Source organism: Vigna unguiculata, chromosome 6, assembly GCF_037176805.1.
Source record: "Vigna unguiculata cultivar grain cowpea cultivar isolate G323 ecotype 2 chromosome 6, ASM3717680v1, whole genome shotgun sequence".
NCBI classification, from domain to species: Eukaryota; Viridiplantae; Streptophyta; class Magnoliopsida; order Fabales; family Fabaceae; genus Vigna; species Vigna unguiculata.
Window position 1 is genome coordinate 18,956,980 of NC_140797.1, and position 72,089 is coordinate 19,029,068.

The window sequence follows — 72,089 nt, forward strand, 5'->3', positions numbered from 1 at the left end:
TTTCAAATATTTTGAGATATTTTAATTTAGGTCAAAAAAATAGTTCACAAATCTTAAATTTGTAATTGTAATTATTTATTTATTTTGTTATTTCAACCCTATTATCTTTTAAATCGTACTTTTTTTTCACTTTTATATTCACAATTAATTGAAAAAATTATGATGCATTCTTCACCTGTAAGTACGGACCCTACCAAAAGGAATGACTTATCCTTTTCTCTTTCTATATATTTGCAACAGTAATGACTTTTCGTTTTCTCTTTCTATATATTGGCGTCTACATACTGACAAATCTTATTTCTTTTGTGTGACCCATTATCTTCTCTTGAAATTATTCTTCATACCCACTCTTTTCTCAAACAATGGAATCTGTGCGCACACCACAAGCCATACTTTCTGGCAAAATGCTTGGCGGATTCGTGACTATGTTTTTGAAAGACCAGGTTTTTTTTATTCCTTCACATTCCTTTGTATTCTTTGTTTGTATTTCTTTATTCTAAACTTCCTTATCTTTGAAGGATTTTGGACACGTCGACCGACTCTTCATAATATGTAATATGAAGGACCTTGGTTCACAGTGGACCATTGTTGATTATGACAGGAATGTTCATAATGTTACGTACAACATGAATATTCACACTCCAATGATCACCCAAGGCTGGAATGATTTAATCTCTTTTTATGCAGATGAGTCTGACAAATTGGTTGTCTTCAAATATTTTGGAAATTCGTCTTTCCAACTACACGTCTCTAAACGTGTTTGCGACTCAACATTGAAAGCCAACTTCTTCAACCATCTTTCTATTCGTTGTCCTCTACATACTTCAAACTTAAAGCATTTTGAAGTTCAACTATCAACATACTACTGTCGAGCCAGCCACTTGGTTATTTTTAATTTTTTTGGATTATTTATTTACATGGATTCTTAATAAGTAAGATATTTTTTCCTTTTTGTTGCAGTATTTGAAAAAAGAATTTGCCACTTATTTTAAAATCAGTGGTCTTAGATCTATTGTTCTACACGGACCAAGGGGAGAAGTCGAATGTAAATTGATCATAAGACGTAATTCTGTTAAGATTGGAACTGGCTGGGAAAGTTTTTGTAATCTTCATCAACTTTCTGCAGATGATCATCGTGAGATTTTTTTTGAAGTTGAAGGTCACACAACAACCAACCATATCAAAGTGTTTTATCCATTAATCTGGTTTTAAGTTATAACATTTTGTATATTGTTTTTGTTAATCTTTATATATATATATATATATATATATATATATATATATATATATATATATATATATATATATATATATATATATATATATATATATATATATATATATATCAATATATAAAAATATTTTAAGGTGAATTATATTTTGTATGCACTTATAACATATATTAGTCTCTGTGTTTGCTTTTATACATTTACTGTGTATGAAGTTAATTGTTTTTTTAATGTTTATGAGTTTTGTAGATTTTTATCTTAACACCATTACACTGCAATAACAAGCCATCCTCTGCCATTTCAAGAAGTTCTTATTCATTACAGAAAGGTATGACTGTTAAACCCTTTTATCAACTCTACTTCTCTTCATCTCCTATATCTTCTCGCCATATTTCTTTCTCGCCATATTCTATGCATGTTTTTATAAGCAAACTTTTTTATAATCGGTTTTGATCTTCATCTTCGTTTCATTTTTCTAAGCAGACGTTTCTATAAGCATGGTTTTTATAATATTTTCTATTCATCTTTCTCTGATTTTTGTAAGCAGTCATTTTTATATTCGGTTCTATTCATCATCTTTCTCTCATTTTTTAAAACAGACGTTCTTATAATCTGTTATTTTCATCATCTTCAACAATTTGTTTTACATTGTTAGAGTGCGTTTAATTTATTTTTCCAAAAACAAACCTATTTTACCAATTTTACAGATGACCACTAAGCAATGCATCCTTGGTGAACAATCCATACTTGGCTCAAAATGGAAGGGTGGATTCTTTACTATTTTCATGGAAGACCAAGTTTTTGTGAACTTGCTTCTTATACATTATTTACCATCATTGTTCTCCGACATCCTTTACTAATTTTTTTTATATTGGTTTTATTTTGAAGGATTTTGCGTTCGTCAATCGTTTGTTTGTCATTCAATTAGGCAATGAATTGGGTCCACGTTGGACTATTTCTGATAAAAAAGGCCATGTTCACCATGTTACCTTCAACATGAATACCTATGGTCCGCGAATTACTGATGGCTGGGTTGATATAAGAAAGTTTTATCAAGTTCAACCACCCAAACTATGTTATTTAAGGCATACTGGGAATTCTGCTTTTGAAATACACTTTTACGATCACTGTTCAGAATCAACTGTCCATAAATTCCTAAGTCATGTTCGAACAAATGCTCCTCTAATAAGGTCCAAGTTAATTCATTTTGAGTTCCGGCTTTCTAAGTACAACTGCAAAGCAAGCTTTCTGGTGACTTTTTTTATCTTCTTTTTCGATCATTGAATACAATATGTACAGAAAACTTCATTTATTCTTTTTAACCTTGACACATACAAAATCAATTGTTTTTGATATTATTTCTTATATTTTTTATTTTCAGGGCTTAAATTCAGACTTACGTCAATATTTTGCCAACACTCAGTTCTCACACATTGTGCTTTACGGTCCAAAGGCACGAGTTGAATGCAAGTTGTTGATTAGAGGAAAAAGATGTCAATGTTCGTGAAGTTCATGGACTGGAGGAAAAAGATTTAATTCTTTTTGAAGTTGACAGTCAACAAGCAAGCAATGATGTCAATGTTCTTCTTAATATAAATGATTATTATCATCCGCTATGAAGAATCTATAAACAATATTACTTAACAGATTGATAATTTGTATTTTTTGTATGAAGTTTAGTTGTTTATTATTATATTAAATATATGTATATGTTTTACTATGTGTATTTTGAACTTCTGCAAAGTTATTTACTCATACCTGCTCCATATCTTCTTCCATATACGTAAATCTGTGGCATTTAATTACTGTCAGACACAAATCATATCATGTCTCTGCATTTTAAAATTTTTTTATATTTATTTAAATATATAACTTTCCAGAACATTTTTCATCCACATCCCTTATAATACTTTTATAATATTTTATTTCAATGTCTATTGATATGACATTTTGCACTGCTTCATTATGTTTCTTTATCTTCCACCTTCCACGAGATTTCTTCTGTTGTAAGCATCCGTCATTTCATTAAATATTTAATTGTACTATTTATATTTCTTTTTATTTTATTTTTTTACGTTATTAACTTAAATAATCCAACCTAGTGCCTTCTCCTCGAAGTTTCTAACAAAGTTCCTTCTCCTAGAAGATTCTTTGGCTTTTCTACACCACACTTTTATTTGACTTTTTGTAGAGATCCAACACAATTTCTTCATCTAGAACACGTTTCACATCCATTCACGTATTCTTACAAGCCATTAACGTTTCCAGTCACCACAGGTATGTACTTCATTTGTTTTATGTACAAATATAGTAGTCTTGCTTTATAGACGAAATGATATGAGATTTGCAGTTCTGAAATTTCGTCTAAGACATTATCGTTTGGTATCACTTTTTTCTACATTTCCTCTTTCGTGAATGCATAAGAAACCAGGATGTATTTGCAGTTTTTGATTGTTTCCACATTACTGTTTCAATTAATTGGTCACTGCTTAATCCATCACGCCAACAATTTTTTTATTCACTTTCAAGTCCTCTGCTTCATGCTTTATTTTCATCAGAATGTTTTTCTCTTAGTTTTCCTTTTCTATGAAACCTGTCAATAAATCAATATGAATACTTAATTTCTTCTGACATCAATAGCTGTTATTTGTAGGTTTCACCAATATATATTCGCATGACTTCTGTCAAAACGTTGGTACCCCATGTTTGAAGAGTCCTTATTTGAATATATTCTACTTTTTGCTTTCTTCTACCATTTCAAAAATTGCCATATCCACGTCTTGATTAATCGTTACACTTCTTTTACTCTCCTTTGACTAATAAAAAATAGATTCTGATAAAGTTATTATTTCAACCTTTTTTTGGTATTTCTTTACTTTAGTTGTATGAATTACAATTTTGTCTTATTAGTTCCTTATTTCTCTATGTAAGTATAAATATGTCTCGAATCTAATCCTGACTTTTTTACTTTTCATTTTTCAATATTGTTGTTGTGAGTTCAACATGTCTCTCTGTGAAGTTCCAAACCAAAGCCAGAGCGTAAGCGAAGTAAGTCCCCAGAAGGAAAATTGGAATATTATCGCTAGGGTCATTCGTTCATGGTTTGTTCCTGATTTCACTAAACAGAGGTGTCCTTTTTCCATGGAGTTCGTTATTCAAGACAAAGAGGTTATTATTCATGTTATTCTTTAAATTCTTCCATTACACCTACTTTCCTTTACAAATTTGTATGAATTAAATATTTGTATGCTAAACATATTTATACTTAAATTTATATATGTTCTTTTTATCTGTTTCAGTGTTCTAAAATACATGCTTCAATTAGACGTACTCTAATTTACAAATTTCAGAATGACATTTCTGAAGGCCATGTTTATGCCATTCAAAACTTCAGTGTTGCTCCGAATTCTGGAATATACAGAACAACACACCACCCTTATAAGATAAATTTCCAGTTTGGTACAAAAGTTTCTTTGCTTAATGTTAATTTGGTTCCTGATATTAAACCACAATACACACCTTTGTCCTTATTGACAACCACTGCATTTGATACTGATTATTTAGTTGGTAAGTCAATCTTTTTAGTTCCAATACTATTAATATTTTTATTAATAAACATTTTTTGTTAAAGTATATGATTTAACATTTATGAATTGCATTTTAGATATTTTGGGATTACTAGTCGGAGTGGGGACTGAAAGAGAATTGCAAGTTGATGGAAAGACAACAAAATTAAATGTCATAGCAATAGAAGCTGATGGGTATTCTATATCTATACTATACTAAATTCCTTTTATATTTCTTTTCAAATAACTACATGACATTATATTGCACTTTAATCTTTAGGTTTCGAATAGAGTGTACTTTGTTTGGTATTTATGTGGATGAACTGAATGTATTTCTTTCAAGTGGAGAAGTACAAAATGCTGCTGTAAGTATAGAATTTGCGAAAGTCAAAACTTTTCAAGGTAAAATTTTGTTATTACTTTTACAAAGTACTTTGTACTACTTATTCCATGTTAATCTCACATACACTATATTTTTAAATATACATAAGGTTCAAGTTCAAAATTGTAAGTTCTACACCCGTATTAAGTACAATGTTAACTTTAAGGAAGCATCTGAACTTAAATCAAGGTAATATTGAAATTGTTCTTCAGTTTATTCGAACTTTATAATCCATTTTTGTAACAATATTTTCGTTACTTTGTAATGCAAATTATCCTTCATTTGCTCAACTTGATATTTCAGATGTACATACATTCAATAATAGATTTATTGTTTATGAGAACAACTATATTTTCTTTTGCATAGAATGTTTGAGAACAATGAATCTCCCTCTCAAGGATTAACACAACTTTCTCAGACTTCCAAAAATACTGTCGAAGAGGACTTTTTAACACTTACACCTAGAACCACCATTCAAGGTCTAAAAGATTGTAAAGAGGTTAGAATAGATTTTTTTATTATTGTGCAATTTTTCTTATTCACAATAATCTCTTGATTAATGTTTTTTATATTGAAAGGTCACCACTTACATATTGTTTGGAACAATTAAGCATATCTTGGTTGACGATGACTGGTGGTATACTGCTTGTGTGTGCAACAAAGCTGTTTATCCAGATTCAAAGATGTTCTTTTGTGAGAAGTGTAACAAGCATGTTATAAAAGTCTTTCCAAGGTTAACGAATTGTTTTTTAATATTAATGTCAATTTAAAACAACATTGTAATTACAACTTTTGTTCATTAAATTTATTTTTCAATTTTCAGATATATGATTAAGATCCGAGTTATTGACTCTTCCAATTCAACCACATTTGTCCTCTTTGATAGGGATGCAACTACCCTTTTCAAAAAAACTTGTGCTGATATGTTAGACAGTCATGATAAGGTATACTCTTCAATATATCCACTTATATATTTAATTACACAATGTTTAATTATTTTCTTTTTGTAGATGAATTCTTTTGGAAATTTGCCTAAGCAGTTTGATGAGTTAGTTGATAGAAGTCTGCTTTTTAAAGTGGAAAGTAGGAACGATCAGAATTTCAAACTTGAGCAGTCTTTCAGAGTGAAGAAAATATGTGTTGATGATGATATAATTGAGAAATTCAATGATTCTTCGTTGAAATCTGTGGTAAGATGTAATTTACGATCAAATTTGTTACATTATAATCTCATTATAATGCAGTTATCTTTTTCTTTTTTATAATCTCATTATTTCTACCTATTTGAAGGATGTTTATGCTGGGAATGGTGAGTTTAGCAGGGAAGAAATGCATATAGTCAATGAGTCCACCGTTAATATTTCAGAGGTATACAAATTATATAAATGTTTTTGACATGAATTATTTTTTTAATACTTTTAATAATGTTATCAATTTTGAATGTGGATTTACTTTTAATAAATTTACTTTTAATACTGTAGGATTTATTAGTCTGATTTACCAAAGAAACAATTGAGTGTGGATCCCAATCACCTGAACTAATCCAAGATAATCCAACCAACGATGATGCTAACAGTTCACATAAGAGAGAATCTGGAAAGAAGACTGCATCACTTGAATCCATCGAAGAAGACAATGTTCCATTGAAGCTCTTAAAAAGAAATATTAAGAAGGAAAAAGCAGTGATTTGAGATCCACTTTTAGTTATTCTATTTGAAGACAATTTTTTTTATGCCTTTCATTTTGGGAATGTAATATGTCTACGCATCGTTTTGTCTTTAAATTCATCTGAACTACAACTTCTATGTTAAATTTCATCTTTAATTTCATCTGAACTACAACTTCTATGTTCAATTTCATGATAACAATATTATGCGCTTTTGAGTTACATTATTTAGATTTTAATTTATTTCATACGCTGGTGCACAAGATATTGTTGACATTTTTCAATTTTTGTCAACAAATATGACTACCAGCTACATCAAAACTTACGAAAATTGATTTCATTTTGTAGCATGATGTAATGAAAGTCGTAAATAACATATCTTTTGTGAAAAAGATTTTTTGTTTAAACTTGTGTGACTCATAAATAAGATATATCTATTTTTTCTCACAACATAATTTATAAATGTCTATTTTTCATAATATTTACTTTTCATAAATAAGATAAATATGGCAAAGCAATTATCTGTTGACAGATTTTAAGTTGTCACAACAGAATTGGATGCCATATACAATTTTGATTGACTATTTTTTTTTGACTTATCTTCTGTTAATTACTAACTTATTAAACATTGTACAATATAATTGAGATATTTTTATACAATAAGTACGAATGAAATATTATATTTTTACGTATAATATTATATATTATAGAAGTTCATTTTTGGGAATTTGTTATTGGTATATATTACATATATTATATTATTATATTGTGTAGCATAATAGAATAATTTAATATATCTTTAATAACGTTATATCTTTTTAATGTTTTATTCTGTTATTATCATCTTCCCATTTTCCAATGCCGTAATAATTACATTACTGTTGAAGAATTTATTTGTAATCGTCCCGTCTTTTCATGTGTCATTTGTCTTCTATAAATAAATATTCATCTCCATTCTACCATGAAGATTAAACTTCAAGATCAGTTCAATCATATTCTACATTCTTCCAACTTTTACTCTACTATCTCTCTCAAAGTTGAAGCAAATGGAAAACAACTTCAATGAAGATGACGTTATTAATAGAATGAGTAGGTACCAGTTCTCTATTATTCACCTTCAGGACGAGGTAAGTTCATTGTCAAATTTTTCAGACATATTTTCTTTTACAAGATTTCTTCTACTCTTTCTATTTGTGTGACGAATTTCTTTTCTCTTTTACAATATCCTGATTTTAACCTTAACTAATCCATTTTTTTCTTTAAAAAATTCTCTCTTTTAAGGTTGTTGGTTTTGTGGATCGTGCATTCGCCATTCTTTATGATGACGATCTTGAGCGTCAATGGACTTTAAGAGATGAAGAAGGCAATAGACATGTGGTTACTTATAACAAGAATTTACAAAAACCAATGCTAATTGGAGGATGGACTGAATTAAGGCACATATATGAACTTCACGATTTCCACACTATTTATTTTGGATATATGGGTGATTCTTGCTTCCACATCACTATTTTTCCCAGTAAATGTAAACCTTTGTCTATTGCACGTTTTCTTAAAAGAATTGAGGCAGATCAACCCCTTTTCAATGGACCGAAGTTGCATTTCTTCATATTTCTGAATCCAAATCAATGCAATGCTAGCCATCTGGTGAGATTCATTTCATATTTTTTACTAAATGGATGTTTCTTTCATATTTTGATTTATGTTTCCAAATTATTTTAAAAATTTAATCCATATACTAATTTCATTAATACTTTATGTATGTTTTAGGATTTGCCAGCTGATTTTGGCAATTATCTTCGTCAAGGAAATGTACTATATATAGTAGTGCATAAAAAAGACGTCTGATTGTACCTACATAAAAAGCAAATGTTTTGTTAGTTGCAAGAACAAATCAACTCTGAAATAAGTGCTATATATATGAATGATTCTGATATATTAACACTCAGCACTGCATGCTCTTTCTATTTTTAATGTTTGTCTTCTGAAACAAGTGCTTCCTATTATAATTACATATATTTCTGTTTCCACAATTGTGATTAGAGGTACAAGCTAGACAAAAAAGTTTAACAAAGACATTCACCAATATAGTAATAAAACAGTAAACACTTTTCCATCCATTTAGTCAACTTACCTTTATTTTTGCTTCTTCCATTGTAACCTTTGAAACTATTCCATAACATTTATGTACTGTAATGGAGCATAACGATTGTAAAAATGCAAGGCTGAGAAGGAAACTGGTGCTACAACAAAGGTTCAATGCAAGAAGTAATCAACATTCATGTAAGTCATTAACATCTTACTTAAACCATTTATCTTTTCTAATTCTTCATCAATAATTTATTTAAAAATGATGCATTTGTATGTTTGTATGTTTTTTTATGTTGCAGATGACAAAGAAGAGAATGCAAGAAAGAAAACTAAATTTGCAAACCATTCTTCTCAAAGTAAACAAATCTCAGGATTTCTTTTTATATAGATATATTTGTAAATGTATGTTTTGGATTGTAACTTCACAACACAGATGCATACTCAAACATCTTTGTTGTTTTAATCACAGATAAACCAACTGTATCTCAAAGATCATTTCAGAAAAATATAGACAGGATTCCATTACAACAGTTGGATATTAGTAAGTTTTTTTTTTCTAAGCTATATCTTTACAGATTGTTGTTAAATGAATCAATGAAGTCTTTTTTTTTATTTCTTTAATATCAATGCTTCTACAATAATCCTTTTCCAGATGTTGACAACAACAACAACAACCTTCACAATATGAATTCAATATTTCACAAACAAATTGGTCAGTTTTGAAGTTCTTCCAATACTTAATTTTAACATTGTTTATGAATAATATTAATTCCGTCTCACTTTAAACTAAGCTTCGTTTCAATGCACTAACTGTCAACAAATTTTCAAGTTTTTCAAGTACTTTAGTTGAACAACAAATCACTTCACAATCTGCAACTTCTACTTTAACTTACCATAGTTCTTTCGGTATATTTCTACATTATTCTTAATTTCTTATATACCTATTTAAATGACAATTTTAAAATTTATATCAATGTTTTTGAATGACTCCAGCTTTTAACAATAACAGTCAGAGAAATTATGGACAAAATAATTACAATTCTAGTGCAGTTAAGTACATTTGGATTCATACTCACAATGCCAATGCAGGTAAGACAATTGTTTTCTGTTGTTTTTCATAGGTGGGAGATCAGAGGTTGTAAATGAGTCGCATTATGTTTCTAAGAATAAAGTTGTCAAATATCCTTTTCAAGTCATACAATCACTTCAAAACGGATTCAATCTTGATGATGAAACAAGAAGACAACATAATTATTCAGACACAACAAATGATGATTCAACAACGATAAGAGATGATGGTAATTCAGATATTAAACTTATTGATGTTAATATAAATTCCTTTGAAATCATTAATTAGTTTTCATCTTACTAATATTGAAGAACATACTACAAGTACTACAACTACAAATGAATTGTATTGCAAAGGAGAGTTACAAGGTACATAATGTCCAACACAATTGTATATAACTGCAGATGTTTTGTAATGATGTTCAGAACTGCTCAATATTGGAGAACCTTGCTTGGAATGCCAATACTGTAATGCTCAACTTTGGTATGAAGAAAGAGCAGAAAAATGTAACACCTCAAAGGGAGTTGAATTCCCATTGTGTTGTCAAAAGGGAAAAGTCCAAATTCCATTATTAAAAAGACCACCTAATGACTAACAGAGTCAAGCATTTAAGGTCAGTGAATATATTAAATAATTTCATTATATGAAATATTTAAATACATGTGTTGACATGTATTCTCTTTATTATTTTTTAGTTCAAACACCCAGGAATCTGTTATAGATGAATCATTGGTTGCTGATTTGATTCAAATGATTGACAATCATAATGTTCTTGCAAAATCTTTTAGAAGAGTAAGAGATTTGTCACTGGAACATATGGAATCAGATTTCACGCTAAGACTATTTAGAGGCAAAAACAAAGACCCTAGAGTCTACAATACACCTTCATGTGATGAAATAGCTGCACTTATAGTTGGTGATTTTGGCAATATGGATGTAGGCAGAGATATAGTGGTCAAAAAATGTTCTAGTGAATTAACCAGACTGCACGAAACTCACACAGCTTTCATTCCACTGCAATATCCTCTCATGTTTCCATATGGAGAAGATGGTTATCAAGAGGATATCCCAATAAGAGAATCTCATTCAAAAACAAAATCCAGGGTAAGAGTTAGAATTTCTTTGCGAGAATTTATTGCCTTTAGAATACAACAAAGAGCTGTAGAAGCAGGAAATATTGTGAATGCATGCAGATTGTTCCAACAGTTTCTGGTCGATTGCTATACAATGGTTGAAGCCCAAAGGTTGTCATTCATCAGAGCTAATCAGAAGTTAATTCGCTGTGATATTCTTAATGGATTACAAGAAGCTGTTAATAGAGGAGAGACAGATCCTTCTTTAATTGGAAGACGTATTGTCTTGCCTGCTTCTTTCATTGGTGGTACCAGATACATGTTCAACAATTGTCAAGATGCTATGGCAATTTGTAAAAAATTTGGATATCCGGATTTGTTCATTACTATAACATGCAATGTGAATTGGAGTGAAATAAAAGAATTTGTCTTAGCAAAAGGCTTAGCAGCTTTGGATAGACCTGATATTGTATGTAGAGTGTTCAAAATGAAGCTGGATGAAATGATGACAGATTTTAAGAAAAAGGACTTCTTTGGAAAAAGCACTGCAAGTATGTTATATATGAAGTAATATACATTATATAAATTTTTATTAAATTAAATTTTGACAACTATATTTATTTTTTATTTATATATGCAGGAATGTACACAACAGAATTCCAAAAAAGAGGTTTACCTCATGCACATATACTTTTATGGTTGGATGGAGAAAGCAAGTTGAAGAATTCAACTGATATTGATAAAGTAATATCAGCTGAATTGCCAAATGCTAATTTGTACCCCAAATTAGAAAAAGTTGTCTCAAGTTACAAGATTCATTGACCATGCGGACCTGCAAGACATAATTCACCTTGCATGAAGGAATGAAGATGTTCTAAATTTTATCCAAAAAAATTCACATCTTTGACTTCAATTGATGAAGAAGGATATCCATGCTATAGAAGACTTGATAATGGTAGATTTGTTGAGAAGAATGGAATTAAGTTGGACAATAGAAGTGTTGTTCCTTACAATCCACCACTTCTAATGAGGTATCAAGCACACGTCAATACAGAGTATTGCAACAAGACCAATTCAATAAAATATTTGTTCAAATATGTGAACAAAGGTCCCGACAGAGCTACTCTTAAAATAAGCAACAACTCTGCACAGTCTGAAAAATCAACCATTATTGATGAGATCAAAAGGTATTACGATTGTAGGTATTTATCACCATGTGAAGCTGCTTGGAGAATATTTGCTTTTGACATCCATCACAGATGGCCTCCTGTTCAGAGATTGACCTTTCATCTTCCTGGCCAACAATCAGCTTTGTTTAAAGATGATGATGATATTAATGTGGTCTTCAACAGATACGAAAATGCTAACACAATGTTTCTAGCTTGGTTTGAGGCTAACAAAGTTTATGAGGAAGGAAAACAATTGACTTATTCAGAATTTCCAAGCAAATTTGTGTGGTTTGCCAAAGAAAAAGAATGGAAACCAAGGAAGAAAGGCTACAACATTGGTAGACTTACTTATATTCCTCCTGGTTCTGGAGAACTTTATTATTTGAGGATATTACTGACCATTCAAAAAGGTTGTATTGATTATCAAAGCATTAAGACAATTGATGGAAAGTATTATGAAACATACCAAGAAGCTTGCTATGTTTTGGGATTGTTGGCTGACGACAAAGAATATATTGATGCAATCAAAGAAGCAAGTGAATTTGCTTCTGGGTATCAACTTAGAAGATTATTTTTTACATAGTTGTCGATGAATACAATTTCTAAACCAGATATAGTTTGGAATTCTACTTGGAGTATCTTATGTGATGGAATTTTGTACCAAAAAAGGAAGGAGATGAACTTACCAGGTATTTCATATTTTTTTTTAATTTGCTATACATATATATTTTAATTGTATTATTTACTTATTGCAGGTCTTCAAATTCAGACTGCTGAATTACAAAAACTATGTCTGCTGGAAATAGAGGAAATGCTAATGTCAAATGGTAGAAGTTTGAAAGATTATCCTTCATTACCTCAACTTGATCTTTCAGATGTACATACATTCAATAATAGATTTATTGTTAATGAGCTGCAATATAATAAACAAGACATGGCGAAAGAACATGACAGTTTGTTTAAAGCACTGAATGATGAACAAATTCATGTATATCAGGATATCATGACAACAGTTCTTTCAAAGAAGGGAGGATTCTTTTTCTTATATGGCTATGGTGGTACAGGTAAGACTTTTATGTGGAAGACATTGTCGGCTGGTCTAAGAAGCAAGGGCATGATTGTTTTGAACGTAGCATCAAGTGGAATTGCTTCTTTATTACTTCCTGGTGGAAAAACAACACACTCTACCTTTTGCATCCCACTGTTAATTAATGATGAATCAACTTGCAACATAGCACAAGGTAGTCTCAAGGCAAAACTTCTTATGACAACCAGTTTGATTATCTGGGATGAAGCACCAATGATGAATAGAATGTGCTTTGAGGCATTTGATAGAACACTAAGAGATATTATGCGAAATGTTGATGATGCCAATAAAGACAAACCATTTGGTGGCAAAGCAGTTGTCTTGGGAAGTGACTTTAGACAAATTCTACCAGTTATCAAAAAAGGATCTAGGTTTGATATCATAAAATCATCAATCAACTATTCAGAGTTATGGAATTGTTGTAAAGTGCTAAAGTTATCCAAGAACATGAGATTAAGTACTACATCAAATACTGAAACAGCCAATGATATTCAAGAATTTGCTGATTGGATATTGAAGATTGGAGACGGGAAAATGGATCTAAATGAGAATGGTGAGTGCATGGTTGAAATTCCAGAACAGATTCTGATTACAAACACAGATTTACCTTTATTGGCATTGGTTGAATTTGTTTATCCTCAATTTGTGGTTAACATGTTGAATCCTAATTATTTTGATGATGGAGCAATTTTATGCCCAACAAATGATTCTGTAGAGCAAGTAAATGATTTCATGTTGTCTTTAATTGGTGGTAAAGAGGTGACTTATTTAAGTTCAGATACACCTTGCCAATCTGATGAACAAGATGAAGTTCAATCTGAATGGTTTACATCTGAATTTTTAAATGATATCAAATGTTCAGGGATACCAAATCATAAACTGAAGTTGAAAACAGGTGTTCCAATTATGCTCTTGAGAAACATTGATCAAGCGAAAGGTCTATGTAATGGCACAAGATTGCAAGTCAACCATTTAGGCAAGAATGTAATATGTGCAACTGTAATTACTGAAAAAAACATTGGTGACAGGATTTTTATACCGAGAATGGATTTAGTGCCATCTGATTCAGGGTTGCCTTTCAAATTTCAAAGAAGACAGTTTCCGATATCTTTATGCTTTGCAATGACGATTAACAAAAGTCAAGGACAAACACTTTCTACAGTCGGCCTTTATCTTCCACAACCTATATTCACACATGGCCAACTATATGTTGCTATTTCTAGAGTCAAAACCAAAAAAGGATTGAAAATACTTATATTGGATGAAGATGGAAAGGTAACAAGCACAACTAAAAACGTTGTGTACAAAGAAATTTTTGAACTGTTATAAATATATATCAATTGATTTTTGTTATTTTCTGCCATGTAGGAAAATCATGGTACAGAAAAAGTTGAACAAAGAAGTCATTGTGTACAAAAGGAAATTTTGTACAAAACGAATTTATGAACTTCAATACCAAAGGATACATTCTAGGTATGTAATTTTTTCTTTTTTTATTCTTATATTAACAAAGTAGTGTATTAGTCATATTTTTGTTGTTTGTGGTTGACGATAATATTCAATGAAATCAAATATTAACTTGACATACCACTTTAATTACATTCTAAATTGATCTATTCTATTGATACACTTCAACATCTTTTTAAAAAATTAGATTCTCATCATATAGATTATTAAATATCCAAAAACCCATTGCTATTACCACAATTATTACATATAAAAAAAACCCGTGCGTTGCACGGGTAGAAGGACTAGTTATTAATATGTATAAATGAATATAAAATATTTATTAAAAACAAATTTATAAAATAATGTAATAAAGAATTTTATAATTAATAATTACTTTTTAATCCTTATTTTATAACAATTTAAAAAATTTCGTTATTAATTATTTTTGTAAAAATAATTTCAAAAGCCATGTTTGTACATCATTTTCATAATTAAGTTGAAAAATAAATTGCGACCATAATTGTAATCTTTATATCACCCTCAAATCATTGCATAACAAAGATGATTGAAAAAAAGTGGAATTTCCATCTTCCTTCCCCTCTCTCCGTCAAGGTTGATTCGAAGGAGAGGGAGATGATCAATTCAAGTGGATTAGAGTGTGAATTTTGTGTTGTTCACTTTAAATAGATTAAAGGTGAAAGAGGGTGGTTTTAGAGTAAACTTTGTTAAAGTTTGTGAGTGATTTGATGGTATGATAGATTATAACTTATATTTAAATCAAAGAAAAACAAGATTACCAAATTGTGCTTCATTTTAAAAATGATAAAAAATTATCATTGTATAAGTTTGATTTGTTGCAGAAAAAATATTAATATGTATAAATGAAAATAAAATAGTTTATTAAAAAATATTTATAAGATAATGTAATAAAAAAATTTATAATTAATAATTACTTTTTAAACCTTATTTTATAACAAATTTCAAATTTTTGTTATTAATTATTTTTGTAAAAGTAATTTGAAAAGTCATATTTTTACATCATTTTCATAATTAAGTTGAAAAATAAATTGCGGACATAATTGTAATCTTGATATCACCCTCAAACCAAGACATAACAGAGATGATTTGAAAATAGAAGAATTTTCCTCTTCCTTCCACTCTCTCCCTCAAGGTTGATTGGATAGAGAGGGTAGGATGATATCAAGTGGATTACTATGTGAAGTTTGTGTTGTTCACTTTAAGTGGATTAAAGGTTTAAGTGGTGGATTTAGAGTAACGTTTGTTTAAGTTTGTGAGTGATTTGATGGATGTGATAGATTAGAAATTATATTTAAATAATAAAAAAACAATATTACCAAATTGTACGTTATTTTAAAAATAATTAAATATTATCATTATATAAATTTGATTTATCGTAGAAAAAAAATGAAAATGTATAAATGAAAGTAACATATTTTAATAAAAAAAATATTTAAAAGATAATGTAATAAAAAAATTTATAGTTAAAAATTACTTTTTATACCTTATTTTATAACAATTTTCAAATTTTCGTTATTAATTATTTTTGTACAAATAATTTGAAAAGTCATATTTTTACATCATTTTCATAATTAAGTTGAAAAATAAATTGTGGACATAATTGTAATCTTGATATCACCCTCAAACCAAGACATAACAGAGATAACTTAAAAATATAAGAATTTCCCTCTTCCTTCCACTCTCTCTCCCTCAAGGTTGATTGGATGGAGAGCCAGAGGATGACATCAAATGGATTATAGTGTGAAGTTTGTGTTGTACACTTTAAGTGGATTAAAGGTGAAAGTGGGTGGATTAAGAGTAAAGTTTGTTAAAGTTTATGAGTGATTTGATGGATGTGATACATTAAAAATTATATTTAAATCATAAAAAAACAAGATTACCAAATTGTACTTTATTTTAAAAATAATTAAAAAATATCATTATATAAGTTTGATTGATCGTAGAAAAAATATGAAAATGTGTATATGAAAGTAACATATTTTAATAAAACAAATATTTAAAAGATAATGTAATAAAAAAATTTATGATTTAAAATTACTTTTTAAATATTATTTTATAACAATTTTCAAATTTTCGTTATATTTACATCGTTTTCATAATTATGCTAAAAATAAATTGCGTACATAATTGTAATCTTGATATCACCCTTAAACCATTGCATAACAAACATGATTGAAAAATAGAGGGATAGGGATAGGATGGAGGCCAGAATTCAAGTGGATTAGAGTGTTAAGCTTGTCTTGTTCACTTTAATGGGATTAAAGGTGAAAGTGAGTGGATTTAGAGTAAAGTTTGTTGAAGTTTTTGAGTGATTTTGATGAAGGATTGACCCCAACCAAGGATGGAGGCACATGCTTAAGAAGACTAAGCATGTTTAGAAAGGAAATTCACTAATCATTCATCTCTTTCATTTGTGTTTGTTATTTTTGATTCCCTAAGTTGACTTAGGTTAATCAACTTTAGTTGACTTTACTTAAGCCAACATGCTAATCTATGTTTATTTGCTTTGTAGGTTAATTAGGAGTAAGAAAGCAATGCTAGGTGGTGCATGGTGATTGGGGAGCATAAATGATGTGGAGGAGAGAGCAAAGCAAAGGCATAAAGCATAAAGTAAAAGGCATAAAACAAGTGTACCTATGTACCTTTGGTCTCCTTTGTTTTCTGCACACTTTGCCCACTTTTTGGAGACATATGAGATATATTCTTTGTCTCCTTTTTGTGCTAGAACAAATTAGCCTTGCACACACCATAGTTAGCTCTTTTGTCTCTCATTTTTTGTAACCTTATTTGACCTAGTTTCTAGAAGGTAGGGTTAGGTTTTTGTAGAGACATCCTTAGGTATATTTTATTTGCTTAGAGGCCCCTAAACTATTCTATATAAGGGGTGATCCTAGACATGTAAAAGGGTTGAAAATTTTCAAGTAAAAACACTCTTGTGTCTCAACCATTTATGAGAGTTTCCTCCCTAGGGAGTGAATACTTTTAAGCTTTATCTTGCATAGTAAATGGCAGCACACATCCACTTATCTTCAAGGTTGCCATGGCTTCTAGCCTAGGCTTGTAGTGGCATGCTTCTCACATTTTTATCACTTCTTTCCTTCCATTATATGTTTTCTTCTTCATTTAATTGTTCTTGGTTTTCTATGGTTTGTGTGCTTTCCATTTCCTTTTTGTTTGAACCAATCCATCATCTTCTTCTTTTGAGCATTGTGAAAGGAACCTTCACATCTAGATAACATGCTATCTTAATGTCCAGTGGGGATTTCACTTAGTTTTCTTAATCAACTCACTCCATATTCAATAATCTTAAAAAGAAACAAGATAATCCTTCATCATTTGGTATCTAGAGCCTGGGTTATCTTGAATATGGTGTTTTTCATGTGCTAACCTTGTCTTGTTGTAGGTATCTTTGTATGGTTCGAATCCACTTCCATTACACACAAAAAGCAGTGTTGGCAGAAAACTTGACCATTTTAAAACATTAAACTGCACCAGGTTATCGGTCCAAAAATTACATTTTTGGTGTCAAAAGAACCAACCCATTTGGAGTTCTGTGGAGAAAGATATGATCAAATTAGTGAGCAAAGGTCAGATCTGCCAAGAATACGTGAATCAGCGTTTTCAGGTTCTGTTGTGGCAGTTTGGCTACGGTTTTTACACCTCTTTAAGCTTCTAAATGTGGTTGGATAACATTCTTTGGATGCTTATTCTTTGAACCTCAAATCCATGAGTTTAAATGCATGATAGCTACATGTTTGTATCTTTGTGTATGTCATGTTGTCTTTAAATGTGTCTAACTTTTGTTTGAGTCATGTCATATGTTAACTTGAAGTTTTCTTATTCTTGTTTTTCCAAGTATTTGAATCTTGCTTTCACTTTATGTCTTGCTTGATGTATGCTCCATGAAATTGATTTTGGCCTAAAACTTGAGGAACTAAGTGTCCAAGCCACCTAAAACTCTTTCTCACCATTTTATGAAACTAGTTGTGAAAGAAGAAAATTTTGCACCATTTTTTGCCTAAAAACCGAGAGCAACCTTGCTCCTTGGTGAACTAAAAGTGTGTTTTTCACTAGGTGTTATGCTACTAGTTTTCATACTTGAGAATTGGGTGATATTGGCTAATTAGCTCCATGCTTTAACTTGGTTATGATCTTTCTTGGTGTATGCATGATTTAAGACTTGAAGATGCTTGTCAAGTGCTTTCCATAGAGTCTTTAAAATGTGTTTTTCTTGTTTTAGTCTTGTTAAAAGTTTTGTCTTAAACTTTTCTTCTTTAGAGTTTAGCTTTCATTGTTTTTGTGCTTTTTTTGCTTGTCACTAAGTGTTCTTTGTTTTGTCTTAATAGTTTTCTTTTCTTGAAACTCTTGGGATGTTGTGGCCGAATCACTTGTCTTGCATTTGAAAGGTTTTGAACAAGTTTTGAAAAGTGTTTGCTTCACTCCTTTGGTGGATTTTGAGTGCTAGCCTTGCCTTGTTACTTTAGGAGAGTGATCTAAACACCTGGGTTACATTTTGGGTTGGATTTGGTCTCAATTTTCATGTTGTCTAACCTCTAATCCATTTATTTTGTCTCGGATTTGAGTGTTTTTGTTGTAGGAATCATGGCAAGTTCATCAAATGCACCTACACCAAACAAAAACAATACATTGATGAGATTGCTTCGGGATTTGGAGTTATCTAGGAAGGAGGCCTTTCAATAATTGAGAAAAGACAAGGAGCAAAGTGACCTAAGAATCCAAGAGCACATTCAAAGGCTTGAAGCTAGGGAGCAAGAAAGAGAGGCTAGGAAAAGAGGGCATTCTAGGTGCAACCCATCACAAGAGAAGCAAACTCCAAAGATTCCTAAGTTCAAAGGAGAAAATGACCCAAACATCTACATTGAGTGGGAACAAAAACTGGACCAAATTTTTACCATTCATGTAATGGTGATCAAAAGCAAGTAGATTTGGTAGTCTTAGAGTTTGAGGATTATACCATGACTTGGTGGCCTCAATTATGTATGGACAATATTAACCAAGAGCCACTCGCGAATTCTTGGAAGGACCTTAAAAATTTGATCCGCGATAGATTTGTTCCTTCCTACTATAGGAGGGAGACTCTTTTGAAGCTCCAAATGCTTCAACAAGGGTCCATGTGTGTGGATGAATATTACAAGTTAATGGAGTCCATGCTTCTAAAAGTAGGACTCCAATTTGAAAGTGAAGAGGAAAAGGTAGCTAGATTTGTGAGTGGGTTAAGGAGGGACATACAAGATTTAGTAGAGTTATATGAGTACTCATTTCTCGATAAAGTTTTACATTTGGCCATCAAAGTTGAAACTCAATTGCAAAAGAAAAAAGAGGCCAAGAGGAGTGGTTCATATAATGACTACTATTCTAGTACTTGGAAAGGTAAAGAAAGAAAATATGATAAATCACCACCCAAGAGTTCCGAAGACCCACCTCCTAGGACTAATTCGTCTAGGCCTTCTAATGAAACTCCTAATTCTTCTCAAGGTACAAGGACAAGTTCTATAAAATGTTTTAAGTGTTTGGGATATAGGCACATAGCTTCAAATTTTCCTACCAAAAGAACCATGGCCTTAAACCTTAAAAGAGAAGTAGAGAGTGAACATTTTTCTCCCCCTTCCCCCAAAATTACTTTTTCCCACACTTATTCTTCAAGTGAAAGGATTAAACCTCTTGAAGGTGGATTGTTAATGATAAGGCACCAACTAAGACAAGTTTCCAAGGAACTTGACCCTTCTCAAAGGCAAAACATTTTTCATTCAAGGTGTCATATCAATGACAAATTATGTCCCCTCCTCATAGATAATGGAAGTTGTGTAAATGTGGCTAACACAAGGGTTGTGGATAAGCTTGGCTTGAAAAATATCCCTCATGCCAAGCCCTACAAGCTATAATAGCTTAAGGAAGAAGACATTAAACTAACTCAACAAGTCCTCATTAACTTTTCAATTGTGAAATTTTAAAGATGAGGTGTTATGTGATGTTGTGCCTATGGAAGCAACTCATATTTTTCTAGGTAGGCCATGGCAATTTGATAGAAAAGTCTTTTATGATGGCTATGCTAATACCTATGCTTCTCCTTCCAAGGCAAGAAGTTCACACTCCTACCTCACTCACCCAATCAAGCAAATGAGGACCAAAATAAAGTGAAAGATAAGAGAAAAGATGAAAAGGAAAAAGAGCAAGTTACCTCCAAAGTGTTGCTTGCCTCCAAAAAAAGATTTCCAAAGCAAGATGGACATCACCATTCTTCCTTCTCTTTCAAGGCTCAAAAGGAAGACCCAATGCGCAAGCATGAGAGGAAGAATGGTCTAGAAAAGAGGGATGGCCTATCATCGTTGATTGGAGGGAGAGAGATAGGATTAATTCAAGTGGATTAGAGTGTGAAGCTTATCTTGTTCACTTTAAAGGGATTAACGGTGAATGTGAGTGGATTTAGAGTAAAGTTTGTTGATGTTTGTGAGTGATTTGATGGATGTGATAGATTAAAAATTATATTTAAATCATAAAAAAACAAGATTACCAAATTGTGTAACACCCCATTTAATTTATAATCATGATTAAAGGAAGTGTCACACAAGATAATACTGAAACATAGTCCTGGAGTTTAAACACTACTCCATACAATAACCAAGGCACACAACTATGCCACAACTAAACCAAGAACAATGTTCATCAGTAATCAAAATAGGAAATTAAAAGACAGACTACTATCTGAGCCATAGCCCCAAAAAGAAAGTCCAAACCAGTAGAATCCAGCCTAGAAGGCTAAGTAGTGGAATCATTTCTTCCCTGTTGACCTCGAGTACCTCTCACATTTCCTCCCATCAATAAATTGATGATCATCGCAAAAGTAGAAGAACAACATACAAAGCAATCAAACAAACAAAGTGTAAGCTAGAGTAGAAACAGTTTATCAAGTAATCACATACTATTACACAATCCAAACAGTATTCATCAACCAATCATGTTACAATGTTTCAATGAGTTTGAGGCCTCCTACTACTCTCACCATAGGAGTTAGTCTACTCTAAGATCACGAGGAGGATTCGGCTGGTGGCTTACGAGATAGCCTTACCTCCTTAATTGGCAATCCTTCACCCAGTATTCCACGACTCACAACTGAGGAAGTATGTGTTTGACCCGGCTCATGTGTTGGAAGCCGAGGATATACAGGTCAGAGAAGACCTCACTATGGAAGTACCACCCATCACTTTAGAGGATAGCAAGGTTGAGGAACGCCGAGGAAAAGTTGTACGTCTTGTTAAAGTCATTTGGGATCAGAGAACAGGTGACTCGACTTGGGAGTTATAGGAGGACATGAGAAAATGACATCCACATTTGTTTACCTGGTGAATCTTTATTTTGAAGGTCAAAAATTTTTGTTGTTGAGGAGAATGTAAAACCCTCTTTTTCTGCCCTAAAAATTTAAAAGGGGCCTAACTCCATCTGTTGGGCCTAAGTATGGCCCATAGGGTGTCCGAAGCCCCTAAGGCAGCCTAACCCCTTTCATTTCTGCCTTTCTTGCAAAACAGTAACTTACCTACTCTCATTTTCCTTTCCCAGAGCTCTGCTAAGGTTTGAAGTTTAATCAAATTCAAATTTAGCTCGACCTCGTTTTTGCTTATGTAAGTGGTTCGTCAAGTCATACTCTTCTTCACTAGTTTGGAAATTACTGTTAGGGTTCCTTGTAGTAATCTTGTGCCCCTTTTGTGTTAGGGCTTGTAGCTCTTAAATCTGCTTCGGGAACTTTCATGCTCATTCACTTAAGTGTTGAGGTCGTTTGGCTGGCATTTTCCAGGCAAGGGAAGCTAGAACCCTCTTGTTTGGTGCGGTGATTGTGGTTTTGCTTGTATTTCGTGATGTTTCAGCTTATATGTTACTATGGATGTATGGTATGGTTGGCATTATTGTTTGGGTGTGGAAATGTGACTGTACAGGGAAATAGTGGCGAGAAATGCGTGTTCTCACCCAAGCGAGATTTGTAGAACAAGCCAGATTCACACTCAAGCTCTCGCTCAAGCGGAGTGCTCTCGTTTGAGCGAGGCATCTCGCTCAAGCAAGAGGGGCTCGCCTAAGCGAGAACGCGTAAGAACTTTGGCTCGTCGCTGCAGTTTTCAGCCTAGGCAAGGGACCTTGTTTTTGAGCGAGGGGACAACTCGCTCAAGCGAGGAGGGGCTCGCCTTAGCGAGAATCCGCATTCCAACAACCCTCACTGTTGGTCGTCTCGCCCAAGCGAGGACCTACCGCTTGAGCTAAAGAGCCCTTTCGCCTAAGCAAGGGCTCCTGGCCTGAGCGAGGCTAATGCTTGAGTTTGTGCGATGTTTGTTGTGCTTTATATATTGACTGGTGATCTACTGCATAATTTCATTACCTTGTTAAGAGTATGAATGAGTTAAGTATGCAAAAACTGTGTGATCCTTGGTTTGAAAATGACGGGTTCCATATGATCTTGGTTATGATCTAATTGAGATGGTTGGTAACAAAGTGGCATGACATTGATATGAAATGGAGTTCCATATTCATGGTTTGAGAATAATGGATTGGTATGGATTCATTGGGAATATGAAAGAGGTGGGTTATGAGGCACTGGTATGTGATATATGTATATATATGTATGTGCATGTTAAACCCTTCTTGATTGATTGACCATGATTAGTCCGTGTCAGTGCGTAATTCCTTGGAATCTCTAGGTGAGATTTTTAGGGTCGTGCTTCAGTGGTCGGGACGTAATTCCATGACCCTTGTTAGTGGGTGTCCATGGTGGTGCCCCATTTATATAATTTGGTAAGGATTCAAGGTAAGGATTGCATCCTAACAATCTAAGGGGTCAGTTAGTCTCACCTAGAGCGGACTGACTCTTGTGGTGAGAGTAGCAGGAGGCCTGAAACTCATTAAGGGCTAACCTTATGTGTGAGGGAATTGATTCATTATAACACTTGTAACACTTGTAACACATAGCTCGGGGGTGAGTAGAGGTATGCACCACAAGTGCAAGCATCCGCTGAATCCGATCAGGTTATATGTATCCGGATGATTCGAGTCAAGTCTTAGTGTATTGACTGAAAGGTCATAACATGCTTGGGTGATATATGTATATCTGATTGCATGATAAAAATCTTTTTGGCTTTAGCTTACCCTTTGCTCGTTTGATTGCTCTGTATGTTATTCTTCTACTCTTGCGACGATCATCAATTTATTGATGGGAGTAGATACGAGAGGTACTCGTGGTCAACAGGGGAGAGACGATTCCGCTGCATAGTCTGAATGGGTTGGGCTTCATGTTCTTGATGGGCTTTCCTTTAGGGCTATGGCCATGTACCTGTCCGTCTTTTTGATTTCTACATATTCTTTTAAACTTTTTATCTAGTTTCCTTTTCAGGTATCGTGGTGTGCCTTAGGTTGTAAGGAGTTAAGTTTTAAACTCCAGGATCGCGTCGTTATATTATCTATATATGACGCTTCTTGTAATCTCGTTTATTGAATTAAATGGGGTGTTACAAATTGCACTTTATTTTAAAAATAATTAAAAATTATCATTATATAAGTTTGATTTATTGTAGAAAAAATATGAAAATGTATAAATGAAAGTAAGATATTTTAATGAAAAATTATTTAAAAGATAATGTAATAAAAAAATTTATAATTAAAAATTACTTTTTAAACCTTATTTTATAAGAATTTTCAAATTTTTGTTATTTTTACATCATTTTTGTACTGTACCTAGCCAAACCCAGTCAAGTAAACAGTACACACGTTAAAACCACATACCATCTAGTACCCGGACACAACCGGCACTAGTCATCTAGGCAGGTAGCCGGCCAAAACCGACTACTTGCCTAGAAGGTTAACCCACTTCAATACACCTCTGGAACCTGTTTTAGGACCAGGTCCACTCATGGCCCAAGCTGGGGCCCAAGCTAGAGCCCAAGCTAGAGCCCAAGCTAGAGCCCAATCTAGAGCCCAAGCCAAGGCCCAGCCCATGAAATGGTCAAACATCATTAATGTCTATAAATACACGTGGACCCCATCATTTAGAGGTACGCATTCATTAATTGCTGATTTGACTCTTTAAGAGCTTTGACTTACTTGAGCTTCGGAGATTCTTCTGCAGGTAACCCCTCCTGGGTTCAAGCCGACATGTATCGAATGGGAAGAGGCCTACTGAGGAGATAGCGGACTACATGGTAAGGTGACTCTTGTGTCTGACTTCTTGTTTGTTCCTTGCAGGAACAATTGGCGCCCACCGTGGGGCACGAGACAAACATCCTTAGTACCCGTTTTTCTCCGAAGATGGTTTCTACCCGCAGCAAAGCTGGAGCTAGCAGGCAAGTTGACGCTGGTCCCTCTGGACCTCCTGGCGTCACCCCTGACTTGGCTGCTATTCTAGACGGCCAGATGAAGATGCAACAGGAAATCGCAGACCTGAAGAAGCGCAACGCTGAAGAGATGGAAGCGCTCAAACAAGAGAACTCCCGCCTCAGGAGGAGAATCGAGGCAGATGCCGACCTAAAGGGAAAAGCCAAAGAGACCTCTGAAGCCGTGAAGTCTCCGGCTTTCCAACCTACAGAGGAAGAGAGCGAATACAACCCCACCCCCCACACCTTCACCTCCACCCAACAAACCCCTCTCACTACCACACACCCCCAACACCTCTCACCCAATCACCCAGGGCTTACAGCACCCTCAACAACCCATATCTCCCCACAACCCACATCCCGCCTCACAACATTACCTCCACTTTCCCTACCATGATCAACCACCCACCACCACCCCACATTCCCACCCCTCACCAACCCAGACGCCGCCACCCGTTCACAGACTTTATCGCTAACACCCCCCTCCCAACCCAGTGGGAACCATTCAACCTCGACCGATACACTGGCGAAACTGACCGCGACGAACACCTAAAAGTTTACATCACACACGTCGCCTTGTACACGTCCCAGGATGCAGTTTTCTGCAAAGCTTTCCCCACAACACTCAAAGGCCCTGCCCTAGAGTGGTTCACCACCCTCCCACCCTACTCCATTGATAACTTCGACACCCTTTCCCACATGTTTTCCACACATTTCGTCGGCAGCCGCCCTCACCAAACCACCACCATGTCCCTACTGGGCATCCGACAGGAACCCAATGAACCACTCAGATCGTTCATCGACCGCTTCAGCAAAGCAGCCCTCCGTACCCCACACCTTAACCAGGAAATGATACTCCAATGCATGACCCTCACCCTACAACCCGGACCCTTCGCTAACAACGTCTACCTTCACCCACCCACCTCCATGCACGAACTCAAGTTGCGTGCCGCCGACTACGTGCGCATGGAAGAAATGCAAACCCTTCACACCAAATTTTGCAACGACTATGCCGCCAACACCTCCAACCCCAATCCCAACCCCGTACCCAATCCCACCCCACAGCCTCACCCGCGCCCCGATACTCGTCCACGTGAACCCCGCCAACCACGTTTCACCAGATACGCCCCACTCACAGTCGCCCGCTCACGCATCCTTGACGAAGCCCTCCAAGCTGACCTTCTCCCCCCACCACGCAAAACAACCACCCCTCCAAACGCTGACATGACCAAGTACTGTCGATACCACCGCAATCACGGTCATACTACAGAAGAGTGCAAAGCGCTACAGGATAAGATCGAAGAACTGGTACGCGCCGGCCACTTCCGCCGCTTCATCTGCAGAGATGACCACACCTCCTCTCGAACCCACCACCCCCCACGACACGACCACAGACGACAACCAAGCACTGCAACCCACAATAACCCACCCCCCCAACCCAATGACCAACACCCACAACCCGCCCACACCAACATCGCCCCTACCGACCCCCCCTTGCGAGGCACCATCAACACCATCTCTGGTGGCTTCGCAAGCGGAGGCTCCACCTCATCCACCAGAAAGAAACACCTCCGCCACATACAATCTATCAACCACATCACCCAAACCCATCACAAACGACGTATGCCCCCCATCGTCTTCACTGATGATGACTTTCACGGCCTCGACCATCAACAAGACGACCCCATGGTCATCACAGTTGAAATTGAAAACTACGCCGTTAAAAAAGTACTAGTAGATCAAGGCAGCTCAGTTGACATCCTCTACTGGGCCACTTATCAAAAACTGCAACTCCTTGACACCGCTATGATCCCATATGACGAACCCATATACGGCTTCTCTGGCGAACAAGTCTCTACCCGGAGCTATATAGACCTCCATACCGTCTTTCGGGAAGGAACCCAAACAAAAACAATCCCAATCCGCTTCCTAATAGTCGACGCACCAACATCCTACAACATACTATTGGGACGACCTTCCCTCAACACCCTCAGAGCAGTCGTCTCCACCCCGCATTTGGCCATGAAATTCCCAGCACCGTCCGGTGATATTCTAACCATCCACTGCGACCAACGTTTGGCACGCGAATGCTACATGGCAAGCTTAAGGCCCCAACTCCCAATCCAACAGACAAACCATATCGAGCGACCATCTAACTCACGCATAGCCTTATCCGGCGAAGACCTTGATCCCAGAATAGGCCGAGATGCCCATCTTGAACCAGTCGAGGACACAACCCCCCTGGAACTCCCAAACGGCCATTCCATCAACTTGGGCACTGGTTTAAGTTTCGATGAACGTGCCACAATCACACCCATACTTATAAACAACGCGGATCTCTTTGCTTAGTCAGCTGCCGACCTCCCAGGGGTAGACCCTAACGTCGCCTCCCACAAGCTCTCGGTATATAAAGAAGCCCGCTATGTATCTTAGAAAAAACGCAAACTAGGTGAAGAGCGCAGGCAGGCAGCCAAAATAGAAGCCGAGAAGTTGCTGAGCGCAGGATTCATAGATGAAGCGCATTACACCACCTGGTTATCTAACGTTGTCTTGGTCAAAAAGGCCAATGGTAAATGGCGAATGTGCGTGGACTACACAGATCTAAACAAGGCATGCCCTCGCGACGCCTACCCCCTACCCAGCATCGACCGCCTTGTAGACGGCGCGGCAGGAAATAAAGTACTTAGCTTTCTGGACGCATACTCAGGCTACAATCAAATACCCATGGCCGCAACAGATATGCACAAGACCGCCTTCATCACAGACGATGCTAACTACTTCTATAGAGTCATGCCCTTCGGCCTCAAAAACGCTGGGGCAACCTACCAACGACTAATGGACAAAGTCTTTAGCCACCTCACAGGACACTGTGTTGAAGTTTACGTCGATGACATGGTCGTCAAATCCCCAAGCCATCATCAGCACGCTGTAGATTTGGAGGCGGTTTTCTCCGCATTGCGCCAGTACAACCTCCGCCTGAACCCTGAGAAGTGCGTATTCGGCGTGGACCGGGGTAAATTCCTCGGTTTCATGTTAACTCAACGCGGCATAGAGGTTAACCCCGAAAAATGCAAGGCTATCATCGAAATGCGTAGTCCCACCACCATCAAAGAAGTACAGCGACTAATTGGCCGCCTCACAGCTATATCCCGCTTCCTACCAAAACTAGCAGAACAAACTCAACCCATAATCCAGCTCCTAAAGAAATCCGCCCGGTTCACGTGGACCGAAGATTGTGAACAAATCTTCCTTAAGCTCAAAGCATCCCTAACCTCACCCCCCATCCTCCGCAAACCTGACACTAACCAACCCCTGCTAGTATACATCACGGCCACCGATCACACCGTCAGCGCTGCCCTTGTCCAAGAAGCAGAAGGCACCCAACACCCTGTTTACTTTGTAAGCAGGACACTCCAAGACCCTGAAACCAGATACCAAATGGTAGAAAAACTAGCCCTATCCTTGGTCCACGCCGCACGCCGCCTGCGTCCATATTTTCAAAACCACACCATAACCGTCAAGACCGATTATCCAATTCAGAAAATACTGGAAAAACCAGACTTAGCCGGGCGCATGTCGTCATGGGCCGTTGAGCTCTCCGAATTTAACATCCGCTACGAACCACATGGCCCCATCAAAGCCCAATGTCTCTTGGATTTCGTCAACGACCTACAACAAACACCTATCGAGGACCAATGGACGCTTCATGTAGATGGCTCCTCCAACCCAAGAGGTGCAGGTGCCGGCATCGTATTGGAAGGCCCCAACGATATCCTCATCGAGAAATCCCTTCATTTCGCTTTCAAAACGTCGAATAATCAAGCCGAATACGAAGCTATACTGGCCGGTCTCTCTCTAGCCCGTGAAGTAGGCGTCAAAAAGTTAATATGTAAAACCGACTCCAAACTCACAGTAGGCCACTTGAACGACGAATTCCAAATCAAAGACCCCATCCTCCAACAATACTACCATTTGGTCCGTGCAATCATCCAATCCGCTTTCGAACTAGTCCGCGTTGAACACATACCCAGAACCGACAACATCAGAGCCGACATCCTTTCCAAATTAGCCAGCACCAAACTCAAAAGCCGCAACCGATCCCTACTACAGCAAACACTATCCACACCCTCCATCACACACACTTGCCATACGTTAACCCACACCCCATCAGACAATCTCACCCCTACCCAAACCCCAAACTGGACAACCCCTTACGTTCAGTACCTCAAAACTGGCAACCTCCCACCCGACGCGGACAAAACTTGGTTGGCCAAGGCCGCCAGGTACACTATGGTAGGCGACGACCTCTACAAACGCGGATATGGCCAACCCCTACTTAAATGTGTCACGCCAGAACAAGCCCAGTACGTCATTAAGGAATTACACGAAGGGATTTGCGGTTATCACTCAGGCGCGCGCACCATGGCCACAAGAGTTCTCAGAGCCGGGTACTTCTGGCCTACAATAGAAGCGGACTGCCAAGACTACGTCAAAAAGTGCAAACCGTGTCAAAAGCACGGCAACCTCATACATCAAAAACAAGAACAACTACACCACATATTATCCCCCTGGCCATTCGCTAAGTGGGGAATGGACATCCTCGGACCATTCACACCCGGCAAAGGACAGGTTAAATTCCTCATCGTAGCCGTGGACTACTTCACCAAGTGGATTGAGGCCAAACCTTTAACCACTATAATGGCCCAGCAAGTCCAGCAGTTTGTGTGGAAGGACATCATATGCAGATACGGTATACCCCATACCATCATAACAGACAACGGCCGACAATTCATTGACAAGGAACTAGCAAAATTCTACACCGGTTTGGGCATCAAACATATCACAAGTTCTGTAGAACACCCACAGACCAACGGGCAGGCGGAAGCAGCAAACAAAGTTATCCTCGTGGAACTGCGAAAAAGATTGGATACCGCTAAAGGCCGATGGCCAGAAGAATTAATTGAAGTGCTATGGGCCTACAGATGCACCCCCCAATCGTCAACTAATGAATCCCCTTTCAGCATGGTCTACGGCGCATACGCCATGATACCGGTAGAAATTGGCGAACCATCCCTGCGCCGAGAACTGTACGACCCAGCTCAAAACCACCAAAACATGGCTTTGCACCTCAATCTCCTTCCCGAACTTAGAGAAAAAGCCCAAATACGCAACCTCGCCGCCAAACAACGAGCCGCCAGGAAATATAACGCAAATCTGCACCCGCGTTCGTTTGTTGTAGGAGACTTAGTATGGAGAATGGCCAGCAGTGCTAGAAAGAAGGATGGCAAGTTCTCCGCCAATTGGGACGGTCCATACCGCATACGAGAAGCACAGGTGGTGGAGCTTACCGCCTAGAGCAACTCTCTGGGGAAGAAATTCCTAATACATGGAATGTCTCCCACCTCAAGTTTTATTTCAGCTGAACATGTATCATAAGCCCATCCATACTTGTAACCACGGGTGTACTCTTTTTCCTCACTTGGTCTTTTTTCCCTAAGGAGGGTTTTGGCCAAGGGGGTTTTAACGAGGCACCCCCATTTGAATAAATGAAATGAGTGGTTCTCTACTTATGACTCTATACTACTCCACTTGCGTTTAATTCGTTTAAGTTCCCCACCCTTACCACAAGTAAGCGGCCTGGGTCGTTTACCCTCTACTTGTGTTTAATTCGTTTAAGTTCCCCACCCTTACCACAAGTAAGCGGCCTGGGTCGAACACCCTCTACTTGCGTTTAATCCGTTTAAGTTCAACAACGTACCCCTATTTAAAAACACATGCAACACAACATATCTCATATTCCTATCACATCCTATCATCAACAACCACAAAACACACATATATCCACAAGATGCATCATATTAAAAACAAATGAAAATATTGTACGAATTATTACAGACTTAGAACTCATTGCCAAACAAAACATGAAAAATATCCTAAGCTGCTTCAGCGCCATCACCCTTCACGGTCACATCCGCTTCCTTCTCTGCCTCGGGCGCCTCAATCCCAACCCCTTCCTCACCCTCTTCATCCTCCCCCACCAGCTTCCCACCAACCACATCCTTATCTACATCAAACCTTGAATCCAGTGCATCCACATTCTTGTAGAAGAAGGCCGCTTGCCGCAACCCCTTCTCAAAGCCGTTGATATGCTCCTGGATAACACTATTCTTCAGATCATCCAACTCACCCACAGCACCCTCATACTTATCCTTTAGATCTTCATAATCCTCCTCCATCTCCCCTATCCGCTTATTCAACTTCTCCTCGGAATCAAGGCAACGAACCTTCCACGACGCCAACCTCTTTCGCTCAGCCTCCCACCCTTCCTTCTCCTTCTCCAACGCCGCCTTCTCCTCCGCCAACTTGTCCAATTTATCCTGCAGTCCTCCCGCCTCCTTCACTTCCCTTCTGTAGAGGGACCCAACACGTCTACTCAACACCAGCGCCTTACTCCCAAACTCAACCATGGTTCTCACAATATGATCAACCTTCATATTGTCGATGGAGTTCACAACAGTATCCGGCAAGTTGATTGAAATGTCTTTTCTCACACATATCTCTGGCAACTCGATTAACCCGGCCTCCGGCAACTTCTCGCCACTGGCCGACCTCGCCCCGTCCCCTGACCCAAGAATAACTGCTCTTACTCTTTTCACATCCTTACCCTTCCCGGGTCGAGGCGGGAGCTCAGCCCTCCTCTTCGTGCCGCCATGCACGTGTACTTCTACCACAGACTCCTGCAGATTGGGGACATCAGTTTTCCCAGCCTCCTTGGCCTTGGCGGCCATCTCCTTCCTCAGCGCTTAGAAGAGCGCCAAGTTCTTCTTGCCAGACTGCGCCATATGTCCTGCAATAACATATCACAACTCGGATCAAAACAACTTAGCATCATTAACACAGTTTAAGTAATAAACAGATACCTTCAATATCTATAATCGGATGCACCGAATTATAAACCCTAACTAAGCCCTTAGTGGGCAACTTATCCACGAATCTTAATAACATCCCCACCACCTCCTTATCACCGGACGACAACTCCTCCACCCCCATATCCTTGTAACGCGAAGGGTTATTGGTCCAACTGAAAGGGAACTTCGTACTCCCATCCGCATTCAGGAAATGCTGCTCACCTCCCTCCTTCACCACAACCTTGAAGTATCCATCCTTGAAGTGCTTGAAAGACTGGGAGAAAGCATCCAACCTACTGATGCTTAAAAGAACTTCTCGGTAGCCCCTTCCTGCCCGTGGCATACCCGGTCTATGGCGCTCACTCTCTCCAATGGAACAATATCTCTACTGACCCCTCTAGACATGACGGGTGTACAGTTTAGCCAGGAATTCAGCAGACGAGACCACCTGAACAGAGATGATTGTTCACGAACATCAGATGCAACCCACGTATAACCACCCCTAGCAGGCCAGTTGCTTTCCTCCAGTTCCTCAGGGGGATCTTCTCGGATCTCCCTCACCACCTCCATTGGCACCCCGCTTGTGCCAACTCCAGCACTAACACCCTCTCCACGGAGCCGGTCATCTCTACTCCTATCTGACTCGGTACTCTGACTACTACTAGACGTAGATAACGATGAGCTATCGCTACTAGACATACCTGTTTGATTTTTTACGGAAAGATGTCGGCGGAATTTGGGAACTAGTCGGACAAGATGTTGCGCACAAGATCTCTGATTTCAAAACTCGCAAATGAACCAAGTAAACCATCAGCTGCATTCAAAGCTGTATTTATAGTCCACGATCCCAGACAACTTAAACCCTTCCCGCCAAAATGAAACCCCAGACCAAGCGACACCATCATTATGAAATATATGACACATAAAAAACGACGGCGCCAAGGGTTTTGAGATGTGACCACCTGACGCCCCTTCACCTACCTTCTGACACTTCAAAGCCTTAACACTATTCATCACACTTAAAGGCTGGGGGACTGGTGTATCACACCTAGCCGGTTTTGCTAGCTCACCAACACATGCTATCCTTGACCGACAACCCATGTCGGACAAGGCTGGGGGACTGGTGTACTGTACCTAGCCAAACCCAGTCAAGTAAACAGTACACACGTTAAAACCACATACCATCTAGTACCCGGACACAACCGGCACTAGTCATCTAGGCAGGTAGCCGGCCAAAACCGACTACTTGCCTAGAAGGTTAACCCACTTCAATACACCTCTGGAACCTGTTTTAGGACCAGGTCCACTCATGGCCCAAGCTGGGGCCCAAGCTAGAGCCCAAGCTAGAGCCCAATCTAGAGCCCAAGCCAAGGCCCAGCCCATGAAATGGTCAAACATCATTAATGTCTATAAATACACGTGGACCCCATCATTTAGAGGTACGCATTCATTAATTGCTGATTTGACTCTTTGAGAGCTTTGACTTACTTGAGCTTCGGAGATTCTTCTGCAGGTAACCCCTCCTAGGTTCAAGCCGACATGTATCGAATGGGAAGAGGCCTACTGAGGAGATAGCGGACTACATGGTAAGGTGACTCTTGTGTCTGACTTCTTGTTTGTTCCTTGCAGGAACAATTTTAATAATTAAGTTGAAAAATAAATTGTGGACATAATTGCAATCTTGATATCACCCTCAAACCAAGACATAACAGATATGATTTGGAAATAAAAGAATTTCGCTCTCCCTTCCCCTTTCTCCCTCAGGGTTGATTGGATACAGAATGAGAGGATGACATCAAGTGGATTACAGTGTGAAGTTTGTTTTGTTCACTTTAATTGGATTAAAGGTGAAAGTGGGTGGATTAAGAGTAAAGTTTGTTAAAATTTGTGAGTGAGTTGATGGATTTGATAGATTAAAAATTATATTTAAATCATAAAAAAACAAGATTACCAAATTGTACTTTATTTTAAAAATAATTAAAAAATATCATTATATAATTTTGATTTATCGTAGAAAAAATATGAAAATGTATACATGAAAGTAACATATTTTAATAAAAAAATATTTAAAAGATAATGTAATAAAAAAATTTATAATTAAAAATTACTTTTTGAACTTCATTTTATAACAATTTTCAAATTTTGATTATTAATTATTTTTGTAAAAGTAATTTGAAAAGTCATATTTTTACATCATTTTCATATTTAAGTTGACAAAAAATAAATTGCGGACATAATTGTAATATTGATATCACCCTCAAACCAAGACATAACAAAGATGATTTAAAAATAGAAGAATTTCCCTCTCCCTTCCCCTCTCTCCCCCTCAAGGTTGATCGGATGCAAATGGAGAGGATGACATCAAGTGGATTAGAGTGTGAAGTTTGTGTTGTTCACTTTAAGTGGATTAAAGGTGAAAGTGGGTGGATTTAGAGTAAAGTTTGTTAAGGTTTGCGAGTGATTTGATGGATGTGATAGATTAAAATTATATTTAAATAATAAAAAAACAAGATTACCAAAGTGTACTTTATTTTAAAAATAATTAAAAAATATCATTATATAATTTTCATTTATCGTAGAAAACTATGGAAATGTATAAATGAAAGTAACATATTTTAATAAAAAAAATATTTAAAAGATAATGTAATAAAAAATTTTATAATTAAAAATTACTTTTAAAACCTTATTTTATAACAATTTTCAAATTTTTTTTATTAATTATTTAGGTAAAAATAATTGAAAAAGGCACATTTTTACATCATTTTAATAATTAAGCTGAAAAATAAATTGAGGGCATAATTGTAATATTGATATCACCCTATAACAAAGACATAACAGAGATCATTTAAAGATAGAAGAATTTCCCTCTTGCTTCCCCTCTCTCTCCCTTAAGTTTGATCGGATGGAAAGGGAGAGGATGACATCAAGTGGATTAAAGTGTCAAGTTTGTGTTGTTCACTTTAAGTGGATTAAAGGTGAAAGTGAGTGGATTTAGAGTAAAGTTGGTTTGTGAGTGATTTGATGGATGTGATAGATTTAAAATTATATTTAAATCATAAAAAAACAAGATTACAAAATTATACTTTATTTTAAAAATAATTAAAAATTATCATTATATAAGTTTGAATTATCGTAGAAAAAAATATGAAAATGTATACATGAAAGTAACATATTTTAATAAAAAACTATTTAAAAGATAATGTAATAAAAAAATTTATAATTAAAAATTACTTTTTAAACCTTATTTTATAACAATTTTCAAATTTATGTTATTAATTATTTTCGTAAAAATAATTGAAAAAGGCATATCTTTACATGATTTTAATAATTAAGCTGAAAAATAAATTGAGGGCAAAATTGTAATATTGATATCACCCTATAACCAAGACATAACTGAGATGATTTAAAAATAGAAGAATTTCCCTCTTGCTTCCCCTCTCTCTCCCTCAAGTTTGATCGGATGGAAAGGGAGAGGATGACATCAAGTGGATTAAAGTGTCAAGTTTGTGTTGTTCACTTTAAGTGGATTAAAGGTGAAAGTGGGTGGATTTAGAGTAAAGTTAGTTTGTGAGTGATTTGATGGATGTGATAGATTTAAAATTATATTTAAATCATAAAAAAACAAGATTCCCAAATTATACTCTATTTTAAAAATAATTAAAAATTATCATTATATAAGTTTGAATTATCGTAGAAAAAAATATGAAAAGTTATACATGAAAGTAACATATTTTAATAAAAGACTATTTAAAAGATAATGTAATAAAAAAATTTATAATTAAAAATTACTTTTTACACCTTATTTTATAACAATTTTCAAATTTATGTTATTAATTATTTTGGAAAAAATAATTGAAAAAGGTATATATTTACATCATTTTAATAATTAAGCTGAAAAATAAATTGAGGGCATAATTGTAATATTGATATCACCCTATAACAAAGACATAACAGAGATGATTTAAAAATAGAAGAATTTCCCTCTTGCTTCCCCTCTCTCCCTCAAGTTTGATCGGATGGAAAGGGAGAGGATGACATCAAGTGGATTAAAGTGTCAAGTTTGTGTTGTTCACTTTAAGTGATTAAAGGTGAAAGTGGGTGGATTTAGAGTAAAGTTAGTTTGTGAGTGATTTGATGGATGTGATAGATTAAAAATTATATTTAAATCGTAAAAAAACAAGATTACCAAATTATACTTTATTTTGAAAATAATTAAAAATTATCATTATATAAGTTTGAATTATCATAGAAAAAAATATGAAAATGTATAAATGAAAGTAACATATTTTAATAAAAAACTATTTAAAAGATAATGTAATAAAAAAATTTATAATTAAAAATTACTTTTTAAACCTTATTTTATAACAATTTTCAAATTTATGTTATTAATTATTTTCGTAAAAATAATTGAAAAAGGCATATCTTTACATGATTTTAATAATTAAGCTGAAAAATAAATTGAGGGCAAAATTGTAATATTGATATCACCCTATAACCAAGACATAACTGAGATGATTTAAAAATAGAAGAATTTCCCTCTTGCTTCCCCTCTCTCTCCCTCAAGTTTTATCGGATGGAAAGGGAGAGGAGGACATCAAGTGGATTAAAGTGTCAAGTTTGTATTGTTCACTTTAAGTGGATTAAAGGTGAAAGTGGGTGGATTTAGAGTAAAGTTTGTTGAAGTTTGTGAGTGATTTGATGGATGTGATAGATTAAAAATTATATTTAAATCATAAAAAAACAAGATTACCAAATTGTATTTTATTTTAAAAATAATTAAAAATTATCCTTATATAAGTTTGAATTACCGTAGAAAAAAATATGAAAATGTATAAATGAAAGTAACATATTTTAATAAAAAACTATTTAATAGATAATGTAATAAAAAAATTTATAAATAGAAATTAATTTTTAAACCTTATTTTATAACAATTTTCAAATTTTCGTTATTAATTATTTGTGTAAACATAAATTAAAAAGACATATTTCTACATCATTTTAATAAGTAAGCTGAAAAATAAATTGAGCACATTTAATGTAATCTTGATATCACCCTCAAACCAAGACATAACAAAGTTGATTTAAAAATAAAAGAATTTCCCTCTTCCTTCCCTTCTGTCCCTCAAAGTTGATGGGATAAAGAGCGAGAGGATGACATCAAGTGGATTACAATGTGAAGTTTGTGTTCTTCACTTTAAGTGGATTAAAGGTGAAAGTAGGTGGATTAAGAGTAAAGTTTGTTAAACTTTGTGAGTGATTTGATGGATGTGATAAATTGAAAGTTATATTTAAATCATAAAAAAACAAGATTACCAAATTGTATTTTATTTTAAAAATAATTAAAAAATATCATTATATAAGTTTGATTTATCGTAGAAAAAATATGAAAATGTATAAATGAAAGTAACATATTTTAATAAAAAAATATTTAAAAGATAATGTAATAAAAAAATTTATAATTAAAAATTACTTTTTAAACCTTATTTTATAACAATTTTCAAATTTATGTTATTAATTATTTTGGTAAAAATAATTGAAAAAGGCATATCTTTACATGATTTTAATAATTAAGCTGAAAAATAAATTGAGGGCATAATTGTAATATTGATATCACCCTATAACCAAGACATAACAGAGATGATTTAAAAATAGAAGAATTTCCCTCTTGCTTCCCCTCTTTCTCCCTCAAGTTTGATCGGATGGAAAGGGAGAGGATGACATCAAGTGGATTAAAGTGTCAAGTTTGTGTTGTTCACTTTATGTGAATTAAAGGTGAAAGTGGGTGGATTTAGAGTAAAGTTTGTTGAAGTTTGTGCGTGATTTGATGGATGTGATAGATTAAAAATTATATTTAAATCATAAAAAAACAAGATTACCAAATTATACTTTATTTTAAAAATAATTAAAAATTATCATTATATAAGTTTGAATTATCATAGAAAAAAATATGAAAATGTATAAATGAAAGTAACATATTTTAATAAAAAACTATTTAAAAGATAATGTAATAAAAAAATTTATAATTAAAAATTACTTTTTAAACCTTATTTTATAACAATTTTCAAATTTTCGTTATTAATTATTTGTGTAAACATAATTGAAAAAGACATATGTTTACATCATTTTAATAAGTAAGCTGAAAAATAAATTGAGGACATTTAATGTAATCTTGATATCACCCTCAAACCAAGACATAACAAAGATGATTTAAAAATAAAAGAATTTCCCTTTTCCTTCCCCTCCCTCCCTCAAAGTTGATTGGATAGAGAGGGAGAGGATGACATCAATTGCATTACAGTGTGAAGTTTGTGTTGTTCACTTTAAGTGGATTAAAGGTGAAAGTGGGTCGGTTAAGAGTAATGTTTGTTAAAATTTGATGGATGTGATAGATTACAAATTATATTTAAATCATAAAAAAACAAGTTTTCCAAATTATACTTTATTTTAAAAATAATTAAAAATTATCATTATATAAGTTTGAATTATTGTAGAAAAAAATATGAAAATGTATAAATGAAAGTAACATATTTTAATAAAAAACTATTTAATAGATAATGTAATAAAAAATTTTATAAATAGAAATTACTTTTTAAACCTTATTTTATAACAATTTTCAAATTTTCGTTATTAATTATTTGTGTAAAAATAATTGAAAAAGACATATGTTTACATCATTTTAATAAGTAAGCTGAAAAATAAATTGAGGACATTTAATGTAATCTTGATATCACCCTCAAACCAAGACATAACAAAGATGATTTAAAAATAAAATAATTTCCCTTTTCCTTCCCCTCCCTCCCTCAAAGTTGATTGGATAGAGAGGGAGAATATGACATCAATTGCATTACAGTGTGAAGTTTGTGTTGTTCACGTTAAGTGGATTAAAGGTGAAAGTGGGTCGATTAAGAGTAATGTTTGTTAAAATTTGTGAGTGATTTGATGGATGTGATAGATTAAAATTATATTTAAATCATAAAAAAACAAGATTACCAAATTGTAGTTTATTTTAAAAATAATTAAAAAATATCATTATATAAGTTTGATTTATCGTAGAAAAAATATGAAAATGTATAAATGAAAGTAACATATTTTAATTAAAAAATATTTAAAAGATAATGTAATAAAAAAATTGATAATTAAAAATTACTTTTTAAAACTTATTTTATAACAACTTTAAAATTTTCGTTATTAACTATTTTTGTAAATGTAATTTGAAAAGTCATATTTTTACACCATTTTCATAATTAAGTTGACAAAAATTAAATTGCGGACATAATTGTAATATTGATATCAACATCAAACCTAGACATAACAGAGATGATCTAAAAATAGAATAATTTCCCTCTTGCTTCCCCTCTCTCTCCCTCAAGTTTTATCGGACGGAAAGGGAGAGGATGACATCAAGTGGATTAGAGTCTGAAGTTTTTGTTGTTCACTTTAAGTGGATTAAAGGTGAAAGTGGTTGGATTTAGAGTAAAGTTTGTTAAAGTTTGTGAGTGATTTGATGGATGTGATAGATTAAAAATTATATTTAAATCATAAAAAAACAAGATTACCAAATTATACTTTATTTTAAAAATAATTAAAATTTATCATTATATAAGTTTGATTTATCGAAGAAAAAGTGTGAAAATGTATAAATGAAAGTAACATATTTTAATAAAAAAGTATTTAAAAGATAATGTAATAAAAAAATTTATAATTAAAAAGTACTTTTTAGACCTTATTTTATAACAATTTTCAAATTTTCGTTATTAATTATTTTTGTAAAAATAATTTAAAAAGTCATATTTTTATATCATTTTAATAATTAAGCTAAAAAATAAATTGCAGACATAATTGCAAACTTGATATCACCCTCAAAGCAAGACATAACAGAGATGATTTGAAAATAAAAGAATTGTTCTCTTCCTTCTCCTCTCTCACCCTCAAGGTTGATTGGATTGAGATCGAAAGGATGACATCAAGTGGATTACAGTGTGATGTTTGTGTTGTTCACTTTAATTGGATTAAAGGTGAAAGTGGTTGGATTTAGAGTAAAGTTTGTTAAAGTTTGTGAGTGATTTGATGGATGTCACTACACCATTTTTTGCTTTAGACAACACTAAACTTACCAACACATAAAAAAATGTTACCTAAATAGATAAAAGGCAACAATTTTAAAGATGTGGTTTAAAAAAATATCAATGACCACACTTCTTTATAAATGTGGCTTAAAAATTATCAAAGACCACACTTCTTTATATCCAATCCATCAACCATATCACCCATTCCCACCACAGACGCCGCATACCTCCTATCATCTTCACAAATGACGACTTTCATGGCCTCGACCATCAACACGACCACCCCATGGTTATCACTGTTGAAATCGAAAACTACGCTGTTAAGAAAGTCCTTGTTGATCAGGGCAACTTTGTTTATATCCTCCACTGGGCCACCTACCAAAAACTCCAACTTTCGGACACCGCTATGGTCCCGTATGACGAGCCAATCTATGGCTCCTCTGGTGAACAAGTATCCACCCGTGGCTACATCGACCTCCACACCGTCTTTCGTGAGGGGACCCCAACCAAAACCATCCCAATCCGCTTCCTTATCGTCGACGCGCCAACATCCTACAATATCCTCCTGGGCCGTCCTTCCCTCAACACCCTTGGCACCGTCGTCTCCACCCCTCACTTGGCCATGAAGTTCCCTTCCCCTTCCGGCGACATCCTTACCATCTACTACGACCAGCGCTTGGCACGCGAATGCTACATGGCCAGCCTGCTACCACAACTCCCAATTCAACAAACCAACCACATTGAACGACCCCCTGGCTCCAGCACCGCCCTGTCCGGCGAAGATCTGGACCCTAGAGTAGGCTGGGATGTTCGTCTTGAACCAGTTGAGGAAACCTCCCCTCTAGAGCTTCCCAACGGCCACTCTATCAACCTAGGCACCGGTTTAAACTCTGACGAGCGAGCCATCATCACACCCATCCTCATCAACAACACAGATATTTTCGCCTGGTCAGCCGCTGACCTCCCTGGGGTGGACCCTCTAGTGGCATCCCACAAGCTATCCATCTATAAAGAAGCCCGCTACGTGTCCCAGAAAAAATGCAAACTTGGCGAAGAACGTCGGCTAGCAGCTAAGGTCGAAGCCGACAAGTTACTAAACGCAGGATTCATAGAAGAAGCTCAGTACACCACTTGGCTTTCTAATGTTGTCTTGGTGAAGAAAGCCAATGGCAAATGGCGGATGTGTGTAGACTACACGGATCTAAACAAGGCTTGCCCTCGCGATGCCTACCCTTTACCCAACATCGATCGACTCGTTGACGGCGTGGCAGGAAACAAGGTGCTTAGTTTTTTGGATGCATATTCCGGGTACAACCAAATTCCCATGGCCTCATCTGACATGCACAAAACTGCCTTCATCACGGACGATGCCAACTACTTCTATAAGGTCATGCCTTTTGGTCTCAAAAACGCTGGAGCAACCTACCAACGACTGATGGACAAAGTTTTCAGTCATCTAATGGGGCAATGTGTCAAAGTATACGTTAACGACATGGTTGTCAAGTCTCCAAGTCATCGCCAACATGCCGAGGACCTATCAGTAGTCTTCTATGCACTACGCCAATACAACCTTCGCCTCAACCCAGACAAGGGTGTATTCGGCGTTGACCGGGGAAAATTCCTTGGTTTTATGTTAAACCAGCGCGACATAGAAGCCAACCCCGAAAAATGTAAGGCCATCATCGAGATGCGCAGCCCCACTACCATCAAGGAAGTCCAACGTCTCATAGGCCACCTCATAGCCATTTCCCGCTTCCTACCCAAGCTAGCCGAACAAACCCAACCCATAGTCCAACTCTTAAAGAAATCCACCCGGTTCACGCGGACTGATGATTGTGAACAAATCTTTCAAAATCTAAAAACAACCCGCAGCTCACCACCTGATGAAGGATTATCTTGTTTCCTTTTAGAGTTATGAATATGGTGAAGTTGTTCAAGAAAAATTTTTGAAAATTCCCACTAGACATTAAGATAGCATGCTATCTAGATGTGAAGGTTCATTTCTCAAGCTCATGAAAGGAAGAAGAGAGTTGGATTCAAGCTTAAACACACACAGCAATAACAACACTAAAGAGCAAAATGAAAGAAGAAACAATAAAAATGGAAAGCATAGAAGATGAAGAATGGAAGAAGCACGTCACTCATAGGGGGGATCTAAGCCAACCAAGCCCTAGAGATGAGTGATGATGCCGCCACTTGCAAGCAAGATAAGGCAAAGGTGAGTTCACTTCTAGGAAGGAGAGCTCACGAAAATTGGTGGTTGAATGCATAAATTTTATAACAAAATGATCAACCCTTTTACAAGACAAGGAGCACCCTTTAGTTAGGAGTTCATAGGGGTCCTTTAGCAAATAAAAAAACATGAAAAAGGATTAACTAGCAAACCCTAAACCTAATGTGAGAGTGAGTCTTGGCCAAGTGAAGGGAGATGATTGGTGGAGGCATTCCCATGAGGATTCTAGGCCAAAAGAGGAAGGAGACCAAGTGACCTTCTAAGGCATAAACCACAAAGGCAAAAGGAGACAAGGTACATGTCTACTTTTGCTTTTGCTTTATGCTTTTTGCTTTCCTCTCTCTTCCACTTCATCCAAGTGCTCCAATCACCAAGTGCCACCTAGCCATGCTCTACTTTCTCTTAATTACCTACAAAACAAGACAAACAAGGATTAGCATGTTGATTTAAGTTAATCTAATCTTGGTCAAAGGTCAACTTTGGATCAAAGTCAACAAGTCAACCAAAATAAATCAACTAAAAACCAACTTAGGGAATTCAAACTAAAGTAATGCAAAACAAAGATAAAGGTGATGGAATAGAAGACTCCCCTCTAAACATGCTTTTAGTGATCCTTCTTGGGGGAGCTTCTAAGGAGGTGGTCATGCCTTCATCATCCTCCCCTTCTTGGAGAGAATTCGACCACGAATTCTTAAACCCTACATCAAAAGGAGAAAGGTCACAAACATGAAATGAGTTACTTATGTTGTAGCTTGGGGGTAAGTCTAACTCATAAGCATTGTTGTTAATTCTCCTAATGACTTGAAAGGGGCCATCCCCTCTAGGGAGGAGCTTAGACTTCCTTTGAGTAGGGAATCTCTCCTTTCTCAAATGAAGCCAAACCCAATCTCCCTCTTGGAAGATGACTTCCTTTCTTCCCTTATTACCATCCTTTTGTTGTTTCTTAACTCTTCTCTCAATGGTTTCCTTGACTTGTGAATGCAAGTCTTGGATGTACTTGGCTTTGGCCTCACCATCTTGGCAAGTCCATGCCTCATGAGTGGGTAGGGGAAGGAGGTCTAAGGGAGTTAGGGGATTGAACCCATACACAACCTCAAAAGGGGAATGAGAAGTAGTGGAATCCACAATCCTATTGTAGGCAAACTCTATGTGGGAAAGAAGTTCCTCCCACTCTCTAATGTTTTGCACTATCATACATCTTAGCATAAGCCCTAGGGTTCTATTAACCACCTCGGTTTAGCCATCACTTTGGGGATGACAAGTGGTGGAGAAAAGAAACTTGGTGCCAAGTTTACCCCACAAGGTTCTCCAAAAATGGCTTAGGAACTTGGAGTCCCTATCACTTACAATGGACCTAGGTAGGCCATGTAGTCTTACCACTTCCTTGAAGAAAAGATTTGCAATATAAGTTGCATCATCAATCTTATGGCAAGGAATGAAATGGGCCATCTTAGAGAACCTATCCACCACTACAAAAATGGAATCCCTACCTTTTTTGGTCCTTGGGAGGCCTAAGACAAAATCCATAGAAATGTCAACCCAAGGCTTGGAAGGGATAGGCAAGGGGGTGTAAAGACCATGGGGTTGGACTCTAGACTTGGCTTTCATGCATGCTATGCAACCTTTGCAATGCCTATCTACATGCTTCCTCATGTGAGGCCAATAGAAGTGTTCTTTCAAGACTTCCAAAGTCTTGTTTGGCCCAAAATGCCCCATTAATCCTCCCTCGTGTGCCTCTTTAATGAGTGAGGCTCTTAAGGAACCTTGGGGAATGCAAAGTCTCTTACCTTTGAAAAGATATTGATTGAGAAGGTAAAAGTCTTTGTACGCCCCTTGGTGGCACTCACTAAGAATGGGGGAGAAATCAACATCCTTTGGATACAATTCCTTAATATGATCAAAGCTAAGAATTTTAGTTTCAAGAATGGAAAGGAGGGAATGCCTTCTTGAAAGTGCATCCGCCACAATGTTAGCCTTTCCTTGCTTATGTTTGATCACATATGGGAATTGTTCTAAGAACTCTACCCACCTAGCATGTCTCTTGTTTAACTTGCCTTGGCTTTTCAAAAATTTGAGTGACTCATGGTAACTATGTATCACAAACTCCTTTGAAAGAAGATAGTGTTGCCAAGTTTGCAAAGTTCTCACAAGGGCATAAAGCTCTTTGTCATAGGTGGAGTAGTTGATGTGACTCCTCTTGAGTTTCTCACTAAAATAAGCTCTGGGGTGCCCTTCTTGGAGAAGCACGACCCCAATGCCTACATTGGATGCATCACACTCAATTTCAAAAGTTTTGGAGAAGTTAGGGAGGGCTAAGAGTGGTGCATTGATCAATTTTTGTTTTAAAGTTTCAAAAGCCTTTTCTTGATCTTTGCCCCACTTATAGGCCACACCTTTCTTGACCAATTCATTGAGAGGGGGCTATGGTGCTAAAGTTTGGCACAAACCTCCTATAGAAACTAGCTAACCCATGGAATGACCTAAGCTCACTTACATTCTTTGGGGGAGGCCAATCCTTGATGGCCATCACTTTTTCTTGGTCCACATGGACCCCATGTTGATTTATTTTGAAACCTAGGAAGATCACATGATCCATCCCAAACACACATTTCTCCATGTTAGCATTCAAGGATGCCTTCCTTAAGGTTTCTAACACACTCCTTAAATGATGCAAGTGGTCATCTTGAGACATACTATAAATGAGAATGTCATCAAAGTACACCACAACAAACTTCCCTAAGAACTCTCTAAGAACATGGTGCATGAGTCTCATGAATGTACTAGGTGCATTGGTCAAGCCAAAAGGCATGACTAACCACTCATATAATCCAAACTTAGTCTTGAAAGAGGTTTTCCATTCATCACCTTCTTTGATTCTAATTTGATTGTACCCACTCTTCAAGTCTATTTTGGAAAATATGGTTACACCATGTAATCAAATCATCTATTCTAGGAATAGGATGCCTATACTTGATGGTTATGTTGTTGATAGCCCTACAATCTATGCACATTCTCCATGTTCCATCCTTTTTTGGGACAAGAATCACGGGCATTGCACAAGGACTCATGCTATGTTGCACCCACCCCTTTTCTAACAACTCATTCACTTATTTTTGAATTTCCTTAGCCTCCTCGGGACTAGTCCTATAGGCTGGCCTATTAGGCAAAGATGAGCCTTGTATGAAATCAATTTGGTGTTCTATACCTCTTAGGGGTGGGAGACCCTTTGGAGGTTCTTGAAAAAAACATTTTTGAACTCATCTAAGACTAATGACAAGTCGAAGGGACATCTAGAGTGAGGGTTTTGGAAGGAGGGGGAAGATTCACTAGGATAAGCTAGGAAGATGGGTTTTTGGGCAAGCATTACCTTCTTCACCCCTTTGAGGGTGATCATGCTCTTCTTGGACTCATTGCCATGCCCTTGCTCCTTCTTTTGCGCCTTCTCTTCTTTTCTTTTCTTTATCATTTGCAATTGGTCCTCATTGACTTCTCTTGTTGAAAGAGGTAGTAATGTGATATTTTTGCCTTGGAAGCTAAATGTAAATTTGTTGGCATGACCATCATGAAAAGCTTTCCTATCAAATTGCCATGGCCTTCCTAATAAAATGTGGGTTGCTTCCATAGGCACTAAGTCACATAATACCTCATCTTTGTAGTTTCCAATGGAGAAGTTAATAAGGACTTGTTTGTCCACTTTAATCTTACCTTCCTCACTAAGCCAAGAAAGCTTATAGGGCTTGGCATGAGGGATGGTTTTCAAGCCAAGCTTGTCCACAACCCTTGTGCTAACCACATTAACACAACTTTCACTATCAATTATGAGGGAGCAAGTTTTGTTGTTGATTTGGCACCTTGAGTGAAAAATATTTTCTCTTTGGTTTTCAAATTCTTTAGGCACTTGGCCTAGCATGCGCCTAACCACCAACAAACCTCCTTCATTAGGTTTGATTTCATCCTCACTTGAAGATTGGGAAGAAGTGTGGGAGGAAGAACCTTTAGGGGAGGGGGGAGAAGAATGTTCACTTTCAACCTCTCCTTTAGGGTTCAAGATCATGTTCCTCTTTGTTGGGCAATTTGAAGCAATGTGACCATAGCCCAAACACTTAAAACATTTGATGGAACTAGTTCTTAAACTTTGAGAAGAGTTTGCACTTTCATGGGAGGTTCTAGATGAATTAGTCCTAGGTGGGTGGTCGTTGGAAGGTGGTTTCTCATCCTTTCTTTCTTTTCCTTTCCAAGTTATACTGTAGTATTCATTGTATGAAGTATTCCTCTTGGCCTCTTGTTTCTTTTTCAATTGACTTTCAACTTTTAAGGCCAAGTGTAAAATTTTGTCAAGAGTGGAATACTCATACAACTCAACTACATCTTGAACTTCTCTTCTAAGACCACTCACAAATCTAGCTACCTTTTCTTCTTCACGTTCAAATTGGAGTCCTACTTTGAGAAGCATGAACTCCATCATTTTAAAATATTCATTCACACACATAGACCCTTGTTGAAGCCTTTGGAGCTTCAAACGAGTCTCCCTCCTATAGTAGGAAGGAACAAATCTAGCGGCCATCAAAGTCTTAATGTCCATCCAAGAGGCCGCGGGTGGCTCTTGGTTAATATTGTCCATAGACAATTGATGACACCATGTCATGGCATAATCTTTAAATTCTAAAACTGCTAAATCTACTTGTTCTTGATCACCAACTAAATGAATTTGAAGATTTGGTCCACTTTTTGCTCCCACTCTATGTAGAGGTTTGGGTCATTCTCCCCCTTGAACTTTGGAATCTTGATTGGTGGAGGTTGTCTTTGTGGGAGTTGATTGCGCCTTCCACCACCATCATAGCCGTGCCTTCTTCTTCTTCCACCATGGCTAGAGTCCTCGGAAGAGGACCTCCTCCTTCTCCTCTCATCTTCCCTAAGCTCAAGTCTTTGGATTTGCTCTTGTAAGAAGATCTCACTTTGCCTCCTATCCGCCCTCAATTGGTCAAAAGTTTCTCTCCTACTCACTTCCATCTCATGTAAGATGTTGGCAAGGGTCATTTGTTCACTTTCTTGGGCCATAGGAGTCACCATGGGAGGGGAATAAGGTGAGACCTACTCCTCCTCTTCTTCTACCTCTAAGATTGGATCCATATTCATGTTCCTACACCAAATACTCACCAAAAACCGAGACAAGGAAGAGGTTAGCTAACAAAAAATTCCAAACCGGAGACCAAGTGTGGTCTTCTCAAGCACCCAAGTGTTTTTGATCACACTCCCAAAGCACACAAGCAAGGCTAGCACTCAAAAACCTTCCAAACAAGTGAAAATACCTTTAAAGAGATGAAAACCTTTTCAAAGCTCAAACAAGTGGCTCGGCCACAACACTCTAGGAAGACAAGGAAAAGAAAACTTCTAAGACAAAACAAAGATTACCTAAAGACAAGCAAGCAAAGCTCAAAAAAACAAGAAAGTTTAACTTCTAAGGAAACTTGTTTTTAAAAACAAAACTTCAACAAGACTAAAGCAATGAAAAGCACTTTCAAAGACTCTATGGAATGCATTTGAACAAGCCAAGATTATACCTCAAATTATGCATACACCAAGAAAGATCATAACCAAGTTAAAGCATGGAACTAATTTGCCAATATCACCCAAAATCCAAGTATAAAATTTGGTAGCATAACACCTAGTAAAAATGGCCAAATGGATTCACCAAGCAACACATTAGCTTTCGGCCAAACTGTTTTTGGTCATGAAAATAATTTTTCTTTTCAAAACTAGGTACTTAAGATGATGAGAAGGATATTTTAGGGTGTCTTGAACACTTAGTTCCCAAAAAAATTAGGTCAAAATCAATTTCAAGGAGCATACAACAACAAAAGGCATAGATCTCATGCAATAGCTCAAATACTTAGAAACAAGAACAAAAAAACTCAAAGAAGCATATGACAAGAGACTCAAGCATCCAAAGACATGTTATCCAACCACATTTAGGAGCAAAAGAGTCACAAAACCGAAGCCAAAATTGCCACAACATAACCTGAAAACGTTGTTTTTCGTATTCTCGGTGGCTCTGACCTTTGATCACTCATTTGATCATAACTCTCTCCACAGAACTCCAAATGCGTTAATTCTTTTTTTGTTGGAAACTAGACTCACGGAGCTTTCTTTTGATATAAAGAACGTTACTTTTAGACCCCTGAGATAGATTCAGTATTTTTTTCAAAAACGCACACGTTGCTGCCAGCACTGTTTTTATGTGAACCATTCAAAGATAGCTACACAAGACAAGGTTAGAACATGAAAACAACATATTCAAGGACAACCAAAGCTCTAGATACCAAATGATGAAGGATTATCTTGTTTCCTTTTAGAGTTATGAATATGGTGAAGTTGTTTAAGAAAAAAATTTGAAAATTCCCACTGGACATTAAGATAGCATGCTATCTAGATGTGAAGGTTCATTTCTCAAGCTCATGAAAGGAAGAAGAGAGTTGGATTCAAGCTTAAACACACACAGCAATAACAACACTAAAGAGCAAAATGAAAGAAGAAACAATAAAAATGGAAGGCATAGAAGATGAAGAATGGAAGAAGCACACCACTCATAGGGGGGGATCTAAGCCAACCAAGCCCTAGAGATGAGTGATGGTGCCGCCACTAAGGCAAAGGTGAGTTCACTTCTAGGAAGGAGAGCTCACAAAAATTGGTGGTTGAATGCACAAAGTTTATAACAAAATGATCAACCCTTTTACAAGACAAGGAGCACCCTTTAAATAGGAGTTCATAGGAGTCCTTTAGCAAATACAAAAACATGAAAAAGGATTAACTAGCAAACCCTAAACCAAATGTGAGAGTGAGTCTTGGCCAAGTGAAGGGAGATGATTGGTGGAGGCATTCCCATGAGGATTCTAGGCGAAAAGAGGAAGGAGACCAAGTGACCTTCTAAGGCATAAACCACAAAGGCAAAAGGAGACAAGGTACATGTCTACTTTTGCTTTTGCTTTATGCTTTTTGCTTTCCTCTCTCTTCCACTTCATCCAAGTGCTCCAATCACCAAGTGCCACCTAGCCATGCTCTACTTTCTCTTAATTACCTACAAAACAAGACAAACAAGGATTAGCATGTTGATTTAAGTTAATCTATTCTTGGTCAAAGGTCAACTTTGGATCAAAGTCAACAAGTCAACCAAAATAAATCAACTAGAAACCAACTTAGGGAATTCAAACTAAAGTAATGCAAAACAAAGATAAAGGTGATGGAATAGAAGACTCCCCTCTAAACATGCTTTTAGTGATCCTTCTTGAGGAAGCTTCTAAGGAGGTGGTCATGCCTTCATCACCACCTATCCTCCACAAGCTGGACACCCACCAACCCCTACTCGTATACATCACAGCCAACGACTACACCATCAGCGCTGCGCTTGTCCAAGAAATAGATGGCACGCAGCATCCTGTCTACTTCGTTAGCAGGACACTGCAGGATCCCGAAATGGTGGAGAAATTGGCCTTATCTTTAGTCCACGCAGCTCACTACTTACGCCCATACTTCCAAAACCACAGCATCATCGTCAGAACCGACTACCCCATCCAAAAAATTTTGCAAAAACCAGACCTAGCCGGACGGATGTCATCCTGGGCCGTCGAGCTGTCGGAATTCAACATGCGCTATGAACCCCATGGCCCCATTAAAGCCTAGTGTCTCTTAGACTTCGTCAACGACCTCCAGCACACACCCACAGAGGACCAGTGGACGCTTCACATAGATGGTTCCTCAAATCCAAAAGGTGTCGGCGTTGGCATCGTGTTAGAAGGCCTTAACGACATCCTCATTGAAAAATCCCTTCACTTTGCTTTCAAAACATCAAATAACCAAGCCGAATACGAAGCTATCTTCGTCGGCCTTTCCCTAGCCCGTGAGGTAGGTGTCCAGATATTAACGTGCAAAACTGACTCCAAGCTCACTGTAGGCCACCTAAATGATGATTTCCAGATTAAAGACCCCATCCTTCTACAGTATTATCATCTGGTCCATGCAGTCATTCAATCCGCCTTCGAAAAAGTCTGCATCGAACACATCCAAGGACCGACAACATCAGAGCCGACATCCTCTCCAAATTGGCCGACACCAAGATAAAAAGTCGTCACCGATCCCTATTACAGCAAACATTGTCTACGCCCTCCATCACACCTACTTGTCAAAACCTAACCCACATCCCAGATAACAACATCAACCCCTCCCAAAGCCATAACTGGACCACCCCCTATATCCAGTACCTCAAAACGAACAACCCCCACAAGATGTGGACAAAACTTGGCTGGCTAAGGCCGCCAGGTATACCATGATAGGCGATGACCTTTATAAACGCGGGTACGACCAACCCCTCCTCAAATGTGTCACGGCAGAGCAAGCGCAGTATATTATTGAAGAGCTACACGAGGGCATTTGCGACTACCATTCCGGTGCACGTACCATGGCCACTAGAGTACTTAGAGCTGGGTACTTCTGACCGACCATAGAAGCAGACTATGTCAAAAAGTGCAAACCATGCCAAAAACATGGCAACCTCATCCACCAGAAGCAGGAACAACTTCATCACATAATATCCCCATGGCCCTTCGCAAAATGGGGAATCGACATCCTTGGCCCCTTCTTACCCAGCAAGGGACAAGTGAAATTTCTATTTGTAGCCGTCGACTACTTCACCAAATGGATAGAAGCCAAGCCGCTAACGACCATCACGGCCCAGCAAGTTCAGCAATTTGTTTGGAAAGATATCATATGCAGATATGGTGTTCTACATACCATCATCAAAGACAATGGCCGACAATTTATCGACAAAGAGCTAGCCAAGTTCTACACTGGCCTAAGCATCAAACACATCACAAGTTCTGTAGAACATCCACAAACCAATGGACAAGTATAGGCGGCGAATAAAGTTATCCTCGTGGAGCTACGCAAGAGATTAGATACCGCCAAAGGCCGATGGCCCGAAGAGTTAGTAGAAGTGCTATGGGCTTACAGGTGCACCCGTCAATCAGCAACAAACGAATCCCCTTTCAGCCTCATTTACGACGCAGACGTCATGATACCAGTTGAAATTGGCGAACCTTCCCTGCGCCGAGAACTATACGACCCAACCCACAGCCATCAAAACATGGCCATTTACCTTGACCTCCTACCCGAACTCAGAGAAAAAGCCCAGATACGAAATTTAGCGGCCAAACAAAGAGCTGCCAGAAAGTATAATGCAAACCTATGTCCACGATCATTCGCCATCGGGGACTTAGTATGGAGAATGGCCAGTAGTGCTAGAAAAAAGGATGGCAAGTTCTCCGCCAATTGGGATGGCCTATACCGCATACGCGAAGACGCAAGAGGAGGAGCTTATCGCTTAGAACACTTATCTGGGGAAGAGATTCCCAACACTTGGAATGTATCACACCTCAAATTCTATTTCAGTTAAATGTATGCTGCAATAAGCCGAACACTTGTAACCCTGGGTGTACTCTTTTTCCTCACCTGGTCTTTTTTCCCTAAGGAGGGTTTTGGCCAGGGAGGTTTTAACGAAGCACCCCATGTTCAATAAATAAAACGATGGGTTCTCAACTATACAACTTCCTACGTTTCTTACTCTCATATTCGTTTAAGTTCCCCACCCTTACCACAAGTAAGCGGCCTGGGTCGAACACCATTAACTTGTGCTTAATTCGTTTAAGTTCCCCACTCTTACCACAAGTAAGGGGCCTGGGTCGAACACCATTAACTTGTGCTTAATTCGTTTAAGTTCCCCACCTTTACCACAAGTAAGCGGCCTGGGTCAAACACCCTTAACTTGTGCTTAATTCGTTTAACTTCCCCACTCTTACCACAAGTAAGCAGTCTGGGTCGAACACCCTTAACTTGTGCTTAATTCGTTTAAGTTCCCCATCCTTACCACAAGTAAGCGGCCTGGGTCGAACACCCTTACATTGTGCTTAATTCGTTTACGTTCCCCACCCTTCCTACAAGTAAGCAACCTAGGTCGAACACCCATAACATACAATCGATCGTATCACACATACACCACATATCATCAAAACACGACATACATCATAACATACAGAACCTTAATCACATTTAAACACAAGTGCAAGAATGTACCAATATAGCAGAATGTACCAAATATTACAGACATAGGCTCAAATAGTATTCTCGAATCAATTAAAACTAGAACCCTAGTCTGACGCGACAGGTGCCACCTCTTCAGCATCACCCGGTATCTTCTCCTCCCCTGCCGCATTCTCCTCCACCTCCTCATCCGCATTGTCCTCGTCCTCCTGGACCAGCTTTCCGTCAACAACGTCCTTATTCACCTCGAACTTTGAATCTATTATGTCCACATCCTGATGGAAAAATGCCGCTTGACGCAATCCCTTCTCAAAGCCGTTGATATGCTCTTGTATAATACTATCCTTCAAATCGTCAAGCTCTCCCACGACACCGTCATACTTCTCTTTCAATTCTTCATAATCTTCCTCCCACTCCCCTATTTTCTTGTTCAATCTTTCCTCTGAGTCCAAACAGCGAACCCTCCACGTTATCAACCTTTTTCTCTCTACCTCCCAACTCTCATTTGCCTTCTCCAACGCAGCCTTCTCTTCCTCCAGCTTGTCAACCTTTCCCTGCAACTCCTCCACCTTTTCCCGACCTCCCTCCTTCACCTCCCTCCGGTACAAAGACCCCACACGACAACTCAATATTAAGGCCTTGCTTCCAAACTCCACCATCGTCCTCACAGTATGGTCCGCATCCATGCCATCAATGGAATTTACAATGGTATCTGGGAGGTTGATTGCGATATCCTTCCTCACAGATACTTCCGACAATTCGATTAAGCTAGATTTTGGTCATTTCTCCCCGTTAGCCGACCCTGCTCCAATGGCCGACCCCGTCCCGAGCAAGGCCGCTCTCACTCTCTTCATGTTTTTCCCCTTGCCGTGTCGAGGCGGCAACTCAGCCTTCCTCTTCGTCCCACCGTGTACATGCACTTCCACCATGGACTCCTGCATGTTGGGAACATCAGTCTTCCCAGCTGCCTTGGCCTTAGCGGCCATCTCCTTCCTCAACGATTGGAAAAGCGCCAAGTTCTTCTTCCCTGATTACGCCATGTGCCCTAGAATAATATATTACAACTCGGATTAAAACAACTTAGAATCATTAACACAATTTAAGTAATAAATAGATACCTTCAATATCTATAATCGGATGCACCGAATTATAAACTCTAACTAAGCCCTTAGTGGGCAACTTATCGACAAACTTCATTAAGATCTCCACCACCTCCTTATCCCCCGCCGATAACACATCCATCCCCATATCCTTATACCACCCGTCCAACTAAATGGGAATTTTACACTCCCATCTGCGTTCAAAAAGTGAGCTTTGCCTTCTTCTTTAATAACAACCTTGAAGTACCCATCCTTGAAGTGCTTGAAAGACTGGGAGAATGCGTCCAGTCTGTTGAGACTAGGACGACTTATCAAAGACAGCCAAGTACTCGGCTGGCAGGGTCTGGTGTCGTAGAAGTACAAGAAAGCGTAAGGAGAAGGCTCTAGATATAGAGATTGACACAAGACGCGGAAAGCTTGCAGGTATGCCCAACCAAGGATGGAGGCACATGCTTAAGAAGACTAAGCATGTTTAGAAAGGAAGTTCACTAATCATTCATCCCTTTCATTTGTGTTTGTTATTTTTTATTCCCTAAGTTGACTTAGTTAAATCAACTTTAGTTGACTTGTTGACCTTTGACTAGGTTTGACTTGTTGACTATAATTGACTTGACTTAAGCCAACATGCTAATCTATGTTTATTTGCTTTGTAGGTTAATTAGGAGTAAAAAAGCAATGCTAGGTGGCGCATGGTGATTGGGGAGCATAAATGATGTGGAGGAGATAGTAAAGCAAAGGCATAAAGCATAAAGTAAAAGGCATGAAACAAGTGTACCTATGTACCTTTGGTCTCCTTTATTTTTAGCACACTTTGGCCACTTTTTGGAGACATATGAGACACACCCTTCGTCTCCTTTTGTGCTAGAACGAAATTAGGCTTGCACACACCATAGTTAGCTCTTTTGTCTCTCATTTTGTGTAACCTTATTTGACCTAGTTTCTACAAGCTAGGGTTAGGTTTTTGTAGAGACATCCTTAGGTATCTTTTATTTTCTTAGAGGCCCCTAAACTCCTCTATATAAGGGGTGCTCCTAGACATTTAAAAGGGTTGACATTTTGAAGTAAAAACACTCTTGTGTCTCAACCATTTATGAGAGTTTCCTCCCTTGGGAGTGAATACTTTTAAGCCTTATCTTGCATAGCAAGTGGCGGCACACATCCACTCATCTTCAAGGCTGTCATGGCTTCTAGCCTGGCCTTGTAGTGGCATGCTTCTCACAATTTTACCATTTCTTTCCTTTCCATTTTATGTTTTCTTCTTCCTTTAATTGTTCTTGGTTTTCTATGATGTATGTGCTTTCCATTTCGTTTTCATTTTGAATCAATTCATCATCTTCGTCTCTTGAGCTTTGTGAAAGGAACCTTCACATCTAGATAGCTTGCTATCTTAATGTCCAGTGGGGATTTCACTTAGCTTTCTTAATCAACTCACACCATATTCATTAGTCTTCTAAAAAGGAACAGGATAATCCTTCATCACTATTTTAGTGAGAAACTTAAGGGGAGTCACATCAACTACTCCACCTATGACAAAGTGCTTTATGCTCTTGTGAGAACTTTGCAAACTTGGCAACACTATCTTCTTTCAAAAGAGTTTGTGATACATAGTGACCTTAAGTCACTCAAATTTTTGAAAAGCCAAGGCAAGTTAAACAAGAGACACGCTAGGTGGGTATATTTCTTATAGCAATTCCCATATGTGATCAAACAAAAGCAAGGAAAGGCTAACATTGTGGCAGATGCACTTTCAAGAAGGCATTCCCTCCTTTTAATTCTTGAAACTAAATTTCTTAGTTTTGATCATATTAAGGAATTGTATCCAAGGGATGTTGATTTCTCCTCCATTCTTAGTGAGTGCCACCAAGGGGCTTACAAAGACTTTTACCTTCTCAATCAATATCTTTTCAAAGGTAAGAGACTTTGCATTCCCCAAGGTTCCTTAAGAGCCTCACTCATTAGAGAGGCACATGAGGGAGGATTAATGGGGCCTTTTGGGCCAAACAAGACTTTGGAAGTCTTGAAAGAACACTTCTATTGGCCTCACATTAGGAAGCATGTAGATAGGCATTGCAAAAGTTGCATAGCATGCATGAAAGCCAAGTCTAGAGTCCAACCCCATGGTCTTTTCACTCTCTTGCCTATCCTTTCCAAGCCATGGGTTGACATATCTATGTATTTTGTCTTAGGCCTCCCAAGGACCAAAAAAGGTAGGGATTCCATTTTTGTAGTGGTGGATAGGTTCTCTAAGACGGCCCATTTCATTCCTTGCCATAAGATTGATGATGCAACTTATATTGCAAATCTTTTTTTCAAGGAAGTGGTAAGACTACATGGCCTACCTAGGTCCATTTTAAGTGATAAGGAATCCATGTTCCTAAGCCATTTTTGGAGAACCTTGTGGGGTAAACTTGGCACCAAGCTTCTTTTCTCCACCACTTGCCATCCCGAAAGTGATGGCCAAACCGAGGTGGTTAATAGAACCCTAGGGAAAATGCTAAGATGTATGATAGTGCAAAACATTAGAGAGTGGGAGGAACTTCTTCCCCATATAGAGTTTGCCTACAATAGGGTTGTGCATTCCACTACTTCTCATTCCCCTTTTGAGGTTGTGTATGGGTTCAATCCCCTAACTCCTTTAGACCTCCTTCCCCTTCCCACTCATGAGGCATGGACTTGCCAAGATGGTGAGGCCAAAGCCAAGTACATCCAAGAATTGCATTCACAAGTCAAGGAAACCATTGATAGGAGAGTTAAGCAACAACAAGAGGATTGTAATAAGGGAAGAAAGGAAGTCATCTTACAAAAGGGAGATTGGGTTTAGCTTCACTTGAGAAAGGAGAGATTCCCTACTCAAAGGAAGTCTAAGCTCCTCCCTAGAGGGGATGGCCCCTTTCAAGTCATTAGTGATGAAGGATTGACCCCAACCAAGGATGGAGGCACATGCTTCAGAAGACTAAGCATGTTTAGAAAGGAAGTTCACTAATCCTTCATCCCTTTCATTTGTGTTTGCTATTTTTGAATCCCTATGTTGACTTAGTTGAATCAACTTTAGTTGACTTGTTGACCTTTGACTAGGTTTGACTTGTTGACTATAGTTGACTTGACTTAAGCCAACATGCTAATCTATGTTTATTTGCTTTGTAGGTTAATTAGGGGTAAGAAAGAAATGCTAGGTGGTGCATGGTGATTGGGGAGCATAAATGATATGGATGAGAGAGTAAAGCCAAGGCATAAAGCATAAAGTAAAAGGCATAAAACAAGTGTACCTATGTACCTTTGGTCTCGTTTATTAGCACACTTTGGCCACTTTTTGGAGACATATGAGACACATTCTTTGTCTCCTTTTCTACTTGAACAAAATTATCCTTGCATAAACCATAGTTGGCTCTTTTGTCACTCATTTTTGTAACCTTATTTGACCTAGTTTCTAGAAGCTAGGGTTAGGTTTTTGTAGAGACATCCTTAGGTATCTTTTATTTGCTTAGAGGCCCCTAAACTCTTCTATATAAGGGGTGCTCCTAGACATGTAAAAAAGTTGAACATTTTGAAGTAAAAACACTCTTGTGTCTCAACCATTTGTGAGAGTTTCCTCCTTAAGGAGTGAATACTTTTAAGCCTTATCTTGCATAGCAAGTGGCGGCACACATCCACTCATCTTCAAGGTTTACATGGCTTCTAGCCTAGCCTTGTAGTGGCGTGCTTCTCACATTTTTACCATTTCTTTCTTTCCCATTTTGTGTTTTCTTCTTCCTTTAATTGTTCTTGGTTTTCTATGGTTTATGTGCTTTCCATTTCCTTTTCCTTTTGAATCAATCCATCATCTTCTTATCTTGAGCTTTGTGAAAGGAACCTTCACATCTGGATAGCTTACTATCTTAAAGTCCAGTGGGGATTTCACTTAGCTTTCTTAATCAACTCACACCATATTCAATAATCATAAAGGAAACAAGATAATCCTTCATCAATTAGGAGAATTAACAACAATGCTTATGAGTTAGACTTACCCCCAAGCTACAACATAAGTAACTTATTCAATGTTTGTGACCTTTCTCCTTTTGATGTAAGGTTTAAGAATTCGTGGTCGAATTCTCTCCAAGAAGGGGAGGATGATGAAGGCGTGACCACCTCCTTAGTAGCTCCCTCAAGAAGGATCACTAGAATCATGTCTAGAGGGGAATTTTAAAATAAGTTGTTATATGTTACCGTTACTCAACTGCATCCTCCATATACTCCCACAATCTAGATTCTCTCCCCATTTTTCTCTCTGCACATAGTTAATCTCTTAGATTATGCTAAGAAAATAGAAAAAAGGTCTCAGGATCTAATAGTCTCTCACGCTCACGTTCGTCGCTCGAACTCTTTTATTCTTTTCTCCACCACATTTAAGAGAGGTTTTTTTCACACAACACATAAGATATACATTTCTCCTTTATCCACCGTCATCTTCTTCCCAAGGTCAAAAATATCCTTTTTGGATCTCACTCTCATCACCCTTCATTAACGATCATTCTAGAACAACTCACACTAAGGGATCACACACCACGATACTAAACACAAAGAAAAAGACATGAAAAATACTTCTTGGAGGGGCAAAGCCACCAAAACACGGAGCTTTGAGAAGATAAGAGAAATACACTTGCAAACATTGTTTTTGATTTTGAAAAGCAAAAATCTTCAAATAGGTGTGAAAATCCAAGTTTTTCTTTCTCCTTTTATATTTACTTGTGATATTTATTATGAAATCATAACACTATTTTTTTTTCTCTCTTTTCCTTCTCTTACACTGAAGCTTGCACTCATCATGGCATCGTATGTATATGTTCTAATTTTCATTTCTTTTATGAAATTGTCTTTTGTAATGTGGTTTCGTTATGTCAAAAGAAATGATTGGTTATGTAATATACGAAATTTGGGATGGGTTTTATTGCCGTTAATATTAGATTAAAGTTGCATATGTGTGTTGGAATAAAAAGTGTCAAAGAAACATAAACCTTATATGTATATGTGAACCATTAGTGTTGATTAAAATCGTTTTTCTTTTGGTACATTTAGTTTATTAATTAAAATCTTTTATACTTTTTCCTTAATTTCTTTTATCAGAATGCGAGTGTTGATTTTAATGACTAATATAATATGTTGTTTATATTGGATGTTTCAAAATAACGCACAAGATACACACTAAACATGAATATTAGAATAAATAATTTTGAGATAGCTATTGAATAATAAATATGTCTAGGCATTAATTGAGAAATTTTTATTTTTGTTTTGTGATATTCTTTACTAAAAGAGATATATAATATTTTATAAAAATTATCAATTATTTATATTATTTTTTTATATATATCGCATAACATTAATTATCATGTTGAGCCTCAAATTTGCTTGATAATTAAAATTTCAAAATTCTCATTAATTATCATGTTGAGTCAAGTGAATAAAAAATAATAGTATAAAGGAACTAATAATTGATTAAGCTAAACTAGTAATATATAAAATAAAATAAAGAAAAAAAACGTTAGGTGTAAGAAAAAAGACCCATGTTTGTTTCTGTTTGCATTGCTCTTTTTGAACCTCTTTTCTGATATTTGCAGCTTTAAGCTTCATATGACAAAATAATTTGCACACCCTTGTTTCTTATGTTTTGCACCTTCATTCTTTTACTTTGTGCGCCCTCTATTTTAGTATTTGTACTCCTCTAATAATCATAAAAAATTTAGGTCCTTCTCACCCGTGTTATGGTATTCATGCCTCTACTTTCATTTTACTTGATGATTCATTTTTTTTGTATAAAATCATTATCTCCTTTCACGTCAAAATTTTTAAAAATTGAAGATTATTAATTATCATGTTAAGTCTCAAACTTACTTGATGATTATAATTTTCATTCGATTTGAATAAACTTTAATTATCATGTCAGGTCCCGGACTTGCTTAATAATCATTATTTTTTATAACTTTAATTATCATGTCGAGTCCCAGACTCGTTTGATAATAATTATTTTTCATAATTTTAATTATCTTGTCGAGTCCCGAACTTGCTTGATAATCATTTTTCATAACTTTAATTATCATGTCGAGTCTCAGACTCGCTTGATAATGATTATTTTTCATAATTTTAATTAACATGTCGAGTCTCAGACTTGCTTGATCATCATTTTCCATAACTTTAATTATCATGTCGAGTCCCGGACTCGCTTGATAATAACTATTTTCCATAATTTAAATTATCATGTCAAGTCCCAAACTTGCTTGATAATCATTTTTCATAACTTAAATTATCATGTCGAGTCTCGGACTTGCTTGATAATCATTTTCCATAACTTTAATTATCATGTCGAGTCCATGACTCGCTTGATAATAACTATTTTTCATAATTTAAATGATCATGTCAAGTCCTAGACTTGCTTGATAATCATTTTTCATAACTTAAATTATCATGTCGAGTCTCAGACTGGCTTGATAATCATTATTTTTCCGAACATTAATTATCATGTCGAGTCCCGGACTCACTTGATAATCATTATTTTTCATAATTTTAATTATCATGTCGAGTCCCAGACTTGCTTGATAAAAATTATTTCCATAACATTAATTATCATTTCGAGTCTCATACTCGCTTGATAATCATTAGTTTTTATACTTTTTAATTATCTTTTTAGGTCCCTGACTAGCTTGATAACTACTTTTTACAACATACAAAAAGAAGGATTGACCCCAACCAAAGATGGAGGCACATGCTTAAGAAGACTAAGCATGTTTAGAAAGGAAGTTCACTAATACTTCATCCCTTTCATTTGTGTTTGTTATTTTTTATTCCCAAAGTTGACTTAGTTGAATCAACTTTAATTGACTTGATGACCTTTGACTAGGATTGACTTGTTGACTATAGTTGACTTGACTTAAGCCAACATGCTAATCTATGTTTATTTGCTTTGTAGGTTAATTAGGAGTAATAAAGCAATGCTAGGTGGTGCATGGTGATTGGGGAGCATAAATGATGTGGAGGAGAGGGTAAAGCAAAGGCATAAAGCACAAAGTAAAAGGCATGAATCAAGTATACCTATGTACCTTTCGTCTCCTTTGTTTTTAGCACACTTTGGCCACTTTTTGGAGACATATGAGACACATTCTTTGTCTCCTTTTGTGCTAGAACGAAATTAGCCTTGCACACACCATAGGTCTTTTGTCTCTCATTTTTGTAACCTTATTTGACCTAGTTTCTAGAAGCTAGGGTTAGACTTTTGTAGAGACATCCTTAGGTATCTTTTATTTTCTTAGAGGCCCATAAACTCTTCTATATCAGGGGTGCTCCTAGACATGTAAAAGGGTTGAACATTTTGAAGTAAAAACACTCTTGTGTCTCAACCATTTGTGAGAGTTTCCTCCCTTGGGAGTGAATACTTTTAAGCCTTATCTTGCATAGCAAGTGGCAGTACACATCCACTCATCTTCAAGGTTGCCATGGCTTCTAGCCTAGCATTGTAGTGGCGTGCTTCTCACATATTTTACCATATCTTTCCTTTTCATTTTATGTTTTCTTCTTGCTAATTACTCTTGGCTTTCTATGGTTTATGTGCTTTCCATTTCCTTTTTGTTTTGAATCAATCCATCATCTTCTTCTCTTGAGCTTTTGAAATGAACCTTCACATCTAGATAGCTTACTATCTTAATGTCCAATGGGGATTTCACTTAGCTTTCTTAATCAACTCACACCATATTCAATAATCTTAAAATGGAACAAGACAATCCTTCATCAGAACCCTTCCATCTTTTCCAAACATTTTTTTTTATTCTATTCAAGAACTACGTAATCCCTCATTTTCCATTCTAAATGGAAATACGTAGGAGCAAGGCCAAGTCTTTGTGGGGTTCGCCTTAAAAAAATTAAAATATTTTCAAAATCATTTTCCGTAGTCTTTTATTTAGAACTATGTGATCCCTGATTTTCCATTCTAAATGGAAATACGTAGGAGCAAGGCCAAGTCTTTGTGGGGTTCGCCTTCAAAAAATTAAAATATTTTCAAAATCATTTTTCGTAGTCTTTTATTTAGAACTATATGATCCCTGATTTTCCATTCTAAATGGAAATACGTAGGAGCAAGGCCAAGTCTTTGACGGGTTTGTCTTAAAAAAAATTAAAATATTTTCAAAATCATTTTTCGTACTCTTTTAAACTACGTGATCCCTGATTTTCCATTCTGAATGGAAATACATAGGAGCCAGGCCAAGTTCTTGTCGGGTTCATTTCCCAAAAATTTAAAATCTTTATAAAGAACTACGTAACCCTGATTCTCCATTGCGAATGGAGATACGTAGGAGCAAGGTCAATCCTTGGCAGGCCCAAATAAAAATTTCAATATTATTTTCTTTAATATTTGGTATTTTTTTGATTTGTTTGATTTGTTTGATTTTTTTAATTTTATTTATTTATTTTATTTTATTTTATTTTATTTTTTGCGGGAAACCAAATATTTTAAAAAATTGCATTAATTTTGCACACTTAATTAAAAGGAACCGTCTTTGGATGGGCGTTGTGGAGTGCTAATACCTTCTCCACACGTAACTGACTCTCGAACCCAAACTTGGTTTCGAAGACTATTTCTTTTTAAAGTTTTTCTATAGTTTTCCTTAATAAATTATGATGGCAACTCCTCTGTATTTTAAATTAATTTTTTCGTTGTCTCGTCGTGACCCCAGTTGCGACAGATGGCAACTCCACTATGGACTGTTCTAGAGAGTCAATCCTAATTAATTAAGCGTGCAAAATATATGTTTATACATATTTGTTTTCCCCTTTTTACTTTTTTCTCCTTTGTATACATTTATTTTCATTTGGTTTGATGTGATTTATATTTGCTTTAATGTTGTGATTTATCTATAACTATATATAAAGGGGATTCCCTCTTTTGTGTCCACATTTCATAATTCCAATTTTACCCTTTACAATTTAATTATTTATTATTTATAAAACTATTTATTTATCTCCTTTTTCTTTTTTCTCATACTATTCATCAACAATTATTTTTTTCATATTTTCTCCATACATTTCACTTTAATTTTTATAAATATACTTTTATTTTGTTCATTAACTTAATAGCATTACAATATCATCAATTATAAATATAATTCGAAAAATGCGTACATGCAGGCGCGATAGCGCCTGTGTTTACACTAGTATATATATATATAGATATATCTTTTTATTATTTATTTTTATTTTTATTACTTTGTTTTATTAGCCTAATATATATATATATATATATATATATATATATATATATTTACCGTTATCCTATTTTTAATCTTTTTTATAATTTCAAATATATTTTATAAATTTTTTTGATTGTTTAAAAACTATTTTTCTATTTTCAATTTATTATTATTTTTTATTATAAATTTTTTTTTAATTCTTATTCTTAATCGTTATTTTTATTTTATTTTTTGTGTGCTTATCTTTTAATAACTTATTTTCACTATAAAAGTCATTTCTCTTATTTTTCTATTTCGTTTACTTTCCTATTAAAAAAAGTTTAGTTATGTTATATTATATATATTTAAATTAGTTGTCTAGGAAATAAGAAAAATAAGATTATTATTACTGAAAAAAATTATTTTATTTATTATTTAGTTACCCGGACGAAATTGGGTGTTGACAGCTGCCCCTCTTTACTTAACTTTTACGTGATGATATGAAAATATTTATTTTCATAGTGACATAGTAAAAGATAAGGAAAGATAGAAACACAAATTTCGTTCTGGTTTAGGAAAAGAAAAACAGAAAAGTTAGGTGTAGCAACCTAAACAAAGTGTGGAAAGCTTAACTTATGATATAAGAGAGAGAGAAAAAAGTGTAGAAATGTAGTTGCCAGTCAGATGCTGGGCTCTTAATGTAGCTGCTAGTCGGATGCTGGACTTTAGCAGAAAATAAACATGTTGGTGCCAGTCAGATGTTGGGCTTTCAATGTAGATGCCAGTCGGATGCTGGACTTTAGCAGAAAATAAACATGTTGGTGCCAGTTGGATGTTGGGCTTTCAATGTAGGTGCTAGTCGGATGCCGGGCTTTAATGCAGATGCCAGTTGGATGCTGAACTTTAGCAGAAAGTAAACATGTTGGTGTCAGTCGGATGGTGGACTTTTAATGTAGGTGCCAATCGGATGTTGGACTTTAGTAGAAAATAAACATGTTGGTGCCTGTCGGATGCTGGGCTTTCATAGGGGGTGCCAGTCAAAGGCTGGACTTTAATGTAGATGCTAGTCTGATGCTGGACTTTAATGCAGATGCGAGTCAAATGCCGGACTTTAGTAGAAAATAAACATTATCAGTGTCTGTCAGATGTTGGGCTTTCATAGTGGGTGTTAGTCGGATGTTGGACTTTAGTAGAAAATAAACATGCTGGTGCCCATTGGATGTTGGGCTTTCATAGTGGGTGCCAATTGGATGTTGTACTTTAGCAGAAAAATAAACATGTTGGTGTTAGTCGGATGTTGGGCTTTTAATGTAAGTTCCAGTCGGATGTTGGACTTTAGTAGAAAATAAACATGTTGGTGCCAATCGGATGCTGGCCTTTCAAAGTGGGTGCTAGTGAGATGCTGGACTTTAGCAGAAAATAAACATGTTGGTGCCAGTCGGATGCTGGACTTTAGTAGAAAATAAACGTGTTGGTGCCAGTCAGATGTTGGGCTTTCGGAGTGGGTGCCAGTTGGACGCTGGACTTTAGCAGAAAATAAACATGTTGGTGCCAGTTGGATGTGGGGCAATTAATGTAGGTGCCAGTCGGATGCTGGACTTTTAAAGCTGGTGTCAGTCGGATGCTGGACTTTAAATGCAAGTGCTAGTCGGATGCTAGACTTTCAAAGCTGATGCTAGTCGGATGTTGGACTTTAAATGCAGATGCTAGTCGGATGCTGGACTTTTAAAGCTGATGCCAATCAGATGTTGGACTTTAAATGCAAGTAAAATGAAAGGAGAAAATAAGATTATTTGTCCTATTTTATCTTGTTCCTCATTTTTAATTTTCTTATGTACAAAGGCATGTATTTTGTAACAATTATTTTTCATACAATCATCAAATTCATGTAAGCTCATCATTTAAAAAAATCTCAATTGATCATTTTGAGAACAGAACACGGGAATATTATGATTCTCTCTTTTAACATCTCTAGCTTACTTATCATACTAGCATCTTTAGTTGCTATCCCTTTTACAAGAATATGAGATGTAGGTTTCACTTGAGAATCCTCTCTTGTGATTATATGCAAAACCTTTGCCTTCCTAGTAACTTGAGTTGCTTCAAGCTTATTTCCTTCTCCCTCACTAATTAAAGACATCTTGTCGGATGTGTGAACATAAGTCTGAGTATGATCCTGAGCATTGACTTGGAGAATGGCCTTATTAGTGTGATGAGCGGTAGGTATAGCTTGATTTTTACTACAATGACCTGGAGGAAGATCATGTAAGGGAAAGGGTTGTGCTCGGATTCCTCGTCGTTGTTGGTGTACACTATGTTTTTCCATACATACCAAAGGGTTAGCATCAGTTCTAGGATAGAATCTTGGAGGATAAGAAAAGGTTTGCTTTTTGCTTTAAGAGGGGAAAGTTTTATTCATGGTCCTCAGATTTTTTAAGATCTCCAAAATTTGATTCACTTGGTCTTTTAATTGGTTTATATCAGCCTTTATTGCTTCTTGATCCTTTTTCCAATCTTCCATGATCTTTTGGTTAGCACGAGTCTTACAAGGGTGTCGCGCTGGTTTTGGATTTATTTTCAGTTTTTTATTTTTATATTAGAATATGAAGGGAAAAAAAAGATGATTTTGTAGTTATTTTTCTGTTTTTATTTTTATCTTAGGATATGAAGAGGAAAAAAAATGAATGCAAAGTGAAATGAAAATTCAAGATGTTATAAACTTGAAAACTACCTATATGCATGTGTACGGTGGATAAATATTAGGCATTATGTAAGAAAACATGAGAATGCAAGATGCTATTATGAATTTAGAAATTATGCCAATGCAAAGGGCCACCCATATGAATGCATGGTAAACATTATGGAATGTGAAATGTGAAAGCAAGGTGTTATAAATATGAAAAGGTATGTACAAAGTATCATTCATTCATGAAGACAAGATGTGTAATGCATGTTTGTGCCTTAAGAGGCACTTATTCACCTAATGTTTATGTGAATGTGACACATTATGAAAGTGGTTTATATGACATGCAATTAACTGATGCAATGAGATGCTCGCCTTAAGAGGTATTTATTTACATGATACGTTACTAAAATTGTGATACACTAAAAACATGCATGGAATATACTTATTTGATCTAATGAGGTGCTTTTCTACACCTCAAGAGGTGTATTTATTTATATCACGTGATGGTAAAATGGTCATGCACTCAATAAAAAACAAGAATGATATGCAACGTAAATGACATGCTTAAGTCAAATGTAAAATGCAATGGATGCTTGCACCTCAACAGGTGTTTATTCATACAATATGATGATACAATCATGACGAATTTGAAAATTACTTATACGATATCATGAATGTGCAGGTATAAAGCATGCATGATGTGACCCCAACAAGCCCAAGCTCAAGTGCATCAACAAGCCCAAGCCCACATCAAGGCCCAATCACTAGAAGCATGATGAGAAAGATTCACATGGGCCTCTCACAAGATGATCAAGTCAATCATGGGCTTTTTACATTATTCACATGGGCTAAAGAAATCTCTAAAATATGAGATGATTCATGAAGGAAGTAGTATAGATTTAAATTGGGCCATTGTTTAGGCCTTGTTTTTCTAGAATAATAAGTCAAACAATGTGTAGTTGAATTGATAAAATTGGGCTTGACTAAGCCCAATAGGAGATTTGGCCATGAGCTACCAAAGGTCAAAGGTGGACTAAGTGGAAGTCAACATTCCTTCCTACACCTCATGGATCATGCATCCCATGGAGCCAAGTTTACACTCCACGCATGTGCCTCCTTCATCCAAGGGCTAAGAGAGTGTCTTCTTTTTCAAGTCTTCATCCAAAGGCTAGGAAAATGCCTCGTTCTCCAAGCCACCATCCAAGGGTGATGATTAAAGCTTCTCCTCGAAGCTTGATCTAAGGGCCAAGAATTAGTCTAGCTTTTAGGCTCACATATAAAAGCTAGAAGTAGACCATTTGTACATTTTAACTCTTGAAATTTCTAATAGAATGTTTGTGTTGAGATCACTCCACTCTTCTATTATTTTGAGAGCACACACGGCTAACCTTCTCCTTCATCTCCTCTAGCCACCTTCCATACCATAGCTCCACTTCTACTCTTCATCTTCACAAAAAACCTTCATTTCCTAGAGCTCTTCTTGCTCTTATCTTCATTTCCGCTGCATTTCATCTTCTTTTTGGTGTCTTCCATGGATCTCCTTCCTCTCCTACACCAGGACGTCCATCAATTGGTATCTAGAGCCATCCAAGCCTTTGATGCATCCATCCTCTTAGTTTGGGTAAGGTTCTTGGTCCATACTTGTCTCCTGTTTTAATTTCCATTTTGTCTCTCTTCTCCACTGTTTTCTTCACTTTTGCTGCTATTTTTTTCATGTTCTTGTTGCTATCCACCATTTGACATTGAGGCTACATGAATCTCCATTGATTCATCTTGTAGTATTCCTTGCTTCATTGGTGCAAATCTGTTTTAGGTTTTCCAGCACTTGTTCTTTTCTTCCTTACTGTTTTTCTTCATTTTAATCGGTGCATCTTTCAATTTTCAGTTCCTTATGTTGTCTTTTGTCTTAAGTCATGTTTTAGCACTTTAATTCATCTTAATTTTCGTTCATATGGCTGAATTCTGCACTTGCTTGATGAGAACCAAGTCCTACATCACACAAAATGAGCTACGAACTTCAAGTGATGCTTGTGGATGTGTAAGGCAATGGTCTCACTATTTTTCGTCCATTTCACCGATTGGATTGTGCTTTTGAGTGTTTAAGATGTTCTTCTATGATTCATACTTGATTTTAGATCATAATCAAGTTCATTCATCTTGAATTTTCATAGAACATCTTTCAATTTCTGTGAGCAATTCTGCTCTAGTCTGTTTTTCCAGATTTCACTGCACGCACACCTACTGTTTGAGATTTTTCATGACTCACTTCCTGGTCCAAATTTTAATCTGAATTTTTCCTCATTTAGCTAACATCCAGACGAAAAATAAAAAAACAGAATCATTCAAAAATGTTGAGTACAAAAAAAAATGAAAAAACGGCAAAGTTGAAGTAAATTTTCACGTTTTCTGGCGCAATGATCTCGGGAATTTTATGTTTTACTGCTGTTTTGTGCGTTTTGTGGTGCTTTTAAGTGCTCTTTGTTATTCTAATTGATTACTTGATTGTATACTCTATATTGGCTTGAGTTTGCCTTCAATAGAAGTGGAATTTATTCCCTCAATTTGGCACAAAATTGCAATGAGTACAGTGGTTGTTTCTGAGCATTTTTTTCTTCTTTGTTTTCAATTTTTTTTCATCTATTCTAGTGCATTTCTAGGTTCCATTTTGTGGTGCTTGCCTTTCTTTCCAACCTTAATTTCTTGCTTGTCACTTCTTGAATCTCCTTTTAGTCATGTTTCATTTCAATTCTCTTTTGGTTTAACATTTCTCATTAGCTTTTCTTGCTTTCTCCTTTGTTTGGATTCATATACTTGACTCTTGGTTATTGGTTGTGATTGATGATGTTATGAAGTTTAGAATGGTTTGTATGATATGGTAGCATCTTAGGTGGTGGATATTGAAGTAGAATTTTAGCTTGGGTGCTTATCCTTTTCCTCACCTATTGAGAGTTTTGGACCTATTCATTTGAGAGTGTGTGTGCTAACTCCATTGCTTGGTATAGTTTTTTTTTTCTGTTTTGTTTTTTCGGAGCAGGTTTGGTGGCTGTTTTGGCCTTAAAAACAAGGCTATAGTTGCTGTTTTGCAGTTCCTTTTGGTGGCTTAAGGTGCTTACAAGTGCCTTACTTGGTGGTGGTCTTTGTTCAAATCAAAAGGAGGCTACAAGCCAAGCTCTTGGCTCTTGATTTTGTGCAAATTCGCAACACTTTGGCAACACATTTGGAGTTGCATTGTTTCTTATTTTTTTGGCTTTATTTCTTTGTACTTTGTACTTCTTTTTGGCACATCTTATTTGGTATCATTTTGAAGCCTCCCTGATTGTGAAATTGCATCTTTTGAGCATCAAAATTTGAGATATTAAGTGGCTTGAGGTTGCTTCATTTTGAGTACCAAATTAGTGAACCAAAATTGCTTTCAAGTTCTCAATTGTATCCATGGCCTACTTAGGTGTCTTGGGGAACCAAAGGTGTTCAATCCCATCTCCTAAGTAGAACCTTTTTCATATTATAGTGCAACGTTTTAGTAAGTGAGTGTGTTGAAAGTTCTAAGTGCTTTCTCACCTTGCTTTTAGGCCGCATAGTTAGACGCTTAGTGGTTTAAATTTGTGAGACCAAAGTCTCTAAAATTTTTGCCATTTAGGGGTCCGTTTTTAGTGTTAGTCTTTTCTTTTCTTTGAGTCTTGTTAGTGTTTGTTAGTGCTCAGTGTCTCAAGTGATTCTATTTACTTAGCCTTAAACAATTGTGTGATCTTTGAAACCTTTTGCAAGTACATATTGGCAAGGATTGGCCTTGGTACTTAATAAGTCTTTTAGACTCACCTCGCCTAACCTGGAGGTCTACTTGTGCTTGGTTTCTTCTTTCACCATTTTGTTAAAGTTCTAAGTTCTTTCAATCACCATGAGCACTAGGAGGGCTACTCGTGCTAGTACCCAAAATCAACAACATGATGAAAACAACCTCCACACAAGTGGTGATGAGGAGGTTGAGGTTGATCCTAGAGTCCTAAATAATCTCTCTCAAGAGGTTAGGGATCTTAAAATTCAAATGGCTTCCATGCAAGCCAATCTTCAATTAATTGCCAATCAACTTACCCCTCCCAACCATAATACCCGTGCCTCTCCTAGGCCTTCTCGTGCCCCTTCAAGGCATGAGTATGATTTTGAAGAGGAGGAAGATGAGCGCATTAACCTTAGACAATCGCCTCGTGTAAGAAGGCAAAGGCGCATACCTCCTCACCCAAAGGAAATCAAAATTGATTTGCCTCATTTCTATGGAAAGGATAATGTTGAGGTTTTTCTTGATTGGGTTGCCAAAGTAGAACAATTGTTTGAGAGTCATGTTGTGAAGGAAGAGAGGTGTGTGTCTCTAGCTACTCTTAGCTTTCAAGGGCATGCTCTTAATTGGTGGACTTCCTTAGTCCTCCAAAGAAGGAGAAAAGGTCTACATGATATTGAGTATTGGAATGATCTTAAGGAAGCCTTTCATGCCCGCCATGTTCCCTCCTACTACAAAAGAGAGCTCTTGGACAAGCTCCAAAGGCTCCAACAGAGATTTATGTCTATAGAAGAGTATAGACAAAAGATAGAGCTCTACATCATGAGAGCCGAAATTGAAGAAGAAGAGGAACTTACCATTGCTAGGTTCTTAAGTGGACTCAATTATAACATAAGAGATAAAGTTGAGTTCCTCCCCTACCGCAATTTTAATGATCTTGTTCAAATGAGCATCAAGGTGGAGCAACAACTTTTGAGACGTCCTTCTCGCAAGGATTCTCCCTCTTTTTCTAAAAGTGATTTTCAAAAGAAAGATTTTTCAAAAGAAAAAGAGTCCACTCATAAGAGTCTTACAAAGGTAAGTGATAAGGGTGAATCCTCCACCAACAAAAGAGGTAGTGACATCAAATGTTTCAAGTGTTTAAGTAGAGGTCATGTGGCCGCTCAATGCCCTACCAAACGCACCATTGTGCTTAAGGGCAAAGACCTCTACACTAGCCAAGAGGAGTCATCTTCAAGTGATTCCGACACTTCTCATTCTAGTGATTCTCAAGAACATTCATATCCAAATGAAGGGAAACTTTTGATGATTAGGAGGCTTCTCAATAACCAACCTAGCATTCCTCTCAATGATCAAAGAGAAAATATTTTCCACACAAGATGTGAGGTTTTGAAAAACACTTGTTCTTTGATCATTGATAGTGGGTCTTGTTGCAATTGTTGTAGCACAAGATTGGTTGAGAAGTTGAATTTGACTTTCTTACCCCATCCCAAACCTTACAAACTTCATTGGCTTAATGAAGATGGGGATCTCAAAGTTGAACATCAAGTAAAAGTCAAGTTTTCCATTTGAAAATTTAAAGATAAAGTTTTATGTGATGTAATCCCAATGGAAGCTTGCCATATTCTCTTGGGAAGGCCTTGGCAATTTGATCATAAAACCTTACACAATGGCCACACCAATGAGATCACCCTCCAACATCATTCAAAAACTTTTATGTTGCATCCCCTCACTCCTAGCCAAGTTGCTAGTGATCAAGTTCAAATGCGAGCTAGGAGAGAGGAAGAGAGTTCTAAGAACTCTAATGCTTCTAAAGATTCTAAGGACAAGACAAAGGTAGAGGAAGTTTCTTCTTCTAAGGATGTTGCTCATGAAGTTCTTTTAACTCATAAAACTCTTTTGTACACTCTTCATAATGAGCAACCTCCCTTCCTCTTACTTTGTCAAGCAATTCATACTTGTCTTGAACATCCTTCTCTAAAGGATCTACCTCTTTCCATTTGTGCTCTCCTTCATGAATTTCAAGATATTTTTCCAAAGGATGACCCTCATGGTCTCCCACCTTTTAGAGGGATTGAGCACCAAATTGATTTTGTCCCAAGGGCAAGTCTTCCTAATAGACCCTCCTATAGGACAAACCCAATTGAGACCAAGGAGATAGAAACTCAAGTAAATGAGTTGCTAGACAAGGGATGGGTTCAAAAAAAGTTTAAGTCCTTGTGTTGTGCCTGTGTTGTTGGTGCCCAAGAAAGATGGAAAGTGGCGTTTGTGCTGTGATTGTAGGGCTATCAACAACATCACCATAAAATATAGGCACCCAATCCCAAGACTAGATGATATGTTGGATGAATTACATGGAGCACAAATATTTTCAAAAATAGACCTCAAAAGTGGTTATCACCAAATTCGTATTCAAAAAGGTGATGTTGTGGAAAACTGCTTTTAAAACAAAATTTGGTCTATATGAATGGTTAGTCATGCCCTTTGGTCTAACCAATGCTCGTAGTACATTCATGCGCCTAATGAATCATGTCTTGCGAGATTGTATAGGCAAGTTTTTTGTTGTCTATTTTGATGACATCTTGGTGTATAGTACAAGCTCTAAGCTTCATGTGGGTCATCTTAGAGTTGTGTTATCTCTTCTCCGAGACCACCAACTATATGCTAACATTGACAAGTGCACTTTCTGTGTAGAGAGTGTCATCTTTTTGGGATTTGTGGTCAATAAGAGTTGGGTGCATGTTGACCCTACAAAAATCAAGGCCATCCAAGAATGGCATGTGCCAAAGAATGTTGGGGACATTAGAAGTTTTCATGGATTAGCAAGTTTTTATAGAAGATTTGTCCCCAACTTCTC

At 36.6% G+C, this 72,089-nt stretch overlaps 4 protein-coding genes across 4 annotated transcripts; all 4 read left to right on the forward strand.

Moving 5' to 3' along the window:
- Positions 1–4,232: 4,232 nt before the first annotated feature.
- LOC146885627 (uncharacterized) lies at positions 4,233–6,012 on the forward strand. Its single transcript, XM_085675017.1, has 8 exons — positions 4,233–4,397; positions 4,529–4,796; positions 4,894–4,990; positions 5,076–5,160; positions 5,287–5,366; positions 5,544–5,676; positions 5,756–5,890; positions 6,001–6,012. Exons 1-8 carry the CDS (start codon positions 4,233–4,235, stop codon positions 6,010–6,012), a joined length of 975 nt encoding a protein of 324 aa, XP_085531143.1.
- A 1,877-nt stretch (positions 6,013–7,889) lies between these two features.
- On the forward strand, positions 7,890–23,088 carry LOC146885628 (uncharacterized). The gene is made up of 12 exons (XM_085675018.1): positions 7,890–7,970; positions 8,125–8,490; positions 8,614–8,655; positions 10,429–10,509; positions 10,712–11,627; positions 11,717–11,881; positions 12,002–12,781; positions 13,001–14,607; positions 14,701–14,710; positions 21,935–22,120; positions 22,549–22,663; positions 22,770–23,088. The coding sequence occupies exons 1-12, from the start codon at positions 7,890–7,892 to the stop codon at positions 23,086–23,088; spliced, it is 4,668 nt and encodes a 1,555-aa protein (XP_085531144.1).
- A 4,934-nt stretch (positions 23,089–28,022) lies between these two features.
- LOC146885629 (uncharacterized) lies at positions 28,023–30,610 on the forward strand. Its single transcript, XM_085675019.1, has 3 exons — positions 28,023–28,200; positions 28,507–30,274; positions 30,607–30,610. The coding sequence occupies exons 1-3, from the start codon at positions 28,023–28,025 to the stop codon at positions 30,608–30,610; spliced, it is 1,950 nt and encodes a 649-aa protein (XP_085531145.1).
- A 20,104-nt stretch (positions 30,611–50,714) lies between these two features.
- LOC146885630 (uncharacterized) lies at positions 50,715–51,839 on the forward strand. The gene is made up of 2 exons (XM_085675020.1): positions 50,715–50,872; positions 51,437–51,839. The coding sequence occupies exons 1-2, from the start codon at positions 50,715–50,717 to the stop codon at positions 51,837–51,839; spliced, it is 561 nt and encodes a 186-aa protein (XP_085531146.1).
- The last annotated feature ends 20,250 nt before the right edge of the window (positions 51,840–72,089 follow it).

What these genes read in the sequence shown, in the direction of transcription:
- LOC146885627 (XM_085675017.1), top strand. Translation starts at nt 4,233, where the DNA reads ATGTCTCTCTGTGAAGTTCCAAACCAAAGCCAGAGCGTAAGCGAAGTA. An exon ending in ATAGCAATAGAAGCTGATGG is followed by an intron (nt 4,991 to 5,075) that starts GTATTCTATATC and finishes TTTAATCTTTAG; the next exon opens with GTTTCGAATAGAGTGTACTT. An exon ending in GCATCTGAACTTAAATCAAG is followed by an intron (nt 5,367 to 5,543) that starts GTAATATTGAAA and finishes TCTTTTGCATAG; the next exon opens with AATGTTTGAGAACAATGAAT.
- LOC146885628 (XM_085675018.1), top strand. Translation starts at nt 7,890, where the DNA reads ATGGAAAACAACTTCAATGAAGATGACGTTATTAATAGAATGAGTAGG. An exon ending in AATGCAATGCTAGCCATCTG is followed by an intron (nt 8,491 to 8,613) that starts GTGAGATTCATT and finishes TGTATGTTTTAG; the next exon opens with GATTTGCCAGCTGATTTTGG. An exon ending in TGAAGAAAGAGCAGAAAAAT is followed by an intron (nt 10,510 to 10,711) that starts GTAACACCTCAA and finishes TCAAACACCCAG; the next exon opens with GAATCTGTTATAGATGAATC.
- LOC146885629 (XM_085675019.1), top strand. Translation starts at nt 28,023, where the DNA reads ATGGACAAAGTCTTTAGCCACCTCACAGGACACTGTGTTGAAGTTTAC. An exon ending in CGTATTCGGCGTGGACCGGG is followed by an intron (nt 28,201 to 28,506) that starts GTAAATTCCTCG and finishes AACCCCTGCTAG; the next exon opens with TATACATCACGGCCACCGAT.
- LOC146885630 (XM_085675020.1), top strand. Translation starts at nt 50,715, where the DNA reads ATGATAGGCGATGACCTTTATAAACGCGGGTACGACCAACCCCTCCTC. An exon ending in ACTAGAGTACTTAGAGCTGG is followed by an intron (nt 50,873 to 51,436) that starts GTACTTCTGACC and finishes ATCCCCTTTCAG; the next exon opens with CCTCATTTACGACGCAGACG.